Source organism: Oncorhynchus nerka, linkage group LG20, assembly GCF_034236695.1.
Source record: "Oncorhynchus nerka isolate Pitt River linkage group LG20, Oner_Uvic_2.0, whole genome shotgun sequence".
Lineage (NCBI taxonomy): Eukaryota > Metazoa > Chordata > Actinopteri > Salmoniformes > Salmonidae > Oncorhynchus > Oncorhynchus nerka.
The window spans coordinates 80,594,287-80,666,375 of NC_088415.1; the positions used below are offsets into that span (position 1 = coordinate 80,594,287).

General features: G+C 44.1%; 2 protein-coding genes across 4 annotated transcripts; both read left to right on the forward strand.

Moving 5' to 3' along the window:
• Positions 1-13,090: 13,090 nt before the first annotated feature.
• LOC115103208 (cytosolic phospholipase A2-like) lies at positions 13,091-43,271 on the forward strand. 3 transcript variants are annotated; one of them, XM_029623986.2, is made up of 18 exons: positions 13,091-13,198; positions 15,302-15,405; positions 15,737-15,821; positions 15,997-16,145; positions 16,361-16,474; positions 16,641-16,678; positions 16,810-16,954; positions 17,213-17,349; positions 17,519-17,744; positions 19,644-19,758; positions 22,574-22,711; positions 23,094-23,183; positions 27,979-28,044; positions 28,189-28,434; positions 28,715-28,899; positions 31,275-31,464; positions 37,170-37,327; positions 37,973-43,271. In XM_029623986.2, exons 2-18 carry the CDS (start codon positions 15,373-15,375, stop codon positions 38,111-38,113), a joined length of 2,256 nt encoding a protein of 751 aa, XP_029479846.1. In that variant the 5' UTR covers positions 13,091-13,198; positions 15,302-15,372; the 3' UTR covers positions 38,114-43,271. The 3 variants fall into 3 exon arrangements, with proteins under 3 accessions (XP_029479846.1, XP_029479847.1, XP_029479848.1); XM_029623987.2 differs by having other exon boundaries at positions 13,105-13,198; positions 15,305-15,405; XM_029623988.2 differs by lacking the exons at positions 13,091-13,198; positions 15,302-15,405 and having other exon boundaries at positions 15,736-15,821; positions 15,992-16,145.
• Positions 43,272-46,843: 3,572 nt separating this feature from the next.
• LOC115103209 (actin-related protein 2/3 complex subunit 5-like) lies at positions 46,844-49,335 on the forward strand. The gene is made up of 4 exons (XM_029623989.1): positions 46,844-47,115; positions 47,631-47,703; positions 47,842-48,018; positions 48,242-49,335. The coding sequence occupies exons 1-4, from the start codon at positions 46,976-46,978 to the stop codon at positions 48,302-48,304; spliced, it is 453 nt and encodes a 150-aa protein (XP_029479849.1). The 5' UTR covers positions 46,844-46,975; the 3' UTR covers positions 48,305-49,335.
• The last annotated feature ends 22,754 nt before the right edge of the window (positions 49,336-72,089 follow it).

The following is a 72,089-nucleotide window of genomic DNA, read 5'->3' on the forward strand; positions in this document are numbered from 1 at the left end:
ATTAATTAATTTTGCTCCTTTGCACCCCATTATTTTTTATTTCTACTTTGCACATTCTTCCATTGCAAAACTACCATTCCAATGTTTTACTTGCTATATTGTATTTACTTTGCCACCATGGCATTTTTTGCCTTTACCTTCCTTCTCACCTCATTTGCTCACATTGTATATAGACTTGTTTATACTGTATTATTGACTGTATGTTTGTTTTACTCCATGTGTAACTCTGTGTCGTTGTATCTGTCGAACTGCTTTGCTTTATCTTGGCCAGGTCGCAATTGTAAATGAGAACTTGTTCTCAACTTGCCTACCTGGTTAAATAAAGGTGAAATAAAATAAAATAAAAAAGTGACAACACTATGGTCTGTAGCTGCCATTTTCTGGTGGGAAAGAGAAATGGCCCCGTATTTACCGGAAAAGGTAGCTCATCCACCATGACAGAAGAGGAAGATCCAGACTGTTGATTGGGAAACAATAACAAACAAGGAGGCATGAGGATTGGGTGTTGAGTATGATAAACAATGTGTTTTCTGTCCAGATATAGATGGTGATACAGCATTGAAAAAGACCTACCACTGACCAAATGTCTCTTTGTTTTTCAGTCCAACAGGAGTGCATCCCTCAGGCCATGCTGTGCATGGACATCCTGTGCCAGTGTGATTCGGTTATGGAGACTACAGCAGATTAAGCCTTACAGACAGGTCAGTAACTCATCAAATATGATACAATATTGTGTAAAAAACTGAATTTGTAGATGCATCGTCATTTTTACTTTATGTTCCCTTCTCCCCATTCTTTAGACATGAGGGGTTACATGACGAACATCAGGCTCACCCCACGAGAAGCAGTCCATGATCAATGCCACCCCCAGCAAGGAGATCTGCTGGAAGTGATGTCTTACACCCAGAGTGAGAGAGTACATCAGTTAAACATCACAGATATAAATTCCCACTGTGCCCATGATAAAATGCAATGTGAATTGTGTTGTACAACTGAATGAAACTGATGTGCTCAGACCAGCCTTTGATTGAACTTATGTTAACTACATTACTTTAGTTGGCTGCTTTGACCAAAACATTCATGTAATATAACCTATTCTAGGAGCCTATTGTTTGTGTATGATCTTTATTAATTGTTCACTTGTTTTTCAACAAAATTAGGTACAAACAGGGATGACGGGACTTCAGCAAGTAAGACATATTCTGAGAGCCTTGTCACGCCCAGAGGGCAGGGTTCAGACCCTGGGCCCCGAGCTTAGTGATGAGCTTGGAGAGCACTATGGTGTTAAAGGCTGAGCTGAACAGTATTCTTACATAGGTATTCCTCTTGTCCAGATGGGATAGGGGAGTGTGCAGTGCGCGATGGCGTCATCTGAGTCTCATAAAAGGGTCTGAATACTTATGTAACTAAAGTATTTAAGTTTATTTTATTTTTTATAAATTAGCTAACATTTCTACAAACCTGTTTTTGCTTTGTTATTGTGGGGTATTGTGTGTAGATCATAATTTGTATTTGTGGCCTCAGGATAAGCGGTTTACAGTTTGCACAAAATCCAGTGTAGTTCTTTGAGAGCCATTGCGATGTCGGCTTGAGGGGGATTATACACGGCCGTGACGATGACCGAAGATAATTCTCTCGGGAGGTAATGCGGTCTGTATTTGATGGTGAGCTATTCCAGATCGGGAGAACAAAAGGACTTGAGTTCCTGTACGTTACCACAATCACACCACAAGTAGTTAATCATAAACCCTACACCTCCACCTTTCTTTTTCATGGAGAGTTATTTTTCTGTATGGAGAACCCCGCTGGCTGTATGGACAAGGACAGTATATCTGGAAAGAGCCATGATTCCGTGAAACAGAGTATGTTTCAGTTCCTGATGTCTCACTGGAAGGAGATCCTCACCCTGAGCTTGTCTACTTAATTGTCCAGGCACTGAACATTAGCGAGTAATATACTTGGAAGCGGTGGATGGTATGCACGCCTCCTGAGTTGGACTAAAAGCCCACTTTGTATTCCTCTTCTTAACGGCATCTTGGAGCAGCCCCTAGGACGAGTGGAATTGCCTCGAGGACTACAAACAAAGGAACCAATTCACGAAAGTCTAATTTCTGGTCGAGTGACCACGGATGTAAGTTATTTTCGCCTGTAGGTAATAATGCAAAAATCTTTCTGAGCAAATAATAATAACACTACGCAAAACAAAATACTGCTAAGTTAGCTATGAACAGGGTGACCATATCTGTCGGGGCCATCTTGTTTCAACATTATGAAGAATGGCAACACTGCCATGTTGACCTGAGCCTTGCTGTTGGAAAACCACATTAATGTCCGACTTTCAGCTATCGCACATGCAGTCGGTTGCTTTCCCCTTACCACTCAAACGTGCCCAATGGGGACACACTCTTTTCACGCCATTTTGCCCGATGGGTAGTGCTATACGTCATGGTGAACGTGGGTTTCAATGTTCAAGGACCATAGAATTAGGAATTATAATAATTGAATAGGATCTCTATGGCACATTCAACCGAGAACCATCCGCCTTGGACCTCATTCATAACTTTTTCACCGACATCGCTATGGTGGGTTTATACACTATAGTTTACAATTGCACTTTCATATTAGTACATACTTATGCTTTATTTGAACTAATGATTGGTATCTACCAAGTTACCAATTGGTATCTTCTAAGTGGCTGAACCAGTTTTCCCAAAAGTGAACGATGTTTTGCTTGCTAGCCGACCTACAACATCATTGTCACAATCAAGCCAATCTTGATGATGGTCAGTCCATTTGCCTTCAAGTATAAAGGTGGTGGGGAACATCGTCAAGTACAAAGAAGAGCATGTCAGTAAACGAGTCCAACACCACACAAGCTGCTAGTTTGCAGGAAATCTAGCATCCTCGGTTGCCAAGAGCCAGGCAATTCGGGGGAAATCTGTAGGCTTACGCGACAGGTTTCTTGAGCACGCAGTGGGCAAATGTCCAGTTGTAGATCTCAAGATTTGGGTGGGGGGTTGCCGTAAACTGTTTGCTGGATACCGGGAGCCAAGTCAGCACTATCCATGAGTCATTCTTCAGAGAACACTTATTAGGGGAAGAGGAAGAGATGCTTTCTACAGCAGGGTGGCTTAAGATAACAGCAGCTAACGGGTTGGACATTCCTTACCTAGGTTACCTTGGGTTAGACGTAGAGACCATGGGGATAACTTTACCCGGGTGTGGGTTCCTGGTAGTCAAAGATCCTCCGCAGTCACAGACTACAGTACCAGGTCTCCTTGGAATGAATATCATCAGTAGATGTAGACAACTAGTCCATGCGTTGGATTCTGATTAGAGAGAATCCTTTCAGCGAGTACTATCAAGCCAATCTACTAAGCTTACTTGAATGAAATATATGAAACTAATCAACAAGATTGCATTTCACCGCGATTGGTTAGTCAACATGCAATAATACCTTTATACTGTTAATCACTGAATTATTTGCGTTTAGATTAAGAAGATCCTATTAACTGAGATTACCCATTCCCCCATCCCTCTTCAGTGACGGTGAAGTGAACTTTATAAAAATGCAAACCAATACTTCAGTTCAGTACGATCAATGATAAATACAATGATAAATTGAGTTGTAGACCTACCTGTAGTAGGACTTGCTGCAAGCTGTACGTGTGTGAGCTTCTCTCCCTCTCTCTCTCTCCCCCAATGTGATGAATTCTTTTTTTTTTAAAAACATTGTTTGGTATCGGCGTTGCTGGCTTCTTTAAAAACTGTTAATCTGATGGACTTTAGATGTCCTTGGTCTTATTTATTTGTTTCGGGACCTATAGAGGCATACTTACACAGCAACACTCAAAAAAATGCTGAGTTAAAAACAACACAATTTGGGTAAATATTGGACAAAACACGTTGGGTTATTTTGACCCAGCCAGTTGGGTCACTCAGTTGGGTTACTGATACTGGGTTATTGAGCTATGATCCATCGGGTCAGATCAGAATACTTGAGGGATTGTATAGTAGGGGCCTGGCCTTCAAATAGTTATTTTTGGCCATCCCTGAGAATAAATGTCATTCTGGTTCATTTGTTCTGTTGTATTGTTATCTGCATGTTGAGCACTGACACTTTTTTAAAGCTTTTGTGAGGAGACATGGCCTATTGGGGGCATGGCTTTCATATTGTTATTTTTGCCCACCCGTGAAGGTAAATGTCATTCCATGTTAAGTTTGTAGACTGCACATTTGAAATTTTACTTCAATGTTTTTGCATGTTACATATTTTAATAATATAAATGTAATAACATGATTATTTAAATATTATAACAAAGTGGTAACTGTCCTAACATTGGGATATGCATAGGCCCTTGAGGAACTTGCACTCTTGTTTAAGCCACATAAGTGTCTTTGCTCAACCTTAATATGTGATGACAATGCAACAGAACAGATAAACCGGAATGACATTTACTCTCACGGGTGGCTAAAAAGAACTGAAAGCCGCACCGCTACTAAGCAACACCTCAACCCAAAGACGTGACCCAACTGGCAGGGTCAAAATAACCCAAAGTGTGTTTTTTCCCCTATTTACCTAGCGCTGGATTGTTTATAACCCAGCATTTTTAGAGTGCAGTCTCATTACTTTGTGTGAATTATACTTTAATCAATGCGATATTCAAATAAAAACATTTTTTCAGTTCCTTTCTATTATGTGGCTGCATGAAATTTCAAACAAAGTGAATTAAACAATTGTCACGTTCTGACCTTTATTTCCTTTGTTTTGTATTTATTTAGTATGGTCAGGGCGTGAGTTGGGTGGGCAGTCTATGTTTGTTTTTCTATGTTTTGGGGTATTTCTATGTTTCGGCCTAGTATGGTTCTCAATCAGAGGCAGGTGTCATTAGTTGTCTCTGATTGAGAATCATACTTAAGTAGCCTGGGTTTCACTGTGTGTTGGTGGGTGATTGTTCCTGTCTCTGTGTTTGCACCAGATGGGACTGTTTTAGGTTTTCTCACGTTTGTTGTTTTTGTTAGTTATCTCATGTGTAGTTTCTTTATGAATTAAAGAACATGAATAACCACCACGCTGCATATTGGTCCGCTTCTCCTTCACCACAGGAAAACCCTTACAGAATCACCCACCACAACAGGACCAAGCGGCGTGGTAACGGGCAACAGCAACAGCGGCGCAAAGAGGAATGGACATGGGACGATGTATTGGACGGCAAGGGTTGCTACACCTGGGAGGAGATCCTGGCGGGAAAGGATCGCCTTCCATGGGAACAGGTGGAGGCAGCTAGGAGAGCAGAGGCAGTCGGAGAGAGGAGCCGGCGATATGAGGGAACACGGCTGGCAAGGAAGCCCGAGAGGCAGCCCCAAAAATTTTATGGGGGGGGCACACAAGTGTGGCGAAGCCAGGTAGGAGACCTGCGCCAACTTCCTGTGCTTACCGGGGGGCGAGAGAGACCGGGCAGGCACTGTGTTATGCTGTGAAGCGCACGGTGTCCCCAGTGCGGGTGCATAGCCCGGTGCGGTACATTCCAGCTCCGCGTATCGGCCGGGCTAGAGTGGGCATCGAGCCAAGGGCCATGAAGCCGGCTCTACGCATCTGGTCTCCAGTGCGTCTCCTTGGGCCCGCTTATATGGCACCAGCCTTGCGCACGGTGTCCCCGGTTCGCCTGCATAGCCCAGTGCGGGCTATTCCACCTCGCCGCACTGGCAGGGCGACTGGGACCATTCAACCGGGTAAGGTTGGGCAGGCTCGGTGCTCAAGAGCTTCAGTGCGCCTGCACGGTCCGGTCTATCCGTCACCACCTCCACGCACCAGCCCTCCAGTGGCAGCCCCCCGCACCAGGCTGTCTCTCCGGCTCATCCTTACAGAGGCTCCCGCCTCTCCAGCGCTGCCGGAGCCTTCCTCCTCTCCAGCGCTGCCGGAGCCTTCCTCCTCTCCAGCGCGGCCAGAGCCTTCCTCCTCTCCAGCGCAGCCGGAGTCTCCCGCCTGTTCGGCGCTACCAGAGCTCCGGCCCCTCAGTCCAGAGGCGCCAGAGCTACTCAGTCCAGCGCAGTCAGAGCCTTCCTCTCCAGCGTTGCCGGAGCTTCCCGTCTGCCCAGCGCCATCTGAGCTTCCCTTCTGCCCAGCGCCATCTGAGCTTCCCGTCTGCCCAGCGCCGCCTGAGCCACCCGTCTGCCCAGCGCCGCCTGAGCCACCCGTCTGCCCAGCGCCGCCAGTGCCGCCAGTCTGCAAGGGGCCGCCTGTACCGCCAGTCTGCAAGGGGCCGCCAGTCAGCCAGGGGCCGCCAGTGCCGCCAGTCAGCCAGGGGTCGCCAGTGCCGCCAGTCAGCCAGGGGCCGCCAGAGCCCCTCAGCCCAGAGCCGCCAGAGCCCCTCAGCCGCCAGAGCCCCTCAGCCCAGAGCGCCAGAGCCCCTCAGTCCAGAGCCGCCGCCCCTCTGTCCCGAGCCGCCGCCCCTCTGTCCCGAGCAGCCGCCCCTCTGTCCCGAGCAGCCGCCCCTCTGTCCCGAGCAGCCGCCCCTCTGTCCCGAGCAGCCGCCCCTCTGTCCAGTGGGGTCATTGAGAGGGGTTGCCATGGTTAGAGAGCCACGGAGGCGGACAATGAGGCGGACTAAGACAATGGTGAAGTGGGGTCCGCGTCCCGCGCCAGAGCCGCCACCACGGACAGACGCCCACCCAGACCCTCCCCTATAGGTCAAGGTTTTGCGGCCGGAGTCCGCACCTTTGGGGGGGGGGGTACTGTCACGTTCTGACCTTTATTTCCTTTGTTTTGCATTTATTTAGTATGGTCAGGGCGTGAGTTGGGTGGGCAGTCTGTTTGTTTTTCTATGTTTCGGCCTAGTATGGTTCTCAATCAGAGGCAGGTGTCATTAGTTGTCTCTGATTGAGAATCATACTTAGGTAGCCTGGGTTTCACTGTGTGTTGGTGGGTGATTGTTCCTGTCTTTGTGTTTGCACCAGATGGGACTGTTTTAGGTTTTCTCACGTTTGTTGTTTTTGTTAGTTATCTCATGTGTAGTTTCTTTATAAATTAAAGAACATGAATAACCACCACGCTGCATTTTGGTCCGCTTCTCCTTCACCACAGGAAAACCCTTACAACAATGACATTTATTTACTTCGTCTTTGTGGCTCCCTGATAAAACAGTAACATCCGTTACTGTAGTTAGGCTTTCCAACCTGTTCTCTATGTGTAGCCAGGTGGTAAAAGCACATAGCTGTGTTCATTTATATCCGCTAGATGGCACTGTCCCTTTAAGAGATTCATAAATGAGGTGTGGAAGCGGTATTGGGATTGCGTATGTGCAGTGTGTGAGAGCAAGCAATTACACTGACTGGAGAGCTGTCGTTACTTTAGGTGGGTAAATAATACTTTTTTTATCTTACTCTTGTACTGGAATATACCTTATTTAGCATAATCTGCAATGTATAAGAGTTTGATTTGTAATATTTATGCCAGATGGACATGTTAGCATGTTGATACTCTCAGATTGACACGAGGATGTTAGCTTCTTGCCAGCTGAATACCAGTGCTCTCTGAACCATGTTGTGGAGTTGATAACATTATTTGAAGCGTGAGTAATTATCAGAATTACATTCTGTTTCCTGTAAAGCTTCAGTGTGTTGTACTTTGTTTTGAATTGTAACTTATCTGTTGATATGACATTTCTCCCAGTGCAGTATGGGTCAGATGAGGATCTACTGTTCCATGTGGGGTTAGGGTATCATGTGGACAGTGTGTTTGTAAGTATTCCGATTGTTTTATGACAACATTAATTTTAGTTTTTCATGCACATTGTCATTTTGTTCATGGACATCTTGTACCCAGAAATGTTAGAATGTCCATTCTAACTGGGAACATTGTGGTCTCTGTATTTTCTTGTGTTTTTCTATAGAGAGCAGAGCCACTACCATTTATGTATTTCACTTTGTACTTATTGTACTTAGATTGTTATTATGCACTTTACTAACATATTTATTTCACTTGATTGTGATTTAGTCTTTACTTTATGGGGACTTCACCTTGCGGTGATTTCCCTTCTACATTATCCTATTTTAAATTTAAGCTTTGACAGAATAAACAACCCCAAATTAGTTTGTGTCCTGTGCTGGGTTTACTTTCGCCAGGCTACATATGGCTTAGTGGTATGTTGAATAGATTCCACAATCTGGCCTTGAGTGCTCGGCTTGTTCTCGACATTGTGCCCCCGTTTGCACACTGAAATCTAAGCCCACGGTGAAGTATAGCACTGCCCACCAGGCGAAATTATGTGAAAAGAGTGTCATCTAATAATGACCTTAGATCAGTGAGTGAACTCCCTCAAACAAATGGTATGCTCAAGACAACTTGGAACAAGGAAATCTCTGACCTACGACTTCAGTGCGTTTAAGACAACTGGGAACTCTGAAACAAAGGAGCTCTGCTCGGACTGGGAAAAATTGTTTTGAACAGTCATCCAACTCGGAATTAGGCTAAAACTTGGGCAACATGCCGCATTCACATGCTAGTTGAAACAAGGAAACTGAAATGTTCCACTTGCTAACTAATTATAGTTATACATGTGCCCAGTGGTGCAGTGGTGCCTGGACAAGTGGGTCGTTTTCTGACCCGGTGATACGTTGGGCAGACCGCACCACCCTTGCAGGGGGTGCAGATGCCGTACCAGGCGGTGATACAGCCAGACAGAATGCTCTCAATTGTGCATCTGTAAAAGTTTTAGGGTTTTAGGGTCCAAGCCAAATTTCTTCAGCCTCCTGAGGTTGAAGAGGCGCTCTTGCGCCTTCTTCACCACACTGTCTGTGTGGGTGGACCATTTCAGGTCGTCAATGATGATCTCTGTCTATGAAACCGCTTGCATGTGCGGTGCGCATTTTAGAATAGTGTTTTCCCGCTAATTGTATTTTGAAACATTCACGTGTAGGCCTACTACCGTGTACTTTGCTGTGCCTAAAATGTGAATAGTTTATCAAAATGTAAAGCTAAACATTCCGATCAGCCCTATTAATTGACATGGCTTATACCTCCACTACACTACTTTGATATCTATCAGTGGGGATTAAGAAGTGAGTATATGCAATGCCCACTGAAAAATAAGTGGGTATACGGAGTATACCATCCACTACACCATTGCATGTGCCCCATTCAACCAGTTAGCTAATCAGAAAATTCAGAGTTTCCTAGTTCCGAGTAGCACCTGAACGCTGAATCAGAGCTCTGACTTCTCCGACATCACAATTTTTCCCAGTCTGAGCTGTTCATAATACCTCAGTGGTCTGAGCTCGTTTTTTCAGAGAACACACTGTGCTAAAGCAAATTTATCCTTGATCCAAAAATGTTGTCGGAGGGTGTGACGCAATTTCTGAGCCTCTGGAGGCATGCAGAGGCCAAATTGAGCTCCTTACCGCATCGCCATGTACCTCACAAATGTTGTAACAATGTGGAGGACTCCATATAGCCCTGCATTGACATGATTGATTGATGGTAGGTGGGGGCAGCAGGTCCTGTATAAACACAAACTCACTTCCTTGACAACTTCCTTCACAACAGCTGTGCTGAACAGCTCTGCACTGCTCTATGAAGCGCAAGAAGTATAAATATTTTATGTTTAGCTCACATATAATGTAAAAGTATGCATTAAGGTGTCTGTAATATAATAAATGTGGCAAAAACTAATGTGGACATTAATATATGCATTTCTATAACTTTCTTATTTTTTTTTTTTTACAATGGTGAGGGAGTGCCAAGATGGAAGCTTCAACACAGCACCCCCTATGAATCATCTAGTGTAAGACCAAGGACCTAACCGTGGACTACAGGGTGGAGCAGGTCGAGAGTTCCTCTGTGTCCAAATCACTAAGAACTTAAAATGGTCCAGACACAAGACAGTGCCTCTTCCCCCTCAGGAGCCTAAATGTTTGGCATGGGCCCTAAAATCCTCGAAACATTATACAGTTGTACCATTGATGGCATCTTGACTGCTGGCTGCATCACTGCTTTGTATGGCAATAGCACCACCTTTGATCGCATGGCGCTACAGAGGGTGGTGCGGACAGCCCAGTACATCAGTGGAGGCTGCTGAGGGGAGGACGGCTCATAATAATGGCTGGAATGGAGTCAATGGAATGGTATCAAACACGTCAAAGACATGGTTTCCGTGCGGTTGATACCCTTCAAATGACTCAATTCCAGACATTATTAAGAGCCGTCCTCCCCTCAGCAGCCTCCACTGCAGTACATTACTTGGGCCAAGCTCCCTGCCATCCAGGACCTCTATATCAGGCGATGTGAAAGAAAGGCCTGAAAAATCGCTAAGGACTCAAGTATTTTATTCTTATTTTTGCACTGTTTCTATGCACACTCACAGGACCCCACACACTATGCACACTAATACTCCAACACACAAACAAACACTCACTCCATCATTTGCTCACACACACATAATATGCACATACATTTATACTGACTCTACATACACCCACTCACATACAATCATCATTTTACATTTACATTTAAGTCATTTAGCAGACGCTCTTATCCAGAGCGACTTACAAATTGGTGCGTTCACCTTATGACATCCAGTGGAACAGCCACTTTACAATAGTGCATCTAAATATTTTAAGGGGGGTGAGAAGGATTACTTTATCCTATCCTAGGTATTCCTTAAAGAGGTGGGGTTTCAGGTGTCTCCATTTACAAAGACAAGTTGTTTGTTCCAATGTAACTATAAGACAACAATACCATTCTATCGATCCAGTATCCCTGCACATTGTAAATATGGTACTGGAACTGACACTGTATATAGTGTGCTTACTTACTTTACTGTGTTCTTATCTTGTCTGTTCTTGTTCTACCTTATTTTTAGTATTACATTGTTATTGATTACTGCATTGTTGGGGTTAGAGCTTGCAAGAAAGGCATTTCACTGTACTTGTGAATGTGACATTAAAACATGTAAGTCAAAACTATACTGAACAAAAATATAAATGCAACATGTACAGTGTTGGTCACATGTTTCATGAGCTGAAATACAAAAAACTTCATTCTCTCAAATTTTGGGTCACAAAATTGTTTACATCCCTGTTAGTGAGCATTTCTACTTTGCCAAGATAATCCATCCACCTGACCGTTGTAGCATATCAAGAAGCTATATAAATGGCATGATAATTACACAGGTGCACCTTGTGCTGGAGACAAAAGGCCACTCAAAAATGTGCAGTTTTGTCACACAACACAATGCCACAGATGTCTCAAGTTTGGAGGGAGAGTGCAATTGACATGCTGACAGCAAGAATGTCCACCAGAGCTGTTGCAGAATAATTGAATGATAATTCCTCTACCATAAGCCACCTCCAACATTGTTTTAGAGAATTTGGCAGTGCGTCCAACCGGTCTCACAACCGCAGACCACATGTAACCACGCCAGCCCAGGACCTCCACAACCGGCATCTTCACCTGCGGGAGCGTCTGAGACCAACCACCCAGACAGCTGATGAAAATGAGGAGTGTTTCTGTCTGTAACAAAGCCCTTTTGTGGGGAAAAACTTACTTGGGCCTGGCTCCCCAGTGGGTGGGCCTGGCGCCCAAGTTTATGCCCTCCCATGGCTGTGCCCCTGCCCAGTCATGTGAAATCCATAGAGTAGGGCCTCATTTATTTATTTCAATTGACTGATTTCCTTAAATGTAACTCGGAAAAATCGTTGAAATTGCTGCGTTTATATTTTTGTTCAGTATATATAAATCATTGGTTGTGACTGACTGACTTGTATGGTACAGCTATAGACGATATTTATAGTTTAACTACCGCGAGAGTTGGACTAAACTATTTGAAGCTACATGATGAGTTTTGACTTGCATTTCACTGTTAGTTTAACACAAAATATGTACATTTCCAGTCAATTAAATCGACTGTTTTTTTCGATTAAAGTACTGATGATGGGTGTACTGTTGTTTGTATGCGTGCAGCGTGTAGTTACTGTGATTGGAACCCTAAAATTGGCTACACTAGCCCAGCTACTTCCCACACCGTTGCGGGACCACAGTGGAGCGAAGAAACTGTCCCTTGACCGGTGTTGCCGTTCATTCTTGTATCAAGGTGATATCTAGATGAGTTATTTTTTTGTGTAGGCTACTACTATTCTTGAAATAAAACCATGGGAGAGAAAAAAATGGCCACATACCACCGGCGACACCGTGACTACAGCTGCCCAGAATGAAGCACTTTACATCAGCAAGCACCTCGATACAGCACCGGTGCATTAGTTATTCGTACCAACTTACATTCTCATCGAAAACTCAAAATAAAATAATTGGAGGGAAAACATTGACCACCACCAGCGAACCCGTGAATTCAGCTGTCCAGAAGGAAGCACCTCTATACCACACTGATGCATTAGTCATTCTCACCAATTTGGCTTCTCGTGCTCCCCGATAGCAGTGGCCTTAGCCAATTGACAACTCACTGTGACGTCCATATGATTAGGATATTAGCTAGCTGTCATCACAGATGAATGGGGAAACCCTAGATATCATATTAAATTACTAGAGGCGAGGGGGTGGGCTATGTTATAATCCTCTTCAAAATTCCAGAATGAGGCTAAATCGCAGCCATATTGGTCAGGGGGAAATCCAAAACCAGTCTACGGGTGAATTCATAATTGCCTACAGTGTGTCAGAGTGCGCTCTGGGTCATTCATGCATTCCAAAGCGAAACGCGTTCTGGGAGCAGGGTGTTCTGAATTTACAATGGCAGCCAAGCAACCAAGTTAAGACATGACTGAGAGAACACCTCACTCTGACCATTTTACTCGCCCTAGCAGAGTTCGTTAGGCTGTTTTCATGTTATCTAGAACGTTTCGTGACTGTCACTGTGCTGCTGGCAACAATTTAATTACGTTTCTTTACTGATGTTTAATGACACCATTCATATTCAACGAGTGCTGCGCGTTGGTAAATTCATCCTTTATTCGGTGCTTTGGAACACTCTCTGACAAGAGTGCTCTGAAATCAGAGTAGAAAGCCAGAGTTAGTTTACGAACGTACCCGAAAACGTCCAAAATCTCGCGGTACTTCAATGGTAAAGCTCCTCCGTAGCTTTCTACCATGTAGTCACAACATCCAAGCAGTGCTCGAGGGGAGTTTCACACTGGCAGTGCACTTGAAGGAATGCGGTAAACTTGTCTCATGACTTGACATTCGTTAAAGGTGAGCTTATATTTCGATTAAGAACTTTACTCAAGTAATGATGATAATGATAGCCTACATTTATAACACATTATGAAGTTCGTAACTTCTTCAATATTTACCTTTTAAAAGTGAGAGTAGTTGGTTGGCTACCTGTCCACATCAGTTCTGCCGGTGCGCTAGCCCTGTATATGCGCGGATGCACGGCGTCCTATATGGTGCTAGCGGTGCCCAAGTTTTGTTTATGGCAGTGTTTTTGTGTAAAATAGGCTTCTGCGAGTAGCCTAGTCGATAGAAAACTGAGAGTAATTTTAAAAGAGTTAAATCGACGTAGGCTCATAGACCAAATGCTTTAAAACTCATCACTACACTTTTACAAATTGTCAATCAACTGCAGGCTATTGGGCTTTTTATTTTATTTTTTACTACAGGCTAATATTCAGTAGTATGCCTTTTTTTTGTTTAGACTAGATTATGTAAACAATCATACAGTGGTGGAAAAAGTAGCTAATTGTCATACTTAAGTAAAAGTAAAGATACCTTAAAGTAAAAGTGAAAGTCACCCAGTAAAATTATACTTGAGGAAAAGTCTAAAAGTACTTGGTTTAAAATATACTTAAGTATCAAAAGTAAATGCAATTGCTAAAATACACTTAAGTATCAAAAGTAAAAGCATAAGTCGTTTCAAATCCTTCAGCTGTCATTGTAGGCAGTCATTGTAAATAAGATTTTTTTCTTAATTAACTGACTTGCCTAGTTAAATAAAGGTTGAAATATTAAGCATACCAGAAGGCACACTCATCTGTTTTTTAAATTTACAAATAGCCAAGGGCACTCTCCAACATTTAGACATCATTTACAAACGAAGCATGTGTGGTTAATGATCCACCAGGTCAGAGGCAGTAGGGATGACCAGGGATGTTCTGTTGTTAAGTGTGGGAATTGGACCATTTCCCTGTTCTGCTAAGTATTCAAAATATAACAAATACTTTTTGGTGTCAAGGAAAATATATGGAGTATAAAAAGTACAATATTTTCATTAGGACTATAGTGAAGTAAAAGTAGTCAAAAATATAAGTACTAAAGTACATATACCCTAAAAGCTACTTAAGTAGTACTTTAAACAATTTTTACTAAAATACTTTTTACACCACTGAAATCATAGTAGTCAGCAGCACAAAAAAGGTGTGTGTTAATTACATGGTAGTGAGCTAGAACGGTAAGGTAGGCCAACTACCATCTAAATGTATGGTCTTAGTGCTTGCTGGGGTATGGATGGGATCTAAAAAAGGACATTGAAATATAAATAGGCCATAGGAGTGAATAATTACAATTTAGCAGATTAACACTGGAGTGATAAATGATCAGATGAACATGTGCAGGTAGAGATACTGGTGTGCAAAAGAGCAGAAAAGTAAATCAAATAAAAACAGTATGGGGATGAGGTAGGTAAATTGGGTGGGCTATATACCGATGGACTATGTACAGCTGCAGCATCGGTTAGCTGCTCAGATAGCAGATGTTTAAAGTTGGTGAGGGAGATAAAAGTCTCCAACTTCAGAGATTTTTGCAATTCGTTCCAGTCGCAGGCAGCAGAGAACTGGAAGGAAAGGCGGCCAAATGAGGTTTTGGCTTTAGGGATGATCAGTGAGATACACCTGCTGGAGCGCGTGCTACGGGTGGGTGTTGCCATCGTGACCAGTGAACTGAGATAAGGCGGAGCTTTATGATGTTTATGATGTAATGTTTGAAGGTGTAAACTGAAACATGTCCTGGAGGTCAATATGATTTCATGTTCAGGTAGCCTACCAGTTAGCGAGGCGACTCAGCAACTGGAGGGTTGCTAGTTCAAATCCCAGGTCAGATGGGAAAAATCTAGCGGAAAGTGAGCTGGCAACCTTAGCATTGCTGGTATCAAATCCATGATGCCATTGCCTGCTCTTCCCCCACACCTCTCCAAAAATATGTATTGTGCCTTTCGCAGGGGTTGGGTTTAAAGTGGAAGTCCAATTTTGGTTGGACCTTGTGCAATTGACCAATAGTGATCTTAATTTCTTCTCCTGAACATTGATGTTGTCAGTGTCCTGTGTTCGTAAAATGTGTTTCCTATCCAATTTTATTCAGAAGGGTCTTCCAAATCTAGAGGTTGACTGGACACCTGATTCCCTCAAAGTACCGTGATTGGCTCCTGAAAGATGTCTTCTATAGATCCCTATCAGTACATTGTGGTAAGTAAACATTATCATGTTGTCATTGTCAGGACATTATAGACAGACAAATCATTTTACATTTTGTATGTCCTGTTATCAAATTGTTACTGTGCTAAATGAGTCACACACAGCTAATCAAAGAGATAGATGAAGACATGTACACACACATACGTCAGTGTTACTGACTGTATTAGTACTTCAGGCTGTTGTTTAAGCTGGTTAAATTCTATGAATGTACTGCTTGAGCTATTGGATATATTTTGTCCAGTCATTTGCATCCAGTCTGGACGCCTCCCATCTGGGAAACAGAAAGACTTACTGGAAAGTCTCTGTTGTATTGCTTCTGCAGGTGGAACACCAGTATTCCCATAAGTTCAAAGTGACTGTGGTACGAGCTGAGAAGGTGACCAAGGGTTCTACCCTGGGAGACTTTTGTGAGTTCCTCCATGTTCAAGATAACTCACTGTGTCCACATTACAGTGTTGTGGGTGTGTTTGAGAGATGAGGTGATGCACATAGAAGTGATGTTGTTTTTTCAGTGCCTATGGTTTTTCTCATGTTTAATCACACTGTCTGTGTGTGTGGTTGTGTGTGTATTTCTAAGAACAGTGGACACTCCAGACCCCTACGTGGAGTTGTTCATCCCAACCACTCCAGACTCAAGAAAACGGACGCGGCACATTGACAATGACATCAACCCCATATGGAATGAGACCTTTGAGTTCATACTGGACCCCAATCAGGAAAACACTCTAGAGGTTAACACATTGCACTACACTTTGAACTGAGCTACATTACACTACATAACCCAGCAAGCTAAGGCTAGACACCTTCAAGCATGATGTATTCTTTTTTTGCAGTAAGATAGTAACTTCAGTTATACTTTTGCTTTCAAGAAACCCTATGTTGGGAATCATCTATCAAGATAAATGTATTTTTTTGTATTTCATTGTTTGTGAATTTGCTATTTCAGTTGACATTGATGGATGCGAACTATGTCATGGATGAGACCCTGGGAACGGCCTCGTACTCCATTGCTAAACTCAAAGTGGGACAACCAGAAGTGGTTCCATTCCCCATTGGCAAGGTAGGTCAGTCTTATTCAATTGTATAGATTGCATAGAAAGCACAAGACAGTTGATGTTGTCCACATTGCCTCCATCAAATACATACTGTGTCACAGCACTAAACCCTGTCTAAAAACCCGGTCCTTGTCAATCTCAACAAAAACTTCCTACATCTTGTTTCCCCAGTTAACCAAGGTGTACTTGGAGATGTCGTTAGAGGTGTGGTATGTATAACTGACAATGGGTGCTTCAATTAGTTTTTAATTTTTAGCCGGGAGCATTGACGTCATTCTCTTTGTGGAGATTTAATCTAAAGCTTACTGACATATCCGTTTGTCTCCCTCATCTCCTCCAGTTCATCCACAGACCTACGGTTCAGCATGGCCCTGTGTGACCAGGAGAAGCTGTTCAGACAGACACGCAGAGACCGGGTGATGCTGGGCATCAAGAAACTACTCAACATGGAGAAAGGACAACACCTCCCCACCTCATTAAGAGAGGTACGACCATAAACATAGTAGAAACTGAGGCCTTCTATGCATTTTTCGGTGTATCTCAAGTGTCAAATAGAGAATGGAGTTTTATTGCTGATTCAAAAGGGAGATATACAGACAAAATCAGCTAAGATGATTCACAATGACAGTAGTGATCTCTGACACGTGCCTTGTCATTTTGTGTATGTTTGTGTGCATATTTGTACGCCCGCACATGTGTGTGTGCATGCATGTGTGCCTGTGTACGCGTGTGTGTCTATGCAGGTCCCTACAATCGCCATCGTGGGGTCAGGGGGAGGGTTCAGAGCCATGGTGTGTTTCTCTGGAGTGATGAAGGCTCTGTATGAGTCTGGAGTTCTGGACTGCGCTACCTACGTGGCTGGACTTTCTGGATCTACCTGGTTAGTAGGAACACTGCTTTCATTCCACTGTACTTATAAGATCATTGGAAAGCAACATACTTCAACTGTTTATAACTACCATTCCTATGCTAGTACGAAAACTGACCAAGTAATGACGTAATTATACACAGAAAGTGATTGTGTCTCTCTCTCTCTCCCCCCCCACCAGGTACATGTCTACGCTGTACTCCCACCCTGAGTTCCCTAAGGGTAAGGGTCCAGGGGAGATCAACCAGGAGCTGATGAGGTGTGTGAGCAGTAACCCACTGAGGCTGCTGCTGCCCCAGAACATCAAGCGCTACATCAAGGCCCTGTGGAGAAAGAAGGCTGCCGGGCAGCCCGTCACCTTCACCGACATCTTCGGCATGCTCATCGGGGAGACGCTAATGCCCGGGGTGAGATATGGGTGCGATATCAGAAAATGTGATATCAACAAAGTAATGATATTAGTGTACCGTCTTCAATACCAGCCATTGTGTTCCTTTGACCGAGGTCCTAACCAGCCTTTATTATCAGTCAATTACATCTGTGTTTCTTCTTACTTCATTTGCACACACTGTATACAGATGTTTCTATTGTTCACTTGTATTATCTGAGTGTTTCACACACGGTCTGTCTAGTGGCTTTACTACTGGTATCTATGACGTGAAGGATTTTGTGCTCCCGAGTGGCGCAGTGGTCTAAGACACTGTATCTCAGTGCTAGAGGTGTCACTGCAGTACCTGGTCCGAATCCAGGCTGCATCACATCTGGCCGTGATTGGGAGTCGCATAGGGCGGCACACAATTGGCGCAGCGTTGTCTGGGTTTGGCCGGGGTAGGCCGTCATTGTAAATAAGAATTTGTTCTTAACTGACTTGCCTAGTTAAATAAAGGTTAAACTATATATTATATTTTATATATATATATATATTCTGATCAGATGCGAATGAAGAATAGTCCATCAGAAGGGAAACCCACAATGTTATGTATACGAACTTCGGCTGGGCGATATGGCCTAAAAATCATATCTAGATTTTTTCAAATTCATGGGCGATTCAAAAATAAAAATATATATATACACACAGTACCAGTCAAAAGTTTGGACACCTACTCATTCCACGTTTTTCTTTATTTTTACTATTTCCTACATTATATAATAATAGTGAAGACATCAAAACTATTAAATAACACATATGGAATCATGTAGTAACCAAAAAAGTGTTAAACAAATAAATAAAAATACATTTTCAATTTGAGGTTCTTCAAAGTAGCCACCCTTTGCCTTGATGACAGCTTTGCACAGTCTTGGCATATAACATATATTTTGATTTGTTTAACCCTTTTTTGGTTACTACATGATTCCATATGTGTTATTTCATAGTTGATGTCTTCACTATTATTCTACAATGTAGAAAATATAAAAGAAAAGAAAATAAATCCTTGAATGTGTAGGTGTGTCAACTTTTGACTGATACTGTATATATTTTTTTATTTTAAATGTTTTCTCTATATAAGCTTTGGAAATATGCCCTTTTTTAAAATCTTTATATTTAAAGTCTAGCCAACTTGGACCTATTTGGTGCTAACAAGGTAGAACAGTTCAACTGTTACGAACACACCCTGTCTGTTCACTTTGTTTAGATGTTGAAGTCAAGTGGCCTACCTGGATAAGATTCTTATTTCTCAGAATGAGAACGAGTTGCCGATTTCTTATGTAACTGATTATTTTTATGCTCATTGCACATTTATAAAACAGAGACTAGACAACTAGGACACAACACTATGTGGCTGCGCTCGACAGAAACTGAGCAATCATTTTCCATAATCATGTTCATTGATACTTCTGTTTTAATAGGGTCTGCCCCGTTCTAAATTTTGGGAGTTGAGACAAGGGTATCATTAGAAGGGGAATCGACAGATTCTGTTGAACTAAACTTCAAAAGTAAAGAGTGAGTTTGAAAGTGCTTGTTATCAGAGCAGAAGAAGTGATATTTTGTCTTTGTTGTTGTGAGTGGCACGGAGAGGGGCTTGGAATTAATCATATAAATTGGAATTAATCATATAAATTCTATAGATCGTCCAGCCCTACTACAAACCTCTGTTATGACTCTATTAGGACAGGGAACTCATGGTGACCGAGTCAGTGAGGTGCTTACATTTGATATAGGAATGTAGGAATCCATACACAACTATATCCATACAGGCATACACAACTATATCCATACAGGCATACACGACTATATCCATACAGGCGTACACAACTATATCCACTTCACTTTTAAGTGTAAGAACAACCTCTCTCTCTCTGTCCAGAGGATGGACTTCAAGCTGAGCCACATGCAGAAGACTGTGAGCGAGGGTCAGAGCCCAATGCCTCTCTTCACCTGTCTGCACGTCAAGCCAGACGTCTCAGAACTCATGTTCGCTGGTAAGACCGAAAGGAAGACTCCATTTTAATGATCCACGTGTTACTAATGGGTTATTTTCTAACGCATGCATCATACTACCAGTTTAGAACAGATGGAAGGAAGTTCAAGCAAGGCATCTTTTTCAAGTACACTTCTTAAAGTGGTCTAACGCCTAGATGAGTCACCTCCCACGCTTTCGGTTGAGCAGATCCAGCTACAGGACTCATGTCTGCCTGAAATAAAGGGAAAGATAGGCAGACAACTTTGAAGCAGTATGCATCTTTGGAGCGGTACACTGCATGGCCTTCCCATTGTGGAGCCATGTGTCAATGTGAACATATACTATGTTTATGGCTGCATTTGTTTAATTGTAATTTACTTTCCTGGATAATATGAAAATGGCCCAGTGAAACAGAACTGACTTTGGTGTTGGTTGGTTCCATCTGTCAATGTGTCACAGCTCCTTATCTGATGGGTTACCATTTACATCACTGTTTCTCAACCCTGGTCCTCCAGTACCCCCAACAGTAACCCTGGTCCACCAGTACCCCCAACAGTAACCCTGGTCCTCCAGTACCCCCAACAGTAACCCTGGTCCTCCAGCACCCCCAACAGTAACCCTGGTCCTCCAGTACCCCCAACAGTAATCCTGGTCCTCCAGTACCCCCAACAGTAACCCTGGTCCTCCAGCACCCCCAACAGTAACCCTGGTCCTCCAGTACCCCCAACAGTAACCCTGGTCCTCCAGTACCCTCAACAGTAACCCTGGTCCTCCAGTACCCCCAACAGTAACCCTGGTCCTCCAGTACCCCCAACAGTAACCCTGGTCCTCCAGCACCCCCAACAGTAACCCTGGTCCTCCAGTATCCCTAATAGTAACCCTGGTCATCCAGTACCCCCAACAGTAACCCTGGTCCTCCAGTATCCCCAACAGTAACCCTGGTCCTCCAGTACCCCCAACAGTAACCCTGGTCCTCCAGTACCCCCAACAGTAACCTTGGTCCTCCAGTACCCCCAACAGTAACCCTGGTCCTCCAGTACCCCCAACAGTAACCCTGGTCCTCCAGCACCCCCAATAGTAACCCTGGTCCTCCAGTATCCCTAATAGTAACCCTGGTCCTCCAGTACCCCCAACAGTAACCCTGGTCCTCCAGTACCCCCAACAGTAACCCTGGTCCTCCAGTACCCCCAACAGTAACCCTGGTCCTCCAGCACCCCCAACAGTAACCCTGGTCCTCCAGTATCCCTAACAGTAACCCTGGTCCTCCAGTACCCCCAACAGTAACCCTCATCCTCCAGTACCCCCAACAGTAACCCTGGTCCTCCAGTACCCCCAACAGTAACCCTGGTCCTCCAGTACCCCCAACAGTAACCCTGGTCCTCCAGTACCCCCAACAGTAACCCTGGTCCTCCAGTACCCCCAACAGTAACCATGGGCAACAAATCATCAACCCCTCAATGAGCTGAACAAGGTGTGTTTGTCAAGGGCTACAACACAAATGTGTACTGTTGGGGGAACTGGAGGACCAGGGTTGGGAAACACTGACCCAAGGATGTAGCTAGTTAACTCTAACAGAAACTGTGGACCATGCACTGTTGTCTATCGTTAGTCACCCAATATTGGAATCATGGCATCAAGCAAATTAGATGTGACTTTGGAATCTTTGAATGAGTGAAAGTACAAACAAATTAACGAATGAATGAACCAAGTTAATTTCTGAATGACTGCAGGCATGCATGTAATTATTGTCATCTTTGCATTTGAGTCTGAGCCATTTGAATACAGGGTATGGTAGTGTTTACCCAGGGCTAGTGTCACGTCATAACGTTTGTGTTTGTGTGCTGTGTGTGTATGTACGCGCCTGTGGGTGTGTGCACTGTGTGCGTGTTTGTGTGCGGGTGTGGAACATGTGGAATTATTGCGCAAACATTCCCATCGGTGTCAGTTTCACTAGTACAGATACTCATGCTGACCCATCTCTGTCTGACTCTGTCATCAAGGGAAACTGAAATAGACACAACAGTGAGTGACATTAGTTCTAAAAAGGAGAGGACACACCTTAAAGATTCAATGGTTCACAGACACTTAGGTACAGATTGTAGACATGACAATGGTAATGCCCTGAAGTATTATGACTTGGAGCTGCGGCCAAAATATCACATCACAATATTTTATTTGCAATTTTGACAGTATTGCCTGTATTTTATGTTTCTAAATAAAATGTTCTAAATGATTAGTGCATGACCCTAGAATGGCAACAAATCAATTCTATTTGATTTTAATAGGCTTTTTCCATGCTGACGGTTTTGTTCTCAACTAAATGAGGACAAAACGGACAGTGAAAGTAGTCAAATTTTTTTAGTACTGTATAAAAATAACATTTTATAGACTGTATTGTAAAACAAAATACATCGGTATGTGGGTACATACAGGAATACCGATATTCACAATATATCGCCGAGCCTTACTGGGAGTCAATTCATCAAAGTTCTTGTATGGTTAAACATCAATGGGAAAGCTTCAATGTTTGGGTATTAATTATGATATTATAGTAAATTGCTTTGCATTGTAAGCAAGGGCCCTAATGTGATATGGTTATAATAACCTTGTATTGGGTTAACTCAGCTAGTTTCCACCATTGGAAGGCTTCCGTGAGCTTGATACACAGTAGCAGCCATTTGAGCTAAAACACTGTCCCAACAATAAGTGGAGTGAAGCTGATTATACAGCTGTCAGTCTGGTGTCACAAGGATAATTCTACAGTACAAAACCACTTATTGTCTGTATCATTATTAGTAATAGATGTGTCATATTTTGTGTGTTTTGACGAGCAGACTGGGTGGAGTTTACCCCGTACGAGATTGGCATGGCCAAGTATGGTACCTTCATGTCCCCGGGCCTGTTTGGCAGTAAGTTCTTCATGGGCAGCGTGGTAAGACAGTACGAGGAGAATCCCCTGCATTTCCTCATGGGTAAGACTGGCTGCACATTCAGTACAGATGTAGGATCTTAATTTGAGCCTGGAAAAAATCATGCAGCAACAGAAAATGTGATTTATTATGCAGATTATAATTAATGGACATTTTTGTAGGGGTTGATGTCATGTCGGGAAATTTCAAAATGGAAATTATAAACATCAGAAGCCTTTTTAAACCTCAAATACACTACGTTTTAAAATTTCCTGCATTGCAGGAAAGTTCTCCTGCAACAAGGTGATCAAATTAAGCCACTATACACAGTACGATATGCACCTGAGCTTTCATACAGGCATACATACATGAGCACAAACTCACAAACATAGACTAGATACGCATTTCACTACATACACAAAGTTGTCTGCTGTGTCTCTTCTAGGGGTGTGGGGCAGTGCTTTCTCCATCCTCTTCAACCGGGTCATGGGGGTCAAAGGGACCACTGGAGGTAGCACCATGGAAGAGGAGCTTGGTAAGATTCTGACAAACCATCGTACAAAACCTACCTTTGTCTCTCTGTCTCTTTAAATACATGTTCTGTGCGTGCGTACGTGTGCGTCACGTTTTCTGTTAGGACCGGCAGCATTTTAATTGACCATACATTTGACAAATGTACTATATGCATTGTGTGTGTAACCTGACTAGGGTGTCTACCCATGGTGCTCAGAATGACAAATCACATTTAGATTATGGTAATTCATCTTAACAGAACATGCAAATCGAGGATACAACAGTGTGGGTCCTTACTGAATTGAAAGGAAAAAACAAAAACCTGCAGACACTAGGCCCTCCATGGATTGAGTTTGACACGCCTGCAGTAGGCCTAGGCTACAAAAAAAACAATTTTTTAAAGCAATGAGGCTGATGCAAACGATCAGAACATTTCGCTTAAAATGTTACTAAACTATTATTTATTCACATTTGTAAGTGCAGTAATGTGCAAAAGGCAGTAGGCTACGTACGAATGTTCGTTCCATAATGCAGTTAGCGGGAAAACACTGTTGTCAAAAACTCACCGCACATGCGAGCAGTTTCATGTGACCGAGATTAAAATATCCATTCGAAATTAGAAAGAGGTGAGATCTAAAGATACAAGAACTAGCATGGGTTGCTAATATGACTAGGTTTGTGCCTTTAGCTACTGGACAATGAAAGAAAGTTGATTTGAAAACCAATAGAACGAGAGGAATAGGCTACTGGTTTCAATGGCATTTGGAAGTATTTTATAAAATAATTTCCTCCCATGATTCTATGGTCGGATTTTACTTTGAAGCAAGTCAAGACATGCCATGCCTATGTAGTAAAACGTTCAGGTTTCAAACATTGATGCACCAACATGACATTTTTGGCCGATATCGATATCCGATATTTTCTTTGCCGAAAAAAAACGATACCGATAACCGATATTTAAAATTTGAACAGCCCTTTAAGCATTCTAGTACAGTTAAATAGTTAACACACACACATGGGTGCAGCGGTCTAAGGCACTGTATTTCAGTGCAAGAGGCGTCACTACAGTCCCTGGTTCGAATCCAGGCTGTATCACATCCCGCTGTGATTGGGAGTCCCATAGGGCAGCGCACAATTGGTCCAGTGTCGTCCAGGTTTGGCCGGGGTAGGCCGTTATGGTAAATAAGAATTTGTTCTTAACTTCTGACTTGCCTAGTTAAATAAAGGTTACACACACACACCACCCTGACCAAAAAGTTATTTTGTTGTCATTTACAGTAACGGCCCCATTACCAGTAAAACATAATAAAAACCTATTTCTTTCACTTACTTGCTGTGCTGTTTCATTCTTCATTTGTTCAGTCGTTTCATTCTTAACCAGGATTTCCCATACTATGGAACGCCGTTTGGGTCTTTGCATGTCAAATGACACTATTTGATGTGTCAAATAAGCTTGTTGACCAATCAGTACCTGAATATGACTTCACATAATAATTTTACGCGTTCATACATTTTTTACGTAGTTATTACACATTGATTACACTATCACTCGTATTTCATATGTCACAACGATTCATCGATACGTATGCTATGATGCTGGTAAAGTTGTCTTGCGCACCTACAGTGCTGGTCATTTAAAAAAAAGCTAGCTAGCTCAATGTTCTTTCCCAAAAACATAGCAAAACAACATAATCTGTTTCAGTAGCTATAGTTAGCCAGCTAACTATATAGCTAGGTGTCATCATCTAAAATAACCCTAATTTATAAGACAGTTCTTATTTGATTAATGGTGGTCGGATCCATCTATGAGAAGTTAGCCACAATAAGGATTAGCCACAATAGTGGACTTTGCCGTTAGCCTTCAAAAATAGTTAATAAAATCAACAAAAGACAATCATTTTTTAATTTGACAAAAATCTGTTGAAATAACGCAGGATGTATTATACTTTAGAATTGCATTGGGGCATACTTATTTCACTGTACAGCCTTACGTATGGATTGTGGATCAATGACATGGGGTATCAGTCTACTACTCAGTGACACCCAGAGAACATTAGCGTTGTAGCTCTCATTGCGGGACTCTGAAACAACTGAATTGAGCCACATTTATTGTCAACCTATGTGTATTGAACATTGTTCCAGAGGAAAAACAATAGTGCGTGGATGTTTTGGAGTCTGATAACTCTGAAGAGGATGTTGGGAAAAAATATATTGGGTATTGAGTAGACTGATACTCCATTTCATTGATCCCCAGTCCTTAGGTAAAGCTGTACAGTGCAATATGAATGTCAATACACACAATATGCTGACTGGGGTGGTGATTTCAAACAGTCACAGTCCCGCGATAAGGGCTACAACGCTAATATTTGCGCAAACTCTTCATAGTTGTGGGTGTCACCGAGTAGACTGATACCCCATTTCATTGCTTCACATTCAAACCTTGTTTAACATCTAGTGTAAATATGGCATGATTCCACAAATTCCACTAGTGTGCCTAATCCTTATTGTGGCTAGCTTCACAACACATAACCCGGTCCGGTCGAGCTACCTGGCTGTTTATAACGTTAGCTTTGGGCAACGGGGTTACGTAGCTGGCTAGCTATTTATTTTCATGACCTGAAGTTCAATTTCAATAGGCGAACAACAAGTGGCTACCTAGCTAATACTTACTCACAAGGATTCCTAAATCATTGCATAGACTAATGAAAATGACTGCTGTTTTTACTGGTCATTGTTTTCAGGCTGTTTTTTTGGTGCTAGCTAGGTACCCCAGAAGTTGCGGTCAAACAAGTAATGTTTTATTACCATATTGTAAACACATCGTTTTGTGGCTGGTGTTTGCTTGTTTGCAGGCTTTTTGTACGGCAGTAATAGTAGTGGTGGCGCTTAGCTTACACGTGCAAATTCAGAACACACAACATTCTATAATAGAACTGTGTTATTTGTCGTGTCAAATTAAAAGCTTATTTAACGCGTCAAATAGTATTATTTGACTTTTTTTTTTAAACTAATTTTACTCCCTTTACTCCCCAATTTCGTGGTATCCAATTGTTAGTAGTTACTATCTTGTCTCATCGCTACAACTCCTGCACGGGCTCGGGAGAGACAAAGGTTGAAAGCCATGCATCCCCCCCGAAACACAACCCAACCAAGCCGCACTGCTTCTTAACACAGCGCGCATCCAACCCGGAAGCCAGCCGCACCAATGTGTCGAAGGAAACACCGTGCACCTGGTGACCTGGTTAGCGCGCACTGTGCCCAGCCTGCCACAGGAGTCTCTAGTGCGAGATGAGGCAAGGATATCCCTACTGGCCAGGCCCTCCCTAACCCGGACGACGCTAGGCCGATTGTGCGTCGCCCCATGGCCCTCCCAGTCGCGGCCGGCTGCGACAGAGCCTGGGTCTCTGGTGGCACAGCTAGCACTACGATGCAGTGCCCTAGACCACTGCGCCACCCGGGAGGCCCGACATTTATCATTTTTGACACACAAAGATCCAAAAGGCGTTTCATAGTATGTTGTGAAGCTAATAGCAGTGGCGCTATTACTGTGTAACTCCGGTAGTGCAACATGTGTACCGGTGCTCGAAAAGTTGACGAAAGCCAACATCACCCATGACAGAGAACGGTTGATTGTCAAGGGCATTGAATTCCATTATCTTGGCGTTAATAGATTTCGCCTTTGCGTTGTCTCGCTGAAATTTTCTTACTCTTTCAAATGACTGCTCGACTTGTTCAATGCTCGATCCACACAGCAGGCATTGTGGGCTAGGTTAGGAATGCTGTGTTGCACGTGTAGCCCAAAAGTTTACGTGGCGTCATTACGTTATATACCTACGTTATATAGGTATGTACGTCAGCTTTGTCATCGGTTTTGCACATTGACGTTAAACTAGACATCGGGCCAATACCGATGTTGTCATTTTTAGCTAATATCGTCCGATTCCGATATGTTCACCGATATATCGTGCATCCCTAGTTTCAAACAATTAAGTATTCCCTATGTTTTCAAAATGAATACTGCCTTCAGCTCATTGCAAAGTGGTGTGTGACACGCTGGAGCCTGCCTACTGTTGCCTATTTAAATGGCAAATGCGCTTCAATTACCAATTGAATAGGCTAAAAAGCGTTATTTTGTGATAGGATTTTTTTCTTCTCCCGGACAATTGTCCGGCGGCAGATTTATTTTTCGGATTTTAATTGATTTATTATCCAAAATAAAATTGAAACCATGGTGTGTGTGTGTGCCTGAGTGTGTGTGTGCGTGCGTACCGTTATGTGCATGTTTCTCGGTGTCCAAATATAGATGTAGCAGTGGATAACCCTACTTCCACTGAATATCAGCTCATGAGTCATAATCAAGTTGCTAATCAAGTTGAACCCTTTTACCATTGACACAGCATTTACCGGTTTACCTTCAGCCAGGTTAAGGGTTACATGATTGACAGTTTCTCAAATAAACAAAGTCACGTAGAACACTTGGGTAGCAGATAGAAATGATAACAACTTCCTCTGCCAGACCTAATGTGAAAGCAACTCTAATGGCACTTTAATGTCTTGCAAATACTAGCTGTTGGTAAGCACATTCACTGAGAACTCCATGGTAGTTCACAGTCACACCAATGTACAGTACTCTGGACAGTACTCTGAATGTTGTTGTGAAACTCCACAGGGAATGAGGAAGTCCAGTCAGCAAGCTCATACTGTGGATAGTGAGTCAGTTCAAGTTTTATTGTCACATGCTAAAGTACAGTGAAACGATTAAATTGGATACTGAGTGAGGGTTTGGTTTTCACATGAATGTTGTCACTGTTTTTCAGAGCAAATAAAGCCTCAGCACATTGTGGGTGAGGAGACGCAGGAAAATGAGGACGAGCCAAGAAAAGGTACGGTCTACGAGAGAGAAAGGGTGTGTTGCGTGTCTTAGGGCTTTGGTAGTGACATCCCCATTTCCCCCCTCTCCTCATCCTCCTTTCATCCTCCCCTCCTCATCCCTCTCTCCTCATCCCCCTCTCCTCCATCCCCTCCAGCGGGTGGAACAGAAAACCAGGAGGCAGAGGAAGAGCTCCAGCGTAATGCCCAGGCCAGCTGGACCAGCAGGATGTTCACCTCCCTGGTGGGGGAGTCAACCCTCTTCAACACCCGTGAGGGCAGAGCCGGAAAGGTGCACAACTTCATGCTGGGGCTCAACCTCAACTCCTCCATGCCTTTCTCCCCCTTCAACAACCGATCATACACACACCACAACCTGGAGGAGGAACAGGACGCCGTCACAGGTCTGAGATCAGTTTAACGGGGGGTTTGAGTGGGTGGGTCAGCGGGTTAACAGCCAAAGGGTTAACAGTCTGTAACAAGTCTATCATCATGATTGTCTAAGATTGGAAAACTGTTAGACTGTTCAGACCCATTAACCCATCTCTATGTAGATGTGTAAAGGAATACATCAACTATCAAATCAAGGCTTTGAATGACTATTATAGACTATTTGTGAGAATGGGTGATTGATTTGATAGATGATGACATTATTTATTGTCCCCTTACTGCGGTCCTCCTCAGACCCAGATGAGTTTGACCGCATCTACGAGCCGCTGGACGTGAAGAGTAAGAAGATCCACATAGTGGACAGTGGTCTGACCTATAACCTCCCGTACCCACTCATCCTGCGGCCGCAGCGTGGCGTCGACCTCATAATCTCCTTCGACTTCTCAGCCCGCCCCAGTGACTCCAGCCCACCCTTTAAGGTGAGCAACGCACACACATTCAAGCACGCACACACAGACACACAAACTCATGCAGACAGGCACACACGTATGTGTTCTCTATATACAAACATACTGCACCCACACCCACATTTAAAAAATGATTTGATTCAACAAATTACATTACAGTCAAGAAGGATTCAAACATTTCATAGGTCATGGATATATGGACACTTATGGATACAGAAAGCAGTTTTTCTCCATCCAGCAAGGCTGCCCATGACAGCTGACACGGCGCAGTACCGCGCTATCTGCTTTGCCTTTTTCCTGTGCAGGCCTGCAATCTGAAGGCCACGTACTGTCAGCCTATGTACAGTGCACTCAGGAAGTATTCAGACCCCTGCCCTTTTTCCACAGCCTTATTCTGAAATTGATTTAAAAAAACAATGTCCTCATCAATCAATCTCAGGTGCGTCCTGTTTCCATTGAACATCCTTGAGATGTTTCTACAACTTGATTGGAGTCCACCTGTGGTAAATTCAATTGATTGGACATGATTTGGAAAAGCACACACCTGTCTATATAAGGTCCCACAGTTGACAGTGCATGTCAGAGCAAAAACCAAGCCATGAGGTTGAAGAAATTGTCCATAGAGCTCAGAGACAGGATTGTGTCAAGACACATATCTGGGTAAGGTGCCAAAAAATGTCTGCAGCATCGAAGGTCCCCAAGAGCGCAGTGGCCTCCATCATTCTTAAAAGGAAGAAGTTTGGAACCACCAAGACTCTTCCTAGAGCTGGCCACCCGTCCAAACTGAGCAATCCGGGGAGAAGGGCCTTGGCCAGGGAGGTGACCAAGAACCCGATGGTCACTCTGACAGAGGTCCTCTGTGGAGATGGGAGAACCTTCCAGAAGGACAACCACCAATGCAGCACTCTACCAATCAGGCATTTATGGTAGAGTGGAAGCCACTCCTCAGTAAAAGGCACATGACAGCCCGCTTGGAGTTTGCACCTAAAGGACTCTCAGACCATGAGAAACAAGATTCTCTGGTATGATGAAACCAAGATTGAACACTTTGGTCTGAATGTCAAGCATCACTTCTGAAGGAAACCTGGCACCATCCCTACGGTGAAGCATGGTGGTGGCAGCATCATGCTGTGGGGATGTTTTTCAGCGTCAGGAACTGGGAGACTAGTCAGGATCAAGGGAAAGATGATTGGAGCAAAGTACAGAGATCCTTGATGAAAACCTGTTTTAGAGCACTCAGGACCTCAGACTGGGATGAAGGTTCACCTTTCAACAGGACAACAACCCTAAGCACACAGCCAAGACAACGCAGGAGTGGTTTTGGGACCAGTCTCTGAATGTCCTTGAGTGGCCCAGCCAGAGCCCAGACTTGAACCTTAACCTCTCTGGAGAGACCTTAAAATAGCTGTACAGCGATGCTCCCCATTCAACCTGACAGAGCTTGAGAGGACCTGTAGAGAAGAATGTGAGAAACTCCCCAAATACAGACGTGCCAAGCTTGTACCCAAGAAGACTCAAGGCTGTAATCGCTGCCAAAGGTGCTTCAACAATGTACTGAGTAAAGGGAATACTTATGTAAATGTGATATTTCTGTAAAAAAAAAAAACGTTTTTTATATATTGGCCTAAATTCCTAAAAAACTGTTTTTGCTTTGTCATTATGGGGTATTGTATGTAGATTGGTGAGGGAAAATGTTTTTTTTTAATCAATTTTACAATAAGGCTGTAACATAACAAAATGTGGAAAAAGTCAAGGGGTCTGAATACTTTCCAAATGCACTGTACGTGGCTGAGACTCCCAAATATCCACACTACAAGTTTGCACTGATAACCAAGGCTGTTCAGGCATGACAGGAGGTGCTGCTATTTCAACAACTTGTCAGAAAAGACCTGCTCCATGTAGGAGTCAAAAGAACAACGCATTTGCAAAATGAGCACCTCCCTCCGGGGCTCCCCCCACAACAAAATCTCTTATTTGGTTTGCAAGGAAACACATCATCAACATCAAACCAGCCTCCTCTGACAATAGAATGGTTGTGAATAAGCACTGTTACTGTCTGTCTCACCTCACTAGCTATCAGGTTGACGAGGCGGTCATGTCTAACTATGTATAAGTCCTTGTATGAACGGCAACCATTAACAACATGTGAAACAGACTCTTTCATTTGATTCGTGTTATACAACGTGATACAAAATGGATTGGATATACAAGCTCATTTTAGCTCTGCACAACAATATATTTAGACCAAGATTTACTCTGTTTTACAAAGACATTTGAGAATGTAATACATCTATATGACATACCATTTTTTACGACAGTGTGTGTGTGTCCGTTTATTGACTGTTTTCTGTCTGTTCTTCAATCTACTGTTCTGTGTGTGTGTCAAGGAGCTCCTGCTAGCTGAGAAATGGGCTCGCATGAACAAGCTTCCCTTCCCAAAGATCGACCCCAAAGTGTTTGACCGTGAGGGCCTCAAGGAGTGTTATGTCTTCAAACCCCGCAAGGAAGACAAGTGCTGCCCCACCGTCATCCATTTTGTACTGGCCAACATCAACTTCAGGGAATTCAAAGCTCCCGGTGAGGACTGGTGAAACTGGGATACTACTGTATGGCTGTAGGATCAGGGAAAACTAGGCTGCATCTGAAATGGCATCCTATTAGTGCACTACTTTTGACCAGAGCCCCTTGGCCAAAGGTAGCCCATAAACTACAATGTGTTATAGGCTATAACTTTGCCCCAGAGTTTTTCATGGTGAGCTTAGATGGTTGGGAAAAATTGAAGGTCCTAGTTATGATCTATAGACGGGTTGCCTGAAAACAATGCTGAAGGCCATGTGGCCCCAGCGATGTAGTGGGCCATATGCACTACTCTCTGTAGTGCCTTGCGGTCGGAGGCTGAGCAGTTGCCATACCAGGCAGTGTTGCAACCAGTCAGGATGCTCTCGATGGTGCAGCTGTAGAACTTTTTGAGGATCTGAGGACCCATGCCAAATATTTTCAGTCTCCTGAGGGGGAATAGGCTTTGCTGTGCCCTCTTCACGACTGTCTTAGTGTGTTCGGACCATGATAGTTTGTTGGTGATGTGGACACCAAGGAACTTGAAGCTCTCAAGCTGCTCCACTACAGCCCCGTCGATGAGAATAGGGGTATGCTCAGTCCTCCTTTTCCTGTAGTCCACAATCATCTCCTTTGTCTTGATCACGTTGAGGGAGAGGTTGTTGCAACACATGGCCAGGGTTCTGACCTCCTCCCTATAGGCTTTCTCATCGTTGTCGGTGATCAGGCCTACCACTGTTGTGTCATCGGCAAACTTGATGATGGTGTTGGAGTCGTGCCTGGCCATGCAGTCATGAGTGTACAGGGAGTACAGGAGGGGACTGAGGGCACACACCCCTGAGGGCCCCCGTTTTGAGGATCAGCATGGTGGATGTGTTGTTACCTACCCTTAACACCTGGGGGCGGCCTGTCAGGAAGTCCAGGATCCAGTTGCAGAGGGAGGTGTTTAGTCCCAGGGTCCTTAGCTTAGTGATGAGCTTTGAGGGCACTCCGGTGTTGAATGCTGAGCTGTAGTCAATGAATAGCATAGGTGCGTAGGTGTTCCTTTTGTCCAGGTGAGAAAGGGCAGTGTGCAATAGAGATCGCATCATCTGTTGGGGCGGTATGCAAATTGGAGTGGGTTGAGGGTTTCTGGGATAATGGTGTTGATGTGAGTCATGACCAGCCTTTCAAAGCACTTCAAGGCTACCGACGTGAGTGCTACCGACATGAGTGCTACGGGTCGGTCGTCATTTGGTTAACTATTTATTTATAAACTACTTAGCAGTTTCATGGATATCATGTCACGACTATACTAATATAGCAAAAATCCATTAGCTAGCTAACCAACAACTGTAACGATGTATTTGAAAGACAGCAAGTGCTCATTGTGCAAATGTATTTGTTTATTATAAAAATTTGGAGAAGAAATATAGCTTACATGTTGCCATCAATCCTTTGATATTGAGCCAACCACATCTGTTTTGCCTCAAGGGTTGCGACACACATCGGTTTTGTTACTTAAAACTTCTTAGGGCTGCAATCCCGTTAACGGGATGATATGACAGCAGCCAGTGAAAGTGCAGGGCGCCAAATTCAAAACAACAGAAATCTCATAATTAAAATTCCTCAAACATACATGTATTTTATACCGATTTGAAGGTAATCTTGTTTTTAATCCCACCACCGTGTCCGATTTCAAATATGCTTTACAGCGAAAGCACCACAAACGATTATGTTAGGTCACCACCAAGCCACAGAAAAACACAGCCATTTTTCCAGCCAAAGAGAGGAGTCACAAAAAGCACAAATAGAGATAAAATGAATTACTAACCTTTGATAATCTTCATCAGATGACACTCATAGGACTTCATGTTACACAATACATGCATGTTTTGTTTGATAAAGTTCATATTTATATAACAAAAACGGAGTTTACATTGGCGCGTTAGGTTCACTAGTTCCAAAAACATCCAGTGATTTTGCATAGCCACATCGATTCAACAGAAATACTCATCATCGATGTAGATGATAATACAAGTTAAACACATGGAATTATAGATATCTCCTTAATGCAACCGCTGTGTCAGATTTAAAAAATTAAAAAACTTTACGGAAAAAGCAAACCATGCAGTAATCTGAGACGGCGCTCAGAAAATTAATCAAATTAGGCGCCATGTTGGAGTCAACAGAAACCAGAAATGACATGATAAATATTCCCTTACCTTTGATGATCTTCATCAGAATGCACTCCCAGGAATCGCAGTTCCATAATAAATGCTTGATTTGTTCGATAATGTCTGTTATTTATGTCCAAGTAGCTACTTTTGTTAGCGTTAGGTACACATATCCAAATGCTCATGTGTTTGGACAAAAACTTCGGACAAAAACTTCAAAAAGTTATATTACAGTTCGAAGAAACATTTCAAACTAAGTATAGAATCAATCATTAGGATGTTTTTATCATAAATCTTCAATACAGTTCCAACCGGAGAATTCCTTTGTGTCTACAGGAGCAACGGAACGCAGGGCGATATCATGTGGAATGCGCATGACCAGGAAATGGCTCTCTGCCAGTAAGCTGACTCATTCAGCTTGTATTCAGTCCCACAACACAGTAGAAGCCTCATTCAAGTTTCTAAAGACGGTTGACATCTAGTGGAAGCCCTAGGAAGTGCAACTTCATTCATATCCCAATGTGAATTCAATAGGGCCTGAGTTGAAAATCGACCAACCTCAGATTTCTCACTTCCTGTTTGGATTTCTTCTCAGGTTTTTGCCTGCCATATGAGTTCTGTTATACTCACAGACATCATTCAAACAGTTTTAGAAACTTTAGAGTGTTTCCTATCCAATACTAATAATAATATGCATATATCAGCAACTGAGACTGAGGAGCAGGCCGTTTACTCTGGGCACCTCTGGGCACCTTTCATCCAAGCTACTCAATACTGCCCCTGCAGCCATAAGAAGTTTTAACGACCCATTTGTCTATTGCTACATTAACGACTGCAATGGCTTCATCATCTTCCTCTATTCCATGAATGGGATTTATGTCAGAATTGGTGGATGTTGTCATGGTAGCTAGGTGAAATCCCACTGGTGACTTCATTTGGATCTTTCCCTATCACTAGGGAAATGAGAAGAGGAAACAACTACTGTTTATTGGGACATAGGCCTACAGTATACGTGGAAAGGACAGCAGGGCTGTTTAAGCAATAAGGCACAAGGGGTTGTGGTATATGGCCAGTATACCACGGCAAAGGGCTTGTTTCGCACTGCGGAGTCCCTGGATACAGTCCTTAGCCAAGGTATATTGGCCATATACCACAAACCCTCAAGGTGCCTTATACCTTTCATAAACTGGTTACCAAATTAAACTGTTGTCTCAAAGAAATGTTTAGTCTGCTGTTTAAAATTAAACTTTCTCACATCACATATTTACACCTCCAAGGTAACTGCTCATCAGATAAAACGGCTTCTCGAACCTAAACTTCAAATCAAATCAAAATCAAATCAAATTTATTTTTTATATAGCCCTTCGTACATCAGCTGATATCTCAAAGTGCTGTACAGAAACCCAGCCTAAAACCCCAAACAGCAAACAATGCAGGTGTAAAAGCACGGTGGCTAGGAAAAACTCCCTAGAAAGGCCAAAACCTAGGAAGAAACCTAGAGAGGAACCAGGCTATGTGGGGTGGCCAGTCCTCTTCTGGCTGTGCCGGGTAGAGATTATAACAGAACATGACCAAGATGTTCAAATGTTCATAAATGACCAGCATGGTCGAATAATAATAAGGCAGAACAGTTGAAACTGGAGCAGCAGCACAGTCAGGTGGACTGGGGACAGCAAGGAGTCATCATGTCAGGTAGTCCTGGGGCACGGTCCTAGGGCTCAGGTCCTCCGAGAGAGAGAGAAAGAAAGAGAGAATTAGAGAGAGCATATGTGGGGTGGCCAGTCCTCTTCTGGCTGTGCCGGGTGGAGATTATAACAGAACGTGGCCAAGATGTTCAAATGTTCATAAATGACCAGCATGGTTGAATAATAGTAAGGCAGAACAGTTGAAACTGGAGCAGCAGCATGGCCAGGTGGACTGGGGACAGCAAGGAGTCATCATGTCAGGTAGTCCTGGGACATGGTCCTAGGGCCCAGGCCAGTTGAAACTGGAGCAGCAGCATGGCCAGGTGGACTGGGGACAGCAAGGAGTCATCATGTCAGGTAGTCCTGGGGCATGGTCCTAGGGCTCAGGTCCTCCGAGAGAGAGAAAGAAAGAGAGAAGGAGAGAATTAGAGAACGCACACTTAGATTCACACAGGACACCGAATAGGACAGGAGAAGTACTCCAGATATAACAAACTGACCCTAGCCCCCGACACATAAACTAATGCAGCATAAATACTGGAGGCTGAGACAGGAGGGGTCAGGAGACACTGTGGCCCCATCCGAGGACACCCCCGGACAGGGCCAAACAGGAAGGATATAACCCCACCCACTTTGCCAAAGCACAGCCCCCACACCACTAGAGGGATATCTTCAACCACCAACTTACCATCCTGAGACAAGGCCGAGTATAGCCCACAAAGATCTCCGCCACGGCACAACCCAAGGGGGGCGCCAACCCAGACAGGCCGACCACAACAGTGAATCAACCCACCCAGGTGACGCACCCCCCAGGGACGGCATGAGAGAGCCCCAGTAAGCCAGTGACTCAGCCCCGTAACAGGGTAGAGGCAGAGAATCCCAGTGGAAAGAGGGGAATCGGCCAGGCAGAGACAGCAAGGGCGGTTCGTTGCTCCAGAGCCTTTCCGTTCACCTTCCCACTCCTGGGCCAGACTACACTCAATCATATGACCCACTGAAGAGATGAGTCTTCAGTAAAGACTTAAAGGTTGAGACCGAGTTTGCGTCTCTGACATGGGTAGGCAAGACCGTTCCATAAAAATGGAGCTCTATAGGAGAAAGCCCTGCCTCCAGCTGTTTGCTTAGAAATTCTAGGGACAATTAGGAGGCCTGCGTCTTGTGACCGTAGCGTACGTGTAGGTATGTACGGCAGGACCAAATCAGAGAGATAGGTAGGAGCAAGCCCATGTAATGCTTTGTAGGTTAGCAGTAAAACCTTGAAATCAGCCCTTGCTTTGACAGGAAGCCAGTGTAGAGAGGCTAGCACTGGAGTAATATGATCAAATTTTTTGGTTCTAGTCAGGATTCTAGCAGCCGTATTCAGCACTAACTGAAGTTTATTTAGTGCTTTATAACTTCACTGTCTTGTTATCAACTTAAAACTTAAGTATTACTGTAAAGACTTATCTCATGACTTAAAAAGGGTATTTTAGGTATTGACTCGTTGTTCATTCCATCTCTATGGGATATGGCTTACTACGTATCTGATTTTTTAAAATCCACCTATTGGAGAATTCCAACCTATAGTAGGACACTGTTGTTTAAACATGTAGGATGCCCACTCTCCTTCTCCCCCCACTCTGTCTCTTAACTTACTTTCAGCAAAATACTATCTTTGAGATTTTATCCTCTACCAATTCCACTCTATCTTTCCGTTTCAGTATCTGCCATTGTTTCGTCATCTCTACACAGACGCTGGAATTTATTTACTGACATAAGCCAGTCACCTCTGTCATTGTTTTTGTTTTTTACTGTCTTTCTGATTTATATTTTAGTGAGTGAGTTGTAAAGATTATATGTGCATTAAAATAACAACAACCACTCTTCTTTTTGTATTATCCATCAGGAATCCCTCGAGAGACGGATAAAGAGAAGGAGTTTGGTGACTTTGATGTCTTCGACGACCCCGAGAGTCCGTACTCCACGTTCAACTTCCAGTACTCCAACCAGGCCTTCACCCGCCTCCACGACCTCATGGAGTTCAACACGCTCAACAACATTGAGGTGCGTCTCACACACACACAAACAAGCAAATGCACGTAGTGATGCACGTAGTGATGGGCATTTTTTTTTTATTGACTGCGAGTACTCACATTATTTTATTTAGAGTACTCGTGTACTCAAATAATACAAATTTAAATTGAAAATTGAACTTAAGGCCCGCACTGGAAAGTAATATGTGCCTATTTATCATTAGGCCTAACTTGTATGATGCTTGGCTTGGTTTCTTTTGTGTTGTGCCCTGCAAATGCACATGTACAAATGGAACACTCGAGTTAAAGCAAATGAACGTCCTCAATTTTTTTTTTATTACTATTCTGAAACAAAATGTCACTTTTTCGTTTCCCCATCAAATCTCTGTGTATCTCACCACAGCCTGGTGTTGTTGACCGTGTGTAACTGCTGCTGTGATGGAGAGCCAGAATGTGATATACATGTGTTTATTATTAGCCTGTAGTATGTGATGTATGATCTGTATTTTCAGTGCTGTATTTTCTCTGTTCTGTTTCCTCTATCATCTTATGTTGGTCTCTCCCCCTCACCCATCTCTTTCTCTCCCTGTCACCCTCTCTCTCTTTCTCTCCCTCTCTCTCTTTCTCTTTCTCTCTCCTTCTCTCTCTCCCTCTCTTTCTTCTCTGTCTGCTGTAGGTGATCAAGGATGCGATAATGGACAGCATCAGCCAGAGACGGGAGAACCCCTCACGCTGCTCCGTCTCCATCTCACTCAATGAGATTGAAAACAAGAAGTTCTTGAAACGGAACGTCAGCTCAGCTAAGCTTCCCATATAACTTCACCAGAGACACCTTTCTATATCCATGACAAGACCTGGAGGTTAAGTGTTTTGATAGAACAAAACGTTACAGCTCTAAGAACAGATAAGAATGGTAACCAACCTATCCTTGTAGCTGCAAAGCTTATCTCTGTTTGAATGGGATATATGCCTCACTTCAAGCTAGCCTGGTCTCAGACCTGTTTGTGATTTCTTGCCAACTCACGACAATGGCCATGGGAGTTTGAAAGACAGTACAAACTGATCTGAGACCAGGGTGACTTAAAGCAACTATGCAGCCTCTTCTTTTGAGCTCTGTATGACTATTGTTTGGGAGAGGATGCAGCACATCTTGTTCTGTATATTCCTGGCCTAGCATCTGGGGTGGTGTGGTTAATCTTTAAACGGGTCGCTCACTCTCACACACACAAGGACACACACACTCCATGCAGCAGGCAGAGGAGAGAGGAGAGATCACACCTGGGAATGCATGTTTGTGTGAAGGCCTGCCTAGCGATGCAATGTATCTCTGGCAGGGGTCAGTCGAGGCGTGGCGTTGTCAAGGGATGAACATTTACTTCTAAAACGGATTTTACTGACTCACGTATTTGCTGCAGATCCAAACTTGAAATATCTGTAGTTGAATTAGAATGACTCCTTACCAATGTAACTATCTTTACCGGTTTCTTGTTCCCTTTTCATCTATTTATTAGTATTTTGTTCCATACATACCGGGGAAGGGTGTTTGGTCTTTTGCTTTATCGTGGAAACATTGCTGAGATTTAGGGCAACCTTGTCTCTGTTGCAGCAGATGGGGGAAAATAGCGTGTTTTCTTTATCACACTGTGCCTATACTCTCCCGTCTAGGATTTTGAACCCCAGTCTCCCGGCCCCCGTGTGACAGGAGGGGATACTGACCATTATACTAATGAGGAGCTCAGGCTTGCAAGTCCACAGCTCCGCCTCTAAAAACACTCCTTCTGTAAGGCAATCTGTGAAATTATATTGGCACCCACATTCTGCCTAGGCAAGCGTGCTATTCACAGCATTTACACAATGGAGACCTGGCTCTCAATTCCTCCTCTCCCTCCTCCAGACTGTAGAAGAGAAGTGGGGGAAGGGATGATGGAATGTCTCCTCCCCTCCTTTCCCCCTGTTTTACCCAGTGGGAGAGAAGTAGGGGATGTCTGGGGAGGAGTGTTAGCTCACTCCTCCAGGGGAAGGCCTGGCTGAATGGCGTGATGTGAGGGTGAAAAGGCATGTGGGGAGTTGAACAAACCTAGAATTTCTCTGAGGCTGGCAAGTTGAAATGGGCACGCAACACACAGGAAGCTCATTACACACACATTCCATGTTGGGATGGCCCTATGCTATAGACGGTGTCTCACAAAGGATCCTCTTCCTTTGGGTTGCTTTTACAGTGCCTTGCAAAAGTATTCATCCCCCTTGGCGTTTTTCCTATTTTGTTGCATTACAACCTGTAATTTAAATTGATTTTTATTTGGATTTCATGTAATGGGCATACACAAATAGTCCAAATTGGTGAAGTGAAATGAAAAAAATGACTTGTTTAAAAAGAAAATCTCAAAAAAATAAAAATCTGAAAAGTGATGCATGCATTTGCTATGAAGCCCATAAATATGGTCTAGTGCAACCAATTACCTTCAGAAGTCACATAATTAGTTAGATTGCACACAGGTGGACTTTATTTAAGTGTCATATGATCTGTCACATGATCTCAGTATACATCTGTTCTGAAAGGCCCCAGAGTCTGTAACACCACTAAGCAAGGGGAACCACCAAGCAAGCGGCACCATGAAGACCAAGGAGCTCTCCAAACAGGTCAGGGACAAAGTGGTGGAGAAGTACAGATCAGGGTTGGGTTATAAAAAAATATCAGAAACTTTGAACATCCCACGTAGCACCATTAAATCCATTATTAGAAAATGGAAAGAATATGGCACCACAACAAACCTGCCAAGAGAGGGCCGCCCAGCAAAACTCACAGACCAGGCAAGGAGGGAATTATTCAGAGAGGCAACAAAGAGACCAAAGATAACCCTGAAGGAGCTGCAAAGCTCCACAGAGGAGATTAGAGTATCTGTCCATAGGACCACTTTAAGCCGTACACTCAACAGCTGGGATTTACGGAAGAGTGGCCAGAAAAAAGCCATTGCTTAAAGACAAAAATAAGCAAACACGTTTGGTATTCGCCAAAAGGCATGTGGGAGACTCCCCAAACATGGAAGAAGGTACTCTGGTCAGATGAGACTAAAATTGAGCTTTTGGCCATCAAGGAAAACGCTATGTCTGGCACAAACCCAACACCTCTCATCACCCGAGAACCTATCCCCACAGTGAAGCATGGTGGTGGCAGCATCATGCTGTGGGGATGTTTTTCATCGGCAGGGACTGGGGAACTGGTCAGAATTGAAGGAATGATGGATGGCGCTTAATACAGGGAAATTCTTGAGGGAAACCTGTTTCAGTCTTCCAGAGATTTGAGACTGGGACGGAGGTTCACCTTCCAGCAGGACAATGACCCTAAGCATACTGCTAGAGCAACACTCGAGTGGTTTAAGGGGAAACATTTAAATGTCTTGGAATGGCCTAGTCAAAGCACAGACCTCAATCCAATTGAGAAACTGTGTTACAACTTAAAGATTGCTGTTCACCAGCGGAACCCATCCAACTTGAAGGAGCTGGAGCAGTTTTGCCTTGAAGAATGGGCAAAAATCCCAGTGGCTAGATGTGCCAAGCTTAAAGAGACATACCCCAAGAGACTTGCTGTAATTGCTGCAAAAAGTGGCTCTACAAAGAATTGACTTTGGGGGGGGGGGGGTGAATAGTTATGCACGCTCAAGTTTACTGTGTTTTTTTGTCTTACTTCTTGTTTGTTTCACAATAAAAAAATATGTTGCATCTTCAAAGTGGTAGGCATGTTGTGTAAATCAAATGATACAACCTCCCAAAAAATCCATTTTAATTCCAGGTTGGCAACAAAATAGGAAAAATGCCAAGGGGGTGAATACTTTCGCAAGCCACTGTAGCTACTCTGCCACTAGCCCTATCATGCAACTAAGTGAACCCAGGGTTGACCCCTTATTTACAGTGCATTCAGAAAGTTTTCAGACCCCTTGACATTTTCCGAATGTTATGTTACAGCCTTTATTCTAAAATGTTTTTTATTTTTTATTATCCTCATCAATCTACTACACACAATACCACATAATGATAAAGTGAAAACAGGTTTTTACATTTTTTTGCATGTTTAATACATTTAAAAAACAGATACCTTATTTGCTATGATACTCTAAATTAAGCTCAGGTGCATCCTGTTTCCATTGCTCATCCTTGACATGTTTCTACAACTTGATTGGAGTCCACTTGTGGTAAATTCAATTGATTGGATATGATTTGGAAAGGCACACACATGTCTATAAGGTCCCACAGTTGACAGTGCATGTCAGAGCAAAAACCAAGTCATGAGATTGAAGGAATTGTCTGTAAAGTTCTGAGACAGGATTGTGTCCAGGCACAGATCTGGGGAAGAGTACCAAAACATTTCAGCAGCATTGAAGGTCCCCAGGAACACAGTGGGCTCCATCATTCTTAAAAGGAAGACGTTTGGAACCACCAAGACACTTCCTAGAGCTGTCTGCCCCAGGCCAAACTGAGCAATCCGGGGAGAAGGGTCTTGGCCAGGGAGGTGACCAAGAACCCAGAGTTCCTCTGTGGATATAGGAGAACTTTCCAGAAGGACAACCATCTCTGCAGCACTCCACCAATCAGGCCTTTATGGTAGAGTGGCCAGAAGGAAGCCACTCCTCATTAAAAGGCACATGACAGCCTGCTTGCCAAAAGGCAGCTAAAGAGTCTCAGACCATGAGAAACAAGGTTCTCTGGTCTGATGAAACCAAGATTTAAGTATTTTGCCTGAATGCAAAGCGTCATGTCTGGAGGAAACCTGGCACCATCCCTACGGTGAAGCACGTGGTGGCATGGTGGGCGACTAGTCAGGATTGCGGGAAAGATGAATGGAGAAAAGTACAGATATCCTTGATGAAAACCCGCTCCAGAGCGCTCAAAACCTTAGAATGGGGGAAAGGTTTTACCTTCCAACAGGACAACGACCCTAAGCACACAGCCAAGACAACGCAGGACTGCCTTCGGGACAAGTCTCTGAATGTCCTTGAGTGGCCCAGCCAGAGCCCGGACTTGAACCCGATCGAATATCTTTGGAGAGACCTGAAAATAGCTGTGCACAGACTCACCCCATCCAACAGACAGAGCTTGAGAGGATCTGCAGAGAACAATGGGAGAGACTCCCCAAATACAGATTTGCCAAGCTTGTAGCGTCATACCCAAGAAGACTCGAGGCTGTAATCGCTGCCAAAGGTGCTTCAACAAAGTACTGAGTAAAGGGTCTGAATACTTATGTAAATGTGATATTTCAGTTTTATATTTTTTTAGACATTTGCAAACTGTTTTTGCTTTGTCATTATAGGGTATTGTGTGTAGATTGATGAGGGGGGGAAAACGATTTAATCCATTTTAGAATAAGGCTAACACGAAACAAAATTAGGAAAAAATCAAAGTGTCTGAATAATTATGTAAATAAGATATTTGTGTTTTTAATTTTTTTAGACATTTTCAAAACATTCTAAAACAAATGTCACTTCGTCATTATGGGGTATTGTGTGTAGATTGAGGGGAAACAAATATTTAATCAATTTTAGAATCAGGCTGTAACATAACAAAATGTGGAGAAAGGGAAGTGGTCTGAATACTTTCTGAATGCACTGTATAATAGATGATGAATTGTTTACTGGCCTGCTGAGACGTATTCAAGAAGTGGGCCAGGAGTTGCAATGATTCATGAACAGTTTCAATGTGTTTGAAATCTATCTATGTAAACCTGTAATGTATAGATAATGGTTCATATAAATTAAAGTAATGGGCTCCTGTTGTACAGGTAGACCAGGTTGTTTACAAGTATAAATTAATGATAAAGAAATTGGCATCACAAGGACTGGACAATATGTGTGTGAATTTATGTGTTTAGAAAATGGGAGATCTTTTTATACATAAAAAATGTAACTGCTATTTGCTTTCTAAATTAGTGTTTGTGTATTAACTAATTTCATTGGCAATAAATCTTTGACAGAAAAAGTCCACGTAAATTGAATTGTCATTCTTGATGCGCTAATATTGTTAAGAAATATAGATCCAGTTTTCTGTGAATGTGTATGTTTCTTTGAATATGCATTTGAACATTGAGGTTATTTATTTGTGTGATTGTATACAGTACATGCGATGTATGCAAGTGGAAGGAATCCACACATACAGCTCTTGGTAAAATAGATTTCAAGACAATGATTCAGCTCTATTCCACTTCTCTTCTGTAGTGAACCAGCTGTCTAGACATTGAATTATTACGTACAGTATTCTCCTTTGCTTCCACTAGCACAGATGTCAAAGACTCGCACACTCATCATGTAGAAATTGCATGCCGACTCACTTATTTTATTTTATTCTGTTTTGAATGTTAAGGCACTTCGGGGGTTTGTGGTATATGGCCAATATACCACGGCTAATGGCTGTTCTTAAGCATGATGCAACGCAGAGTGCATGGATACAGCCGTGCTGTATTGGCCGTATACCACAAACCTCCAAAGTGCCTTATTGCTATTATAAACTGGTTATCAACATAATCAGAACAGTAAAAATATATATATGTTGTCATACATGTGGTAAATGGTCTGATATACCATGGTTTTCGGACAATCAGCATTCAGGGCTCGAACCACCCAGTTTGTAATAAGTCAGAGGTGGAAAAAGTACTCAATTGTCATACTTGAATAAAAGTAAAGATACCTTAATATAAAATTACTCAAGTAAAAGTGAAAGTAACCCAGTAAAATACTACTTGAGTAAAAGTCTAAAAGTCTCCGATTTTAAATGTACAGTGGTGGAAAAAATACTATACTTGAGTAAAAGTACAACGTAAAAGTAAATGCTATCCATCAAATTCCTTATATTTAGCAAACCAGACTGCACAATTTCCTTTTTTATTACTTTTTTTGATAGCCAGGGGAACACTCCCAACACTCAGACATAATTTACAAAAGAAGCATTTATGTTTAGTGAGTCCACCATATCAGAGGCATTAAGGATGACCAGGGATGTTCTCTTGATAAGTGTGTGAATTGTACCTTTTTCCTGTAATGCTAAGCATTCAAATTGTAGCTAGTACTTTTGGGGGTCAGGGAAAATGTATGGAGTAAAAAGTCCATAATTTTCTTTAGGAATGTAGTGAAGTAAAAGTAGTCAAACATATAAATAGTAAAGTGCAGATAACCCAAAAAACGACTTAAGTAGTACTTTAAAGTATTTTTACTTAAGTACTTTACATCACTGTAATTAGTAACACATAAACCCTATTTGTACGGGACTAGTATTACTAGAGAACGTTTGTTATGTAATTATTACTCCAGAATGTCCTTTATTCCATAGGACGTTTCAGCTGAGATACGTTTTAAGGCTATATGGATGAGAAAGTTAACTTATCATTTCCAAACGTTTAGGTCAGTTGTATGCTGCTTAATTTGCGATCTATTAACAGCAAGTTTTGCAATAAATAGGCGCAATATTTTTACTGATACGTTTGGCAATATTCAATTCATATGCACAAAACATAAACAAAAGCATTCACTCTGAAAGTTGATAAATGTATTTCTTGCTCAAACCGCGAGCAAAACCTGTAGGTGAATCACCAACTACTGTATACCCTCAATATGTATTCCATTCAGAAACTGGAATAAACTGGAGCGGGAGTGTGCAGTTGACTCATGTCATATGTTAACCTAGCTGACTAAGTAGAGAGGAAGAGGCGAAGCGGGAGGATTTATTCCGCCCAAAATCTGCCCGTGTAAAATAAATAGGCCAATTGGGGATTTTTTTGTATGAATGTCTATGAGAGTGTCGAATTACGTCAGATTTATTCGATGAAATAGAAGTTTCGTAATGTTTAGGCTGTTACAAATGTACTGATTTAAGTGGATGCACGCGGCATTCAGGCAACTTTGAGAAAAACTACATCGTTTTCCTGTTGTTCGCAGACGTATCTGCCCTCTCATTGGCTAGAATAGTCCCACCTGCCGTCCATCTTTGAGGACACGTGTTTCCATGCAAACGTTTGTTTTACTATCCTTGTGGGGACCAAACAATTGATTCCCATTCAAAATCCAATTTTCCCTAAACCTGACCTTAACTCCTTGAATGTGATATTTCAGTTTTATATTTTGAATACATTTGCAAACATTTCTAAAAAACGTTTTTTTGCTTCGTCATTCTGGGGTATTGTGTATAGATTGATGAGGGGGAAAAAACTATTGAATGAATTTTAGAATAAGTCTAAAACGTATCGAAATGTGGGAAAGGTCAAGGGGTCTGAAGACTATAGTATATATTAGACTCAATTTGCTATGAGACTCAATTTCGAGTTTCATAGCAAAGGGTCTGAACACTTATGTTAAATTAGGTATTTCTGTTTATATATATATATATATACATTTGCTAAAAATTCTAAACCTTTTTTTCACTTTGTCATTATGGGGTATTGTGTGTAGATTGAGAAAAAACTATTACTTAGTTTATGGGCAGCACTTGTTTAAATATTTGAATCAGTTATGTTCTTGCTCAAACCGCGAGCAAAACCTGTCTAGGTCAAACACAAACTACCACTTTTCTAGGTGAATCACCAACTACTGTATACCCTCAATATGTATTCCATTCAGAAACTGGAATAAACTGGAGCGGGAGTGTGCAGTTGACTCATGTCATGTGTTAACCTAGCTGACTAAGTAGAGAGGAAGAGGCGAAGTGGGAGGAATTATTATTGTATATTGTATATTATCTGTCCGTGTAAAATAAATAGGCCAAGTGGGGATTTTTTGTATGGAGGTCAATGAGAGTATCGAATTACATCAGATTTATTCGATGGAATAGAAGTTTCGTAATGTTTAGGCTGTTACAAATGTACTGATGTAAGTGGATGCACGTGGCATTCAGGCAATTTTGAGGAAAAACTACTAAATTGTGCCTGTTGTTCGCAGACGTATCTGCCCTCTCATTGGCTAGAATAGTCCCATCTGATCTCCCCTCCTCCCACCTGCCGTCCATCTTTGAGGATATGTGTTTCCATGCACACGTTTGTTTTACTATCCTTGTGGGGACCAAACAATTGATTTCCATTCAAAATCCTATTTTCCCTAAACCTAACCTTAACCCCTAAACCTAACTCCTGACCCTTAACCCTAATTCTAACCCTAATTGTAAACCTAACACCTGAGCCTAAAATATAATTTTCCTTGTGGGTACTAGCGAAATGTCCCGACTTGTCAGAATTTTCATTGTTTTACTATCTTCGTGAGCACTTCTGGTCCTCTCAAGGATAGTAAAACCCAAACACACACAAAAAGTCTGAGTCTCATTTACAACTGGATATTCTCAATTGTATTTCCTTGATTCCTCGCGTCTTCTCTCCTTGCTTCCTTCTCAAAACTCAGTCAAGGGTTCCAATTGAGATCCTTTCAAAGCTTTGCCACAGTTTACCCTCTTTGGTTGTGGAGAGAGTTAGCTTTTTCTCAACCTATACCACCATCTACTGTTATGTATGAGTACTGGCCCATCTAGACATATCACCATAGACGGTATATGCCTAGCACACATCAACCACTAGAGAGCGCCCTCTATACGGAAGTGAAGCTGTCAGCTCGAGACAGGAAATGAAAGCAGAAATGTTTAAATTGTAAAGCAGCACAGACAGCTTGCACTATTCTTCCTAATTCTTCTTTAAACAACGAAATATCTCTTTAAAATGTCGAAGAATAACGATTCGAACCAATTCAGGAAAGTGGACGTTGACGAGTACGACGAGAACAAATTTGTGGACGATGAGGATAATGGAGAGAGTCAGGTCGGTCCAGATGAAGCAGAAGTGGATTCGCTGATCAGACAATATCCTTTTTACACTGCTTTGATGTACTAAGTGCACTGTTAAATTTAATGGAGTGACGTGAAGCCGACACAGTTATGTTATAATGTTGCATTTCAGACCATCTGACAAGTCATGATGCTACTATGTTGCAGATAAAGTCGGTGCTTGTGCGTGCGCCCGTCACCAAGTCAGGGCGTGGTGCTCTCATGTCATTGATCCAACGATCTTACTTTTTCATATAACGAGAATACGTTCTGCAGTCAGATTATGTGTTTTATTCAGTAAAGGTTTGGTGATGGTGGTAGTAGTAGGCCTAATATTTTGTTTATGACCTGAAGACAGTCATTTGTTTCAAAGCAGGTTCAGACAAGTTGGAGGGTAGGAAGTGAATTCCACCAGTCAATCAATCAGTCAGTCATTGAGATTCTAAAACATTTTTGAAGAGAGGTGAATCAAGAATTACTGTGGTGCTCTCTCATTAGTATAAAACTTTTGTATAGTTTGTCTGTCTATCTTTTCCTTAACACTGATGCACAGGGAACCTGATGGAAGCTTTGCAGGCTGTACTCAAGAATCCCCCCATCAACACCAAAAACCAAAATGTTAAGGTCAGCCTTCATTACAACATAATAGAACCATGTTGAGCGTTAAGTCCCATGTGAAACAAAACTAGCTTGTTCCTCAAAATACACTTTGAGCTTGAGGCATGTAAAATCGTGTACTTCCTTCACTGTGTGTGTGATTAGGATCGTGCTGAAGCCCTGATGCTTAAAGTACTGAGTGCCTTCAAGAGCAGTGACATTGAGAAGGCTGTACAATCTCTGGATAAGAACGGAGTTGACCTGCTCATGAAGTACATCTACAAGGGCTTTGAGAAGCCTTCTGAAAACAGCAGTGCTACCCTGCTGCAGTGGCACGAAAAGGTAAGACTTATTTATCCTTACTGGTGTATGGCTGGAAGCACTTACAAGGTAGTAGGCATGTGTGAAACGCACACACTGATGAAGCACATGCATAAATTTTTTATTAAGAAGTGCTCACTGAAGTACTCTTTACTGTTAGATTGCTTTATTAACTGTTATTTCCATATTCCTGTTATATTGTTGTTATTTGTATTCACTGTGTTCATACTGTGTGGGATTCTAGGCTCTCTCTGCTGGAGGAGTGGGTTCCATCGTGAGAGTGCTGACAGCCAGGAAAACTGTGTAGAGCTGCACTGGACCTGACTGACTGCCACTGAGACCACCCTCTTAGGGGATGTGCTGGCACTATAACCCCCTGGGCCTGTACTCATAAAGCATCTCAGAGTAGAAGTGCTGATCTAGGATCAGTTTAGCTTTTTATATAATAATGAATAAGATTACAAGGACAGGGTTGACCTGATCCTAGATCAGCACTTTTACTCTGAGACGCTATATAATTACGGGCCCAGAACTGGTTTCCTTTCTACGCTTGAAGGAAGCTGGCAGACACCAGACGACCTGTCTCAAACGGCCCCTTCTCAGTCCTAAAATGCTTTATTATATTTGATCAGAATCCAACGTTTGTCAAACATTTTGTGCTTTTGTTGTGAAAGAAGATGAGATACTTATATCGCAAGATTTAAATCATCTTTATGTCATAAGGATGACATGTAATAATATTCCGTTTTCAGAGTTAGATTTTGTGCTATCATGGTGGATAGATGGCACCATACGGTAAGATTTCATTCCCTCTAATGCAGAGCAGTTTGTGTGTGATTATGCTTGAACTAGTTTACCTGGTCCCAGATCAGTGGAGGCTGCTGAGGGGAGGACGACTTATAATAATGGTTGGAACGGATCAAATAGAATGGCATCAAACCATGTGTTTGATGTATTTGATACCATTCCACTGACTCTGCCACTACCACGAGCCTGTCCTCCCCAATTAAGGTGCCACCAACCTCCTGTGTCCCAGATCTATTTGTCCTATTTAGCCAACTCCAATGGGCATTAATATACAGCACTGACAGATCTGGGACCAAGCTAGGAACAAGTCCTTTGGAATGTAGTGATGTCATCGAGGCCATCCTCTTTTATAACGTATTTACAACAAGTATAGAAAAATATAATCTCTTGACAAATCCATTTGTAGATGTATTGAGGAAATAATGTGTTACTTTAAACCTTCTGATCAAATGACCAAATGCCTTATTGGGATATTCTTTTTGATATACTGTATATTAATTTTCTGGACATAATAAACAAACATCCACCTAATGAGTTTTTTTTTCTTCATTTTCTGACTGCAAAAACTACATTCCACTCAGAGTATGTGTTTTGTATTCTTTCTTGGAATTCTTTATTCAGATGCTGGTTATTTTTGCAATTCTTCCATGATCTTTGTTGTTGTCATATTTGTATCTTGTGAGCCACCACAGGTGACTCAGGTGGTAGGTCTCCCACTCTCCTAAAGCTTGTCATCACCCCTCCCCCTGGGTCACCTCTCCCTCAGCCATCCAGTCATGGAGGAGGATCTGTTCCAGAACAGGCCTCTTAGTGGGATCCTGCTACAGTCACCAGCTGAACAACTCCTCACACTGTATCATGGTGAAACAGCGATAGGATGGAGATTTGGCCTTTGGGTCTCTTCAATCTTTTTTGTATTTGATCACCTTTAATCTAGTCTGAGTACCAGTCCTTTTAGCTAATATTCCACTCCTTGCCACTCCTGTCATTTGTCCAAGCTCTTTGGAAAATGACAGGTGTGGAATTTTAGCTAAAAAGACTGGTACCCACCTTTAACCCACTCATGTATCCATAACCACATCCAAGAACATACTCATACATAGCAACAGAAACTTCTCTCTCTCTGCGCACCCCCTCACCTTTTGTCGGGTCCTTTTTGAAGCACAGGCGCCCAGCGATGATGTCAGCCTCCTTGTTGAATGGCAGGCGGCCACACACCAGGCCGTAAAGCAGTACCTGCAGTAACCAGATGGTGGCGACCCTGGTACACACCACTCAGCACCCAATCTGGAGGACAGTATTCTTCTGTACCTGAGGGAAGGAAGAAGGGAGGAAACATTACAGGGAGATTACTGTAAATTACTAATATCCTGTTTTCTGAGACATTTTCCAGATCTTTACAACTGGGTCATGTTCATTAGGGCACACTAACAAAAGTGCTTCTTACTGGACGAGTTCAGATAGCACCTACCTATTTCACTCAGTTTCAGAGCGTTTTCTTGCATTTCGTGCCTACTGAACATAACCCTGACCAGCGATTCCCTTGTCTCCTACCTGAGTAGTCTATAGGACGATTCTCTCAGCAGGTCTCCACAGCTGAAGTCGATGAGCTTGACTCACAGGTTGTCTGTCTGCACCAGCAGGTTTTCAACCTTGAAGTCACGGTGCAGGACGCCCCCAGTCGCGGCAATGCTGAACAGCCAGCACCACTACCTGTAATAACATAATCAGAGTATAGAACATCCAGCATCACCTGTAATAACATAATCAGAGTATAGAACAGCCAGCACCACCTGTAATAACATAATCAGAGTATAGAACAGCCAGCATCACCTGTAATAACATAATCAGAGTATAGAACAGCCAGCATCACCTGTAATAACATAATCAGAGTATAGAACAGCCAGCATCACCTGTAATAACATAATCAGAGTATAGAACAGCCAGCACCACCTGTAATAACATAATCAGAATATATGCCACTTAACAAACACTCTTATCCAAAGCGACTTAGTTTGTGACTTAGTAGCAACTAGAAAGTAGAGTACAGAACAGGGAATCCATACATTTGTAGTAGGTGTATGTGATCCTTGTGTGAGTTCAACTGACAACCTTGGCATTTCTTGTGCCAAACGTTTACGTACTGAGCCACACAGGACTTCACGAGAGCATCACCTGATGTTCCTGGCCAGACACTTGTCCACCCGTCCACCTAGCTTCTTAATGAAGTCAAACAAGTCCATGTAGGGACCGCTCAGCCTCCTCAAACCACTCCAGCAGGCCCAGCACGTAGCAGCAGGACGGGGGCCATGAGACGATCTGCACCAGGGTCACCTCCAATGACAAGACACTCCGCTCCCCAGGCTGGAGGTGAGAGGGGAGGGAAAAGTGGATGGAGAGGATAGTGGGGTAAGAAGGTTAAAAAAGGTGACTTTCTGTATACTTAACCTGAGAGTCATTGCAGTTGTGTAAACTGAAACAGGTTACTTATAAGCTCTATGTATGGCTCTGCCATTCCTCTGGTCACATACTTTATGGCCACCTGAGTGAAAAAGCAACATGATGAGAAATTCATATACAGTTTAAGTTTGAAGTTTACATACACTTAGTTTGGAGTCATTAAAACTCGTTTTTCAACCACTCCACACATTTCTTGTTAAAAAACTATAGTTTTGGCAAGTCGGTTAGGACATCTACTTTGTGCATGACACAAGTAATTATTCCAACAATTGTTTACAGACAGATTATTTCACTTATAATTTACTGTATCACAATTCCAGTGGGTCAGAAGTTTACATACACTAAGTTGACTGTGCCTTTAAACAGCTTGGAAAATTCCAGAAAATTATGCCATGGCTTTAGAAGCGTCTGATAGGCTAATTGACATCATTTGAGTCAATTGGAGGTGTACCTGTGGATGTATTTCAAGGCCTACCTTCAAACTCAGTGCCTCTTTGCTTTACATCATGGGAAAATAAAAAGAAAATCAGCTAAGACCTCAGAAAAAGAATTGTAGAACTCCACAAGTCTGGTTCATCCTTGGGAGCAATTTCCAAACGCCTGAAGGAACCATGTTCATCTGTACAAACAATAGTACGCAAGTATAAACACCATGGGACCACACAGCCGTCATACCACTCAGGAAGGAGACGCGTTCTGTCTCCTAGAGATGAACGTACTGTGGTGCGAAAAGTGCAAATCAATCCAAGAACAACAGCAAAGGACCCTGTGAAGTTGCTGGAGGAAACAGGTACAAAAGTATCTATATCCACAGTAAAACAAGTCCTATATCGACATAACCTGAAAGGCCGCTCAGCAAGGAAGAAGCCACTGCTCCAAAACCGCCATAAAAAAAGACAGACTACGGTTTGCAACTGCACATGGGGTCAAAGATCATACTTTTTGGGGAAATGTCCTCTAGTCTGATGAAACAAAAATAGAACTGTTTGGCCATAATGACCATCGTTATGTTTGGAGGAAAAAGGGGGAGGCTTGCAAGCCGAAGAACACCATCCCAACCGTGAAGCACGGGGGTGGCAGCATCATGTTGTGGGGGTGCTTTGCTGCAGGAGGTACTGGTGCACTTCACAAAATAGATAGCATCATGAGGAGTTTTTAATTATGTGGATATATTGAAGCAACATCTCGAGACATCAGTCAGGAAGTTAAAGCTTGGTCACAAATTAGTCTTCCAAGTGGACAATGACCCCAAGCACACTTCCAAAGTTGTGGCAAAATGGCTTAAGGACAACAAAGTCAAGGTATTGGAGGTATTGGAGTTACACCAGCTCTGTCAGGAGGAATGGGCCAAAATTCACCCAACTTTTTGGGGAAGCTTGTGGAAGGCTACCCGAAATGTTTAACCTAAGTTAAACAATTTAAAAGCAATGCTACCAAATACTAATTGAGTGTATGTAAACTTCTGACCCACTGGGAATGTGATGAAAGAAAGAAATGCTGAAATAAATCATTCTCTCTACTATTAGTTTGACATTTCACATTCTGAAAATAAAGTGGTGATCCTAACTGACCTAAGACAGGGAATTTTTACTAGGATTAAATGTCAGGAATTGTGAAAAACTGAGTTTAAATGTATTTGGCTAAGTTGTATGTAAACTTCCGACTTCAATTGTATTAGTGTGCTTTCACTTCTTGGATCATGCAAATATAAATAGCAATACAACATTTGAATGTTCTATCTCACACAGTTTTCCAACTATATGACCAGAATTAGAATTCCATAACAAACTGGTATAAGCTTCACCTATTGGCTGTCACTTTTGCACATGGCAGCATAGACCCACATCCTTTTTACCCAGCATACTCTCCATTGTGTAGAGAGACTCAAAGTTGCCTGTAACAAAGTTACGCATGAAATAAAGCACAAATCATCACAAATACCAATATCAAACTCAATAGATACTGTTCATATAATATCAGAACTAGTTATTTAGCCTGGTCCCCAATGTGTTTGTGCTGTCGTGCCGTCTCCTGTGGTCATTGTCAGGCTAATGGAAAGACAACACTAAAGCATCTGGGACAAGGCTAATTCTTCTTCCATTGCATTGATACTGAGTGTAGTCAGGTCTTACTTGGGTTGGGTCCAAGATTAAACATGCTGGAGTCTGAAGAGGCTGGTCCTCTAGAGTTGGGGGTGGGGGTTGTGTAGTGGGTTCCTCAACTGGGCTCTCCTTTGTCGTTTGTCTGGTTAGATGGTGGACAACGACGGGTCTCTCCAGACTGGGGGTTCTATTGTTCTTACTTCTCTTCCCCTCCTCCCTGGGCCACACCCTCCAACTCCTCACTGCTCTCCTCTCTGACCCTCCTTCAACTCCTCTGTCTGGTGTTTATACCTTTAACGTTGTTCACCAATCCTCCGCTCCTCCCTTCCTTCAGTCCCGAGGTGGAGAGGACAGCATTCTCATTTTCCTCCTCCTCCTCCTCCTCCTCCTCCTCCCCTCCATATCTTTCTGTCCCCTCAGGGTCTTTTCTTTTCCTCTCCTCCCTTTCTCTCTAATGGCAGCAACTTCTCTCTCAGTCACAGCCTGCCTCTGTGGAGCTGGTGCTCTGGCTCTTAGTCTAGAAGTGTAAGTTGGGCCTGTAGTGACCTGTTCTCCTACTACATCACTCTGAGAAGACCTCATGGATGTTTCACTTCGACTCGGGAGCGATTCCTCCCCCATGTCCTTGGCTTTGACTCTCTCTCTGGACTTCAGTTTGATGATGTCAAATCAAATCAAATCAAATCAAATAAAAAATGTCACATACACATGGTTAGCAGATGTTAATGCGAGTGTAGCAAATGCTTGTGCTTCTAGTTCCGACAATGCAGTGATAACCAACAAGTAATCTAACTAACAATTCCAAAACTACTGTCTTATACACAGTGTAAGGGGATAAAGAATATGTACATAAGGATATATGAATGAGTGATGGTACAGAGCAGCATACAGTAGATGGTATCGAGTACAGTATATACATATGAGATGAGTATGTAGACAAAGTAAACAAAGTGGCATAGTTAAAGTGGCTAGTGATACATGTATTACATAAGGATGCAGTCGATGATGTAGAGTACAGTATATACGTATGCATATGAGATGAATAATGTAGGGTAAGTAGCATTATATAAGGTAGCATTGTTTAAAGTGGCTAGTGATATATTTACATCATTTCCCATCAATTCCCATTATTAAAGTGGCTGGAGTTGGGTCAGTGTCAATGACAGTGTGTTGGCAACAGCCACTCAATGTTAGTGGTGGCTGTTTAACAGTCTGATGGCCTTGAGATAGAAGCTGTTTTTCAGTCTCTCGGTCCCAGCTTTGATGCACCTGTACTGACCTCGCCTTCTGGATGATAGCGGGGTGAACAGGCAGTGGTTCGGGTGGTTGATGTCCTTGATGATCTTTATGGCCTTCCTGTAACATCGGGTGGTGTAGGTGTCCTGGAGGGCAGGTAGTTTGCCCCGGTGATGCGTTGTGCAGACCTCACTACCCTCTGGAGAGCCTTACGGTTGAGGGCGGAGCAGTTGCCGTACCAGGCGGTGATACAGCCCGCCAGGATGCTCTCGATTGTGCATCTGTAGAAGTTTGTGAGTGCTTTTGGTGACAAGCCAAATTTCTTCAGCCTCCTGAGATTGAAGAGGCGCTGCTGCGCTTTCTTCACGACGCTGTCAGTGTGAGTGGACCAATTCAGTTTGTCTGTGATGTGTATGCCGAGGAACTTAAAACTTGCTACCCTCTCCACTACTGTTCCATCGATGTGGATAGGGGGTGTTCCCTCTGCTGTTTCCTGAAGTCCACAATCATCTCCTTAGTTTTGTTGACGTTGAGTGTGAGGTTATTTTCCTGACACCACACTCCGAGGGCCCTCACCTCCTCCCTGTAGGCCGTCTCGTCGTTGTTGGTAATCAAGCCTACCACTGTTGTGTCGTCCGCAAACTTGATGATTGAGTTGGAGGCGTGCGTGGCCACGCAGTCGTGGGTGAACAGGGAGTACAGGAGAGGGCTCAGAACGCACCCTTGTGGGGCCCCGTGTTGAGGATCAGCGGGAGGAGATGTTGTTGCGTACCCTCACCACCTGGGGGCGGCCCGTCAGGAAGTCCAGTACCCAGTTGCACAGGGCGGGGTCGAGACCCAGGGTCTCGAGCTTGATGACGAGTTTGGAGGGTACTATGGTGTTGAATGCCGAGCTGTAGTCGATGAACAGCATTCTCACATAGGTATTTCTCTTGTCCAGGTGGGTTAGGGCAGTGTGCAGTGTGGTTGAGATTGCATCGTCTGTGGACCTATTTGGGCGGTAAGCAAATTGGAGTGGGTCTAGGGTGTCAGGTAGGGTGGAGGTGATATGGTCCTTGACTAGTCTCTCAAAGCACTTCATGATGACGGAAGTGAGTGCTACGGGGCGGTAGTCGTTTAGCTCAGTTACCTTAGCTTTCTTGGGAACAGGAACAATGGTGGCCCTCTTGAAGCATGTGGGAACAGCAGACTGGTATAGGGATTGATTGAATATGTCCGTAAACACACCGGCCAGCTGGTCTGCGCGTGCTCTGAGGGCGTGGCTGGGGATGCCGTCTGGGCCTGCAGCCTTGCGAGGGTTAACACGTTTAAATGTCTTACTCACCTCGGCTGCAGTGAAGGAGAGACCGCATGTTTTCGTTGCAGACCGTGTCAGTGGCACTGTATTGTCCTCAAAGCGGGCAAAAAAAGTGATTTAGTCTGCCTGGGAGCAAGACATCCTGGTCCGTGACTGGGCTGGGTTTCTTCTTGTAGTCCGTGATTGACTGTAGACCCTGCCACATGCCTCTTGTGTCTGAGCCGTTGAATTGAGATTCTACTTTGTCTCTGTACTGACGCTTAGCTTGTTTAATAGCCTTGCGGAGGGAATAGCTGCACTGTTTGTATTTGGTCATGTTGCCAGACACCTTGCCCTGATTAAAAGCAGTGGTTCGCGCTTTCAGTTTCACGCGAATGCTGCCATCAATCCACGGTTTCTGGTTAGGGAATGTTTTTATCGTTGCTATGGGAACGACATCTTCAACGCACGTTCTAATGAACTCGCACACCGAATCAGCGTATTCGTCAATATTTTTATCTGACGCAATACGAAACATGTCCCAGTCCACGTGATGGAAGCAGTCTTGGAGTGTGGAGTCAGCTTGGTCTGACCAGCGTTGGACAGACCTCAGCGTGGGAGCCTCTTGTTTCAGTTTCTGCCTGTAGGCAGGGATCAACAAAATGGAGTCGTGGTCAGCTTTTCCGAAAGGGGGGCGGGGCAGGGCCTTATATGCGTCGCGGAAGTTAGAGTAACAATGATCCAAGGTTTTACCACCCCTGGTTGCGCAATCGATATGCTGATAAAATTTAGGGAGTCTTGTTTTCAGATTAGCTTTGTTAAAATCCCCAGCTACAATGAATGCAGCCTCCGGATAAATGGTTTCCAGTTTGCAAAGAGTTAAATAAAGTTCGTTCAGAGCCATCGACGTGTCTGCTTGGGGGGGGGATATATACGGCTGTGATTATAATCGAAGAGAATTCTCTTGGAAGATAATGCGGTCTACATTTGATTGTGAGGAATTCTAAATCAGGTGAACAGAAGGATTTGAGTTCCTGTATGTTTCCTTCATCACACCATGTCTCGTTAGTCATGAGGCATACGCCCCCGCCACTCTTCTTACCAGAAAGATGTTTGTTTCTGTCGGCGCGATGCGTGGAGAAACCCGTTGGCTGCACCGCATCGGATAGCGTCTTCCCAGGAAACCGTGAAGCAGAGAACGTTGTAGTCTCTGATGTCCCTCTGGAATGCTACCCTTGCTCGGATTTCATCAACCTTGTTGTCAAGAGACTGGACATTGGCAAGAAGAATGCTGGGGAGTGGTGCGCGATGTGCCCTTGTCCTGAGACTGACCAGAAGACCACTACGTTTCCCTCTTTTTCAGAGTCGTTTCCTTGGGTCGCTGCATGCGATCCATTCCGTTGTCCTGTTTGTAAGGCAGAACACAGGATCCGCGTCGCGGAAAACATATTCTTGGTCGTACTGATGGTGAGTTGACGCTGATCTTATATTCAGTAGTTCTTCTCGACTGTATGTAATGAAACCTAAGATGACCTGGGGTACTAATGTAAGAAATAACACGTAAAAAAACAAAAAACTGCATAGTTTCCTAGGAACGCGAAGCGAGGCGGCCATCTCTTTCGGAGCCGGAAGTCACTGGGGTTCATGCGTTGGTTCATGCCTCGGGATGGACCGGGAGAGTCCTTGTTGGTGGGTTCACTCCTACTGGGTCTGGGTCTGGCTCGGCATCTTGCCTTCTCCCTTGGAGGATTGTGCGTTCTGTTGGTCCTCACTCTCAACAAGTAAGGGAATGCCTGTTGTTTGTGTTGTTGTTGTTCCTCACTCTCTCTCTCTCCTGGGGGTCACAGTCCCTGACCCTAAGCCCTGAAATCTCTTCAAACAGGCGAGCCGCCTTCTCCAGGGTTCTTCTACTGTCTCTTTCCTGTCTTTCTCCTTCACTCTCTCCAGATGGCTCACTTTCTCTGGCAGAGCTGGAGCTGCTAGTGCTGCTTCCTTCCTCTTCCCTCTCACTCTCATCACTCTCCTCCTCACTCTCTCTGCGGCTCCCAGGAGCTTCGCCCCTCTCGATCTGCGACCTGTGTCTCCTGATAGGGTTGGCTAACCTCCTGCCTTGAGGAGTTTCTCCTCCTTCCGCACAGAGACCTGCGCCTCCTGACAGAGTCTGCTTCCAATCTATTAAGGGGAGAGCGTCTTGTCCCTTCTCTAGTGGTGCCTAGTGGAGACCTGTGTCTCCTGACAGAGTTGGCAACCAAACTCCCGCGCTGTGGCTGGGGAGAGTCTCTCTTCTCTGTTGGTTCAGAGGTTCCTGGTGGACAGGGGCAGGCAGGAGTCCCGCTCCTTCCTCTCCCCCCTCTCCCCTCTCTCACCTTCCTCAGCCCTTTCAGTGAGTCTCTGGCCACGGAGAGAGATGGTCTCCTGAGCCCACTACGCCTCCCACAGACTTGCAGGGAAATAGAGTACAACTCGGTTCTTTCAGACTGAAACAATTGTCTACAACAGCCTGCTTCCACATGTTTTACCACTAAAATCTAATAATGTGGTGGATTTGTAGCCCTCGTCTCTTTGACGGCACAACTTTAATTATCTTACAAAAAACAGCTTATTTAATAATAAATGTATTAATCTACAAAGTAAATGCATAAATCAAACTATTACCAAGTTGTAGTTATAACCAACGGTATTGTAATGCAATATTATTTTCTTTATTTATTATCTGAACCTACCAAGGGCTGTTGATGGATTTGATAACCTCCAAGATGCCATACCTCATGACCCACTGACTCACTGTGCCAAAGCAGGATGAGTCAGTGGCAGAGGCCTGGTGATGTCACAATAAAGCACAGGTGACTGTTAATGATGTCATATGGTGACTGTGCTATGACAAAAAAATTCAGTAGTCTGTCCTTACTATAGTAACACATAATTTGTGTTATTTAATAGCTCATCTATCAATAACCGAAAGAATGTTACTATGGTCAATTATTTGTAGTCACTTTTAATTATTATTATTTTTTAATCTGTCCAAATCACATCACCTTTGTGTCCATCTGCTAATCTACCTGTATATGCATTGAGTATATCAAACATTAAGAACACCTTCCTAATATTGAGTTTTTTGCCCTTTTGCCCTCAGAACAGCCTCAATTCTACAAGGTGTCCTTGGCGTTCCACAGGGATGCTGGCCCATGTTGACTCTACAAGGTGTCCTTGGCGTTCCACAGGGATGCTGGCCCATGTTGACTCTACAAGGTGTCCTTGGCGTTCCACAGGGATGCTGGCCCATGTTGACTCTACAAGGTGTCCTTGGCGTTCCACAGGGATGCTGGCCCATGTTGACTCTACAAGGTGTCCTTGGCGTTCCACAGGGATGCTGGCCCATGTTGACTCTACAAGGTGTCCTTGGCGTTCCACAGGGATGCTGGCCCATGTTGACTCTACAAGGTGTCCTTGGCGTTCCACAGGGATGCTGGCCCATGTTGACTCTACAAGGTGTCCTTGGCTTCCACAATGCTGGCCCATGTGTCTACAAGGTGTCCTTGGCGTTCCACAGGGATGCTGGCCCATGTTGACTCTACAAGGTGTCCTTGGCGTTCCACAGGGATGCTGGCCCATGTTGACTCTACAAGGTGTCCTTGGCGTTCCACAGGGATGCTGGCCCATGTTGACTCTACAAGGTGTCCTTGGCGTTCCACAGGGATGCTGGCCCATGTTGACTCTACAAGGTGTCCTTGGCGTTCCACAGGGATGCTGGCCCATGTTGACTCTACAAGGTGTCCTTGGCGTTCTACAGGGATGCTGGCCCATGTTGACTCCAATGCTTCCCACAGTTGTGTCAAGTTGGCTGGATGTCCTTTGGGTGGTGAACCATTCTTGATACACACAGGAAACTTTTGAGTGTGAAAAACCCAGCAGCGTTGCGGTTCTTGACACAAACCGGTGCATCTGGCACCTATTACCATACCCTGGTCAAAGGCACTTAAATATTTTGTCTTGCCCATTCTCCGTCTGGATGGCACACAGACACAATCCATGTCTCAAGGCTTAAAAATCCTTCTTTAACCTGTCTCCTCCCCTCCATCCACACAGATTGAAGTGGATTCAACAAGTGACATGAGGGATCATAGATTTCACCTGGATTCACCTGGTCATGGAAAGAGCAGGTGTTCTTAATGTTTTGTATACTCATTGTGGAATATGAATGATTAGTAGACTAATCTACAACACACACCATATCTTATCACTGACTTTACTTTCCAGTGTATGAGTCAAAAGTGTAATGAGTTGCCTAGCTTGAGTATGGAAATAACAATTTGTTACATTCTGTGTCTATAAGCTGCTAGGGTAGCTGCGAGATGATATATATACTGTAAAGAAAATCCTGTTGTTTTTACGGTAAGTTACTGTAAAAAAAAAAGTACAGTATGTTACTGTAAATTCCAAAGAAACGTTGGTTTTAACAGTACATTACTGTAAACTTTTCCATAAAAACAACCCTTTTTTTGCAGTGTAGGTTAAAAGGGATGAATGCATTGCATCATGGGTATTCTTGTCTGCATGAGACCTCAAATTCAACCGTAGCTAATTTTACAGGTGTTTGACATTGAAAATGGGTGTACTGTCCCCACTCAACACTGACAACTAGGTCAGTTGGTTACAACCGCACTGTTGACTTTCCCCACCGCCTCCATTCCCATCTCACTATCTCTAGGAAAGCCTCTGGCGGAGATCAGAACACAGTGAGGGATCAAGGAGCAAAACTACCACATATAACTCCCTCTATTGTTTCTTTACTTCAGAGCTCAGCTGTGCTTTGCCAGTCGGACAGAGTGATAGGGTTCAGGGGCCGTACCATATTTTCAAAATGTCTTTCTTATTTGTCACTTTTATTCATTTGAAGTTGAGAGTAGACACACTTCCTATTGCATTCTAATCACACTAAAGTAATGTTGTCTTTGAAACACTCTGATCAATCCAGGAAGTCTTTTTCAGTTTCTTTGGTCCTAGTTTCCTGTTGTCCTGAGTGAGACTTCTTGTGTGCTACAGTGAAGTGTCCCCAGTGATGTTGGCTGGGATTTCAAGGTGGACTGTGAGGATGGGTCAGATGAAGAAGCTTAGTAGTCTCTCAGCTTTATAAAGCTTTCATTCTCTTCTCTGGGTTCAACTCATCTTCTCTTTCAAAACGGCCGACACAGGCTGTGGGAACCAGTTGTTTCTCTCTTGATGAATAAAAAAAACAATTCTGTCTAATAATTAAACACATTTTATCCTGTTGGTTTTAGTTAAGTGTTTTTAGTGTTTCTCTTCTCAAGCTGTTGGCTAGGTCATATTCGTTAGGGTACACCGTAGCAAAGCATGTCCTAACCCTATATTGTAAATTGTCATGGTCAAAACATATTGATACAGTAGTAGCTAAGACGGGGAGAAGTCTGTCTATTATGAAGTGATACTCTGCATTCGTAATGTAACGGCTGTTGGAAGGAGAGGACCAAGGTGCAGCGTGGTATGTGTCCATATTCATTAAATGAACACGGGAATAACAAAAATAACGACCGAAACAGTTCTGTCTGGTGCAGACACACAAAGACAGAAAACAACTACCCACAAAACCCATGTGGGCAAGAGCTACCTAAGTATGGTTCTCAATCAGAGACAACGACAGACAGCTGTCCCTGATTGAGAACCATTCCCGGCCAAAAACAAAGAAATACAAAAACATAGAAAAAAGAACATAGAACGCCCACTCTAGTCACACCTTGGCCTAACCAAAATAGAGAATAAAAAGCCTCTCTATGGCCAGGGCGTAACACGTAACAACACTATCAACAAGGCAGGTCCTACAGGCCCTAGTTTTGTTGCACCTTGACTACTGTTTAGTCGTATGGTCAGTTTCCACAAAAAAAGGATTTAGGAAAATTGCAATTGGCTCAGAACATGGCAGCACGGCTGGCCCTTGGATGTACATAGAGAGCTAATATTAATAATTTGCATGTCAATCTCTCCTGGCTGAACGTGTATGAGAGATTGACTTCATCACTACTTTTATTTATGAGAGGTATTTGTTGAATGCACCGAGCTGTCTGTCTAAACTACTGGCACACAGCTCAGACACCCATGAATACCCCACAAGACATGCCACCAGAGGTCTCTTCACAGTCCCCAAGTCCAGAGTAGACTATATGTAGTACTGTGTGTTTCCCAGAGCCATGACTACATGGAACTCTATTCCACATCAAGCAACTGATGCAAGCAGTAAAATTAGATTTAAAAACACCTTATGGAAAGCAAAACAAACATAGGCACAGACACATGCATACACACACACACATGATAACATACGCACTACACACACATACACATGGATTTAGTACTGTAGATATGTGGTAGTGGTGGAGTAGGGTCCTGAGGACACACAGTGTGTTGTGAAATCTGTGAATGTATTGTAATATTTTTTAAATTGTATGAACTGCCTTAATTTTGCTGGACCCCAGGAAGAGTAGCTGCTGTAGCTGTTGCCTTGGAAGCCATGCTTCCCCCCAAAATGTACCCCCCCCCCCCCCCCCCCCCGAGTGAAACAGCTCCCTCTTTCTCAGTATGTGTAGCTCATCTATCTGATGCTGTCTGGTCAAAAAAGTATGACATTGTTGCCGCCCCTAGCATTGAATAAAAGGGAAGCCAGCGAGCATTTGGCCTCCCTTGATAAAAAATTATAATAATAGTAGCCAATCAGCGTTGAGGTAAACTGAGTGAGCTGAAATGTGAATGGTCCTGGTGCACCAAAACAAAAGTGTCAAGGGAAGACAGTTTGGATTTGGCTTCACACCAATCACACCACATCAAAACCAGAACGTAATTTACAGAAAAAACTTGTTTGTGTAGTTGACTACCGGTGGCAAGTTAGCCACTGAATCTAAAATCGTCCCTTTCCTAAATTAGGCATGGATGGATATATGTCAGTATGTATTCATATGGAATCAGTCATAGAGCCCATTGCCCTTTATGGTTGTGAGGTCTGGGGTCCGCTCACCAACCAAGACTTCACAAAATGGGACAAACACCAAATTGAGACTCTGCACGCAGAATTCTGCAAAAATATCCTCCGTGTACAACGTAAAACACCAAATAATGCATGCAGAGCAGAATTAGGCCGATACCCACTAATTATCAAAATCCAGAAAAGAGCCATTAAATTCTACAACCACCTAAAAGGAAGCGATTCACAAACCTTCCATAACAAAGCCATCACCTACAGAGAGATGAACCTGGAGAAGAGTCCCCTAAGCAAGCTGGTCCTGGGGCTCTGTTCACAAACACAAACATACCCCACAGAGCCCCAGGACAACAGCACAATTAGACCCAACCAAATCATGAGAAAACAAAAAGATAATTACTTAACACATTGGAAAGAATTAACAAAAAAACAGAGCAAACTAGAATGCTATTTGGCCCTAAACAGAGAGTACACAGCGGCAGAATACCTGACCACTGTGACTGACCCAAAATTAAGGAAAGCTTTGACTATGTACAGACTCAGTGAGCATAGCCTTGCTATTGAGAAAGGCCGCCGTAGGCAGACATGGCTCTCAAGAGAAGACAGGCTATGTGCTCACTGCCCACAAAATGAGGTGGAAACTGAGCTGCACTTCCTAACCTCCTGCCCAATGTATGACCATATTAGAGATACATATTTCCCCCAGATCACACAGATCCACAAAGAATTCAAAAACAAATCCAATTTTGAAAAACTCCCATATCTACTGGGTGAAATTCCACAGTGTGCCATCACAGCAGCAAGATTTGTGACCTGTTGCCACGAGAAAAGGGCAACCAGTGAAGAACAAACACCATTGTAAATACAACCCATATTTATGCTTATTTATTTTATCTTGTGTTCTTTAACTATTTGTACATTGTATATATATATATATATAATATGACATTTGTAATGTCTTTACTGTTTTGAAACTTCTGTATGTGTAATGTTTACTGTTCATTTTTGTTGTTTTTCACCTTATATATTCACTTTGTATGTTGTCTACCTCACTTGCTTTGGCAATGTTAACACATGTTTCCCATGCCAATAAAGCCCTTGAATTGAATTGAATTGAATTGAATATAGGGATTTGGACTTGGGGTTTTACTTAATTCTCCATACTGGCCAATGATTATAACGGTGATTCTGATCCAACCATAAATTCATACATTGTCGTGCCCCTGGCCTGAGAGGAAGGAAGTTCAATATGTAGCTAGATGTAGTAGGCCAATGTTAACTACCTGGCCTGGCACATCTTTCCCGTGAAAGAAAGTTAGGCTAGCGAGCAAGCATTTTATCCAGGTAGCCTAGGACAACAAAAACTAAAAGTGTGTACTGTATGACAGAGTCATGGATCGTTTCGGCAACATGAAAGAGAGGAAGATGTCATTAACATTTCTCTATAAGTAGTGTGAGTCAAAATGTTTTTTTATACTTGCACACACCAATCAGCACCATGGACAGACACATTATATTTAACATATGTTGATTGGACTACATTGTTTTTGGTATCTTCACTGTATTAAAGCTACAATATGTAACTTTTTGGGCGATCCGACCAAATTCACATAGAAATGTGAGTTATAGCTCTGTCATTCTTATTGAAAGCAAGTCTAAGAAGCAGTAGATATGTTCTATGTGCTCTATTTCTATGCTCCACGTTCTTTAGTTTAGTTTTGGCATCTTTTAATTTCAGTTTTCTACCCCAGCTTCAAACAGTTGAAAAACAATATTTTTAATTATGGATATTTCACAGCCGTTTAGATGGTGCAATGATTCTCTACACTGTACGTGCTTGTTTTCTCAGACAAACTGAAAGTAGCAAACTATTAGACTTTTAGCAACCACATTTCTGCATAGTGCAGCTTTAAACTAAGCATAGGTGATTTGATAATGTTGAAATGTGGAAGTTGAAATGATGCTGCAATAGTGGAGGCAGCTCCTGTTTTCTTTACGACTTGCCATGTCAATGTTCTAGGTGAATGGAATAGGGCGGAGTCAGGCGCAGGACACAGGTATGAGTAAAGCCACGATATTTACTCAAATTCAACAATAATCCAACAAGGATAAACATAAACAATCCAGATCATGTACACGGAACCACTTGACAAAAACAATCACGCATAAAACAAAAGAGGAAGCCAGAGGGTTAAATAAGGAACACTGATTATGGAATGGAAACCAGGTGAGTATAATGAAGAGAAAACAAAACGAAAATGAAACATGGCCGACTAGAAACTAGAAAGCCAGTGACATCGACCGCCGAACGCCGCCCGAACAAGGAGAGGGACCAACTTCGGCGGAAGTCGTGACAGTACCCCCCCCCCCTGATGCCCAGCTCCAGCAGCGCGCCGACACCAGCCTCGGGACGACCCGGAGGATGAGACGCAGGGCGATCCGGATGGAGACGGTGAAATTCCTGCAGTAAGGACGGATCCAGGATGTCCTTCACCTCTCCTCCGGACCATACCGTGGCTCTGATGCCACGGTGCCAGAACCGGCTGATAACCCAGCACACACTGAAAAGGTGATAGGTTAGTGGAGGCGTGGTGGAGGGAGTTTAGGGCCATCTCCGCCCAAGGGATGAAAACCGCCCACTCCCCCGGCCGGTCCTGGCAATAGGACCGCAGAAACCTACCCACATCCTGGTTAACTCTCTCCACCTGCCCGTTACTCTCGGCTGACCGAGACCCCCAGGCGTTCCATAAACACCCTCCAGACTTTAGAGGTGAATTGGGGACCCGATCAGAAACTATATCCTCAGGCACCCCGTAGTGCTGGAATAGGTGGGTGAACACGGCCTCCGCAGTCTGTAGGGCCGTAGGGAGACTGGGCAAAGGAAGGAGACGGCAGGACTTAGAAAACCGATCCACAACGACCAGGATTGCGGTGTTACCCCGTGACGGGGGAAGATCCGTCACGAAATCCACCGATAGGTGTGACCACGGCCGTTGTGGAACGGGTCGGGGTTGTAATTTCCCTCTGGGCGGGTGTCTAGGTGCCTTGCACTGGGCGCACACCGAGCAGGAGGAAACATAAACCCTCACGTCCTTGGCTAACGTGGGCCACCAGTACTTCCCACTGAGACAGCGCACTGTCCGACCGATACCCGGATGACCAGAGGAGGGTGACGTGTGGGCCCAACAGATCAACCGGTCACGGACAGCAGACGGAACGTACAGACGCCCAACTGGAGTGGGCTCTGTACGTGACGCCCGCTCGATGTCCGCGCCCACCTCCCATACCACCGGTGCCACCAGGCAAGAAGCCGGTATTATGGGAGTGGGATCCGTGGACCGCTCCTCTGTGTCATACAGCCAGAACAGTGTGTCTGCCTTCACGTTCTGGGAACCTGGATTGTAGGATAGGGTGAAAACAAAACGGGTGAAAAACATGGCCCACCTTGCCTGGCGAGTGTTCATTCTCCTCGCCACCCAGATGTACTCCAGATTGCGGTGGTCAGTCCAAATGAGGAAAGGGTGTCTAGCCCCCTCAAGCCAATGTCTCCACGCCTTCAGAGCCCCGACAACAGCCAACAGCTCCCGGTCCCTCACATCATAGTTTCGCTACGTCGGGCTGAGCGACCGCCGTGTGTCACGCCAAAGTCGGTTCCTCTCCTTGTTCGGCGGTCTTCTAGCCATCATCACCAGTCTTCTAACCATCATCACCAGTCTTCTAGCCATCATCACCAGTCTTCTAGCCATCATCACCGGTCTTCTAGCCATCATCACCGGTCTTCTAGCCATCATCACCAGTCTTCTAGCCATCATCACCGGTCTTCTAGCCATCATCACCGGTCTTCTAGCCATCATCACCAGTCTTCTAGCCATCATCACCAGTCTTCTAGCCATCATCACCAGTCTTCTAGCCATCATCACCGGTCTTCTAGCCATCATCACCAGTCTTCTAGTCATCATCACCAGTCTTCTAGCCATCATCACCAGTCTTCTAGCCATCATCGACCTATTTTTCATGTTCCATTTGTTTTGTCTGGTTGTCGCACTCAACTGGTTTCAATGACCTAATTCCATGTTGAATATGTTCCCTCTGTTCCCCCATGTCCTTGTTGGGTATTGTTTATAGTAAGTATGTGTGCTTTATGTGACTGGTGCCATACGGGTTTTGTTGCCCAAGTGTTTTGTTATTTTTGTACGTCGGTAGTTATGTACATTAAACGGCTCCGGCTATTTACCCAGTTCTGCTCTCCTCCGTTTGACTTCCATGCCACCAGTTACGCTCCTGACACCCTGGTTCTAAATCAATGGTTGTTTAGTAGTCCGAAAATGTCAGAAATATTCACTTGCTTGACCTTGCTGTAGGTCATGTAACTGTTTGTTACATGCAAAATGCTTTTCGGACTTCACCGGACAGATGTGGCTCTCCGGTTTTGTGATGAAACACTTGAATTTATTCTGCCACTGTGTCTTATTATTGTCTCGGCCTTAGGCCTATATATCACATTGGCAGGGGACATGAACTAACAGGTTAGAGAGCAAACAATGAATTATCACAACACATACAGTAGTAATTATGGCTTTTTTTCCCCTGGCCTGGCGTCCACTTGAGCCATATTGGCCAAGTTGCTCTGTTTAAAACTATATAAAGATACACAAGTTTGTATTTCTAGGATTCAGAACACTGTCATTCTTCAACACTTTGTATGACCCCTCGTCAGACAATGCAATGAGTCCAGAATGGTTACCTCTGAGAGGTAACCTCAGACAGTGGTTACCTCTGAGACTCGACGAGGAATAACTCCAAACCGTTCTCATAATGAAACGCTACCAAGCACAGCGTCAACTAAAGTGTTTATCTACAGTTTGTTTTGAACAGTATTCCTATTATAGTCTTAGGAAACATGTATTGATATAAGTTCATTATTTTATTCTCATGGAATTGCATTTACCATCGTGACAAGAGGACAATGTTGATAAAGATCAATAGTATTGGGACGTAGCAATATAGTCATAATGACATTACAGACGATTATTTATACGTTTCTTCTTCAGTTTCTTCTTCTTGCCTCTCTAACCTGTGATATCAGAAAACCATCCCCTGCCCCATCCCCAGCCCTCTCTCCAAGCCCCATCACCAGCCATCTATCCCCCCCACCCTCATCTTCAGTCCCAGACCTCTATCCAAGCCCCATCACCAGCCATCTATCCCCCCCACCCTCATCTTCAGTCTCAGCCCTCTCTCAAGCCCCATCCCCAGCCCTCTCTCCAAGCCCCACCACCAGCCATCTATCCCCCCACCCTCATCTTCAGTCCCAGACCTCTCTCCAAGCCACATCCCCAGCCCTCTCTCCAAGACCCATCACCAGCCATCTATCCCCCCCACCCTCATCTTCAGTCCCAGACCTCTCTCCAAGCCACATCCCCAGCCCTCTCTCCAAGCCCCATCACCAGCCATCTATCCCCCACCCTCATCTTCAGTCCCAGACCTCTCTCCAAGCCCCATCCCCAGCCCTCTCTCCAAGCCCCATCACCAGCTCTCTATCCCCCCACCCTCATCTTCAGTCCCAGACCTCTCTCCAAGCCACATCCCCAGCCATCTATCCCCCCCCACCCCCACCCTCATCCTCAGTCCCAGACCTCTCCCAAGCCACATCTCCAGCCATCTATCCCCCCTACCCCCATTCCCAGTCCCAGACCTCTCTCCAAGCCACATCTCCAGCCATCTATCCCCCTACCCCCATTCCCAGTCCCAGACCTCTCTCCATGCCACATCCGCAGCCCTTTATCCCCTACCCGAATTCCCAGTCCCAGACCTCTCTCCAAACCACATCCCAAGCCCTATCCCCCCCCACACACTTAGAACTTACGGTTCCAAAACAGTTATTTGGCTGTCACCATAGGAGAACCCTTTTTGGTTCCAGGTAGAACTCCTTTGCGTTTCAAGTAGAACCCTCTGTGGGAAGGGTTCTACATAGAACCGAAAAGGGATCCACCTGGAACCAAATAGGGTTCTTCAAAGGGTTCTCCTATGGGAACAGCCAAAGAAACCTTTTAGGTTCTAGATAGCACCTTTTTTTTTTTCTAAGAGTGCACCCCCATCTCCAGTCCCAGACCTCTCTCCAAGCCCCAGCCCACTGTCCATCCATCTCCAGGCCCAGAACTCTCTCCAAGCCCCAGCCCACTGTCCATCCATCTCCAGTCCCAGACCTCTCTCCAAGCCACATCCCCAGCCCTCTCTCCAAGCCCCATCCCCAGCCCTCTCTCCAAGCCCCACCACCAGCCATCTAACCCCCCACCCTCATCTTCAGTCCCAGACCTCTCTCAAGCCACATCCCCAGCCCTCTCTCCAAGCCCCATCACCAGCCATCTATCCCCCCACCCTCATCTTCAGTCCCAGACCTCTCTCCAAGCCACATCGCCAGCCCTCTCTCCAAGCCCCATCACCAGCCATCTATCCCCCACCCTCATCTTCAGTCCCAGACCTCTCTCCAAGCCCCATCCCCAGCCCTCTCTCCAAGCCCCATCACCAGCTCTCTATCCCCCCACCCTCATCTTCAGTCCCAGACCTCTCTCCAAGCCACATCCCCAGCCATCTATCCCCCCCCACCCCCACCCTCATCCTCAGTCCCAGACCTCTCTCCAAGCCACATCTCCAGCCATCTATCCCCCTACCCCCATTCCCAGTCCCAGACCTCTCTCCAAGCCACATCTCCAGCCATCTATCCCCCCTACCCCCATTCCCAGTCCCAGACCTCTCTCCATGCCACATCCGCAGCCCCTTATCCCCCTACCCGAATTCCCAGTCCCAGACCTCTCTCCAAACCACATCCCAAGCCCTATTCCCCTCCCCACACACTTAGAACTTAGGGTTCCAAAACAGTTATTTGGCTGTCACCATAGGAGAACCCTTTTTGGTTCCAGGTAGAACTCTTTTGCTTTCAAGTAGAACCCTCTGTGGGAAGGGTTCTACATAGAACCGAAAAGGGATCCACCTGGAACCAAATAGGGTTCTTCAAAGGGTTCTCCTATGGGAACAGCCAAAGAAACCTTTTAGGTTCTAGATAGAACCTTTTTTTCTAAGAGTGCACCCCCATCTCCAGTCCCAGACCTCTCTCCAAGCCCCAGCCCACTGTCCATCCATCTCCAGGCCCAGAACTCTCTCCAAGCCCCAGCCCACTGTCCATCCATCTCCAGTCCCAGACCTCTCTCCAAGCCACATCCCCAGCCCTCTCTCCAAGCCCCATCCCCAGCCCTCTCTCCAAGCCCCACCACCAGCCATCTATCCCCCCCACCCTCATCTTCAGTCCCAGACCTCTCTCCAAGCCACATCCCCAGCCCTCTCTCCAAGCCCCATCACCAGCCATCTATCCCCCCCAACCTCATCTTCAGTCCCAGGCCTCTCTCCAAGCCACATCCCCAGCCCTCTCTCCAAGCCCCATCACCAGCCATCTATCCCCCCACCCTCATCTTCAGTCCCAGACCTCTCTCCAAGCCACATCCCCAGCCCTCTCTCCAAGCCCCATCACCAGCCATCTATCCCCCCACCCTCATCTTCAGTCCCAGACCTCTCTCCAAGCCCCATCCCCAGCCCTCTCTCCAAGCCCCATCACCAGCTCTCTATCCCCCCACCCTCATCTTCAGTCCCAGACCTCTCTCCAAGCCACATCCCCAGCCATCTATCCCCCCACCCCCACCCTCATCCTCAGTCCCAGACCTCTCTTCAAGCCACATCTCCAGCCATCTATCCCCCTACCCCCATTCCCAGTCCCAGACCTCTCTCCAAGCCACATCTCCAGCCATCTATCCCCCCTACCCCCATTCCCAGTCCCAGACCTCTCTCCATGCCACATCCGCAGCCCCTTATCCCCCTACCCGAATTCCCAGTCCCAGACCTCTCTCCAAACCACATCCCAAGCCCTATTCCCCTCCCCACACACTTAGAACTTAGGGTTCCAAAACAGTTATTTGGCTGTCACCATAGGAGAACCCTTTTTGGTTCCAGGTAGAACTCTTTTGCGTTTCAAGTAGAACCCTCTGTGGGAAGGGTTCTACATAGAACCGAAAAGGGATCCACCTGGAACCAAATAGGGTTCTTCAAAGGGTTCTCCTATGGGAACAGCCAAAGAAACCTTTTAGGTTCTAGATAGCACATTTTTTTCTAAGAGTGCACCCCCATCTCCAGTCCCAGACCTCTCTCCAAGCCCCAGCCCACTGTCCATCCATCTCCAGGCCCAGACCTCTCTCCAAGCCCCAGCCCACTGTCCATCCATCTCCAGTCCCAGACCTCTCTCCAAGCCCCAGCCCACTGTCCAGCCATCTCCAGTCTAAGACTCAGTTCATCCAGGCCCTAACACATCCAGCACAGACATGGTAGCAAACACCCAGACTTCCTCTGGTCGCTGTCTCTCTCTCTCTCTGCCAGACAGAGGACTGGAGGCCAGAGACAGGGGACACAGGAGGAATGTAGGACGTCAATGGGAAGGAACTCATTCAGAGCTGCCAAAGGAGAGAGATTATTAATTGTAGTTTATGACAGCAAGCTGGGAGGGGAAAAGGATTGTTGATGAGCACAAGCACATTTACTGTAGGTTGTCTGATTCGGAAACTATGGCTGAGGATTCAGGACTTGTGTTTTATTATCACTGCACATTGAACCACATGTATTTAACGGGGTGTCACAACAAAACTAGTGTCAACGATAACTCCACTGTAGTAGCCTGGGTAACGATAACTCCACTGTAGTAGCCTGGGTAACGATAACTCCACTGTAGTAGCCTGGGTAACGATAACTCCACTGTAGTAGCCTGGGTAACGATAACTCCACTGTAGTAGCCGGGGTAACGATAACTCCACTGTAGTAGCCTGGGTAACGATAACTCCACTGTAGTAGCCTGGGTAACGATAACTCCACTGTAGTAGCCTGGGTAACGATAACTCCACTGTAGTAGCCTGGGTAACGATAACTCCACTGTAGTAGCCGGGGTAACGATAACTCCACTGTAGCAGCCTGGGTAACGATAACTCCACTGTAGTAGCCTGGGTAACGATAACTCCACTGTAGTAGCCTGGGTAACGATAACTCCACTGTAGTAGCCTGGGTAACGATAACTCCACTGTAGTAGCCTGGGTAACGATAACTCCACTGTAGTAGCCTGGGTAACGATAACTCCACTGTAGTAGCCTGGGTAACGATAACTCCACTGTAGTAGCCGGGGTAACGATAA

Coding starts and splice junctions, on each gene's coding strand:
- LOC115103208 (XM_029623986.2), top strand. CDS start 15,373: ATGTCTTCTATAGATCCCTATCAGTACATTGTG. Junction 16,146..16,360: donor ATCAGGAAAACACTCTAGAG/GTTAACACATTG, acceptor TTGCTATTTCAG/TTGACATTGATGGATGCGAA. Junction 28,435..28,714: donor GGAACAGGACGCCGTCACAG/GTCTGAGATCAG, acceptor GGTCCTCCTCAG/ACCCAGATGAGTTTGACCGC.
- LOC115103209 (XM_029623989.1), top strand. CDS start 46,976: ATGTCGAAGAATAACGATTCGAACCAATTCAGGAAAGTGGACGTTGAC. Junction 47,116..47,630: donor GTGGATTCGCTGATCAGACA/ATATCCTTTTTA, acceptor ACACTGATGCAC/AGGGAACCTGATGGAAGCTT. Junction 48,019..48,241: donor TGCTGCAGTGGCACGAAAAG/GTAAGACTTATT, acceptor GTGGGATTCTAG/GCTCTCTCTGCTGGAGGAGT.